The sequence below is a fragment of the Haemaphysalis longicornis genome, unplaced genomic scaffold (assembly GCF_048455015.1).
Source record: "Haemaphysalis longicornis isolate Haplotype H1 unplaced genomic scaffold, Haemaphysalis longicornis Haplotype H1 scaffold_4, whole genome shotgun sequence".
Lineage (NCBI taxonomy): Eukaryota > Metazoa > Arthropoda > Arachnida > Ixodida > Ixodidae > Haemaphysalis > Haemaphysalis longicornis.
The window spans coordinates 67,572,706-67,644,794 of record NW_027526361.1 but is presented as its reverse complement, the minus strand read 5'-3'; the positions used below and the strand labels follow the sequence as shown (position 1 = coordinate 67,644,794).

Sequence of the window (72,089 nt, the reverse complement as noted above, 5' to 3'; positions counted from 1 at the left end):
ACTTTCATTTCCTCCCTGGTCTTAGCATTGTTTTTGTGACTCAATAATGTCATCTCAGTGATGTCGCAGCTATTAGTCGCCCTCCTTTCAGTTGCAGCAGTGTAGGCATCCGATAGGCACTGTAAAGAAATCGCCACAAAAGCAGAACATTAAGTGTAAGGTACTACACTGCACGGACGATTACTATAGCTTCCGCCGGGCTTCCATGCGCGAAGAAAAAATAAACGTGTTTAACGGCAGTGTTGCAGGGTTCCTTAAACTATGGGGTCTACCTACGACGCGCTCCAAGACTGTAACCTCTCGTGAAAAAAAGAGCCCTTGAAGGGATTTGCTATTTTGGGGTTTAGCTATATTGGGCGTAGTGGTGCGATCTCTGTCACAGTCTAAGCCTGACACAATTAGTGGGTGGGGGTAATGACGTTTTATTGCATCGCGGCTACGCCAATCACGGCGCAGTCTCCAGTACACCGCAAAGGAGGCCGCCGAAGAGCGCGCGGCATTGCGCAACGTCTGGGGAGAGAGACGCCGTGCCTAGCAAGGACTAAATACACGACTCATGAGGGAGGTGGTAGCAGTGAAGGAGAGTATAAAATTGGGCTTTAACTACACTCCCTGAGTAGATGATCAGGCGTCACTGTGAAAACCTCAAGGTGGGAAAGCCCGCTTACAGAGACCAAACTTACACCATTCCCCTGTAAGTTGGTTTTGCCTCTAAATTCAACTGCGATGCTGGGGAAGCATTTTTTCAGAGGCAACATAGCCACCTTATATCACAATATTGAGTCTCTAGGATGTTTTTTTTTATATTTTTATGAAATTTCTCCATGCACTGAAAATTGCTTATCTACGCTCAATTTGTCGCCGGAGACGATCTGCTGGGCACCAGCCACAGACAGCTACGCTGTAAAACAATTTCCGCTCTAACCTGCGCAAAATGATCTGTTGGCCAGTACACAGTTGAGGCAATCGTACGCATTTCTCTGCCCACGTGAAACAGGCGAGAGCTTGTCAGAGGGCCAGTCAAGAAAGCGCGTTATCCCTTACCACGGAAGGTGTAATAGCAAAACTTTTGAAGTCGTTGCTGGGACTCTTACGCATTGATGTGTTCCTTAGTGTATGCCGTGTGGATTCCTTACTTCGTTTGTTGAAACTTTGACTCCAAGAAAGGGAACTAAAATTCGGGCCGGTTTAATGCACGGTGGTCGCAAGGCCAAGAGCATCACTCGCACATTGCTCCGCAACAATTCAATAGAAACTATTTTGGCTACATCCGCGATGTAAAATTGACTTTTTTACCTTTCCAATGACATAAACAAAGGACTGGGTAAAAATGCAATGGCAGCAAATAGAAGGATTGTGCTCGATTCCCGGCAACTCCAGCCACCGACTCAAGAACGCCCGGGATTCCGCAAAGGCCCTTGTAACATTTATATAAGGAACTTGAATCCAGGGGTCCGCAAAGAAATGCTGGAATTAAGATTTCTTCGACTAGCTTCTCGAACAATGCATTTGCCTTAGGTAGAAGAAAACGAGCAAGATAATCGCATGAAATATTTTGTCTTCATTATAATCATCCGAATAACCATTCCTGTCAAAATTATTATTGTTATTTAGGTAGTAGCACTAGTAGGAATGATAATGTATTTTTACTATCATCATCATCGACAGCATACAGATGTTCGCAGAGGACGAAGCTCTTTCCTATCAAATTTTAACCGCTCCAGTGCTAAGCCATCCAGACCCCTTCTCGGTAACCTCAGCGCTCCAAGAAATCCTCATTTTACCCTATCGTCACTAAATAAAGGCTAATCCACTAAAAGGGTAGCCTATGTAGCGATGCTAGTCTGCCACTCTCGGCTAGTCCACCTGTTTTTGGCGATCACCACCATCTGCCGAGCTCAAATCTCTCTTTAATTCACTGGAGTGCTTCTGCGGGTGCAGCGTTTCCCTCACGGTGTGTGTACGGGCATATATGTGTGTGTCCCGTTTACGTGTATGTCGTACATTCACGTTTAGTTTATACGTATACATGTACAGTGTTCTTTCTGCTTTAACTGTTTAACTCCTGTTTTTTTTCTTTGTGTTTTATCTGTGGTCCTTGTTGACAAATCATTTGTGTTGTATATATGTACCATGCTAACCTTCTCGCCTACCCCCTATTCCTATGTACTCTTTCCTACCCTACACCAGCAGGCGTTCCGGTGTCCACCCCTAGGCGAGACAATTTACGCCTGCTGGTGGACTTTCCTCTCCTCCTAAAGATCAATACATACATACATACATACATACATACATACATACATACATACATGCATACATACATACATACATGCATACATACATACATACACACATACATACATACATACATGCATGCATGCATGCATGCATGCATGCATACATACATACATACATACATACATACATACATACGTACGTACGTACGTACGTACGTACATACATACATACATACATACATACATACATACATACATACATACATACATACATACATACATACATACATACATACATACATACATACATACATACATACATACATACATACATACATACATACATACATACATACATACATACATACATACATACATACATACATACATACATACATACATACATACATACATACATACATACATACATACATACATACATACATACATGCATGCATGCATGCATGCTGGCACGCTCGTAATTCCTCTTGCCTTGTCCTCGTGACCCACGGGCTGAGCAAAATTTTCTCTCCGGAGTATTTAACAACGGATGTTTCAAACAGAACTTACCAACTTATGCACTCGCGAGCAGGTGCTGTTCCTGGACGAGCCCACGGAGCTTCTGGACGAAGAGGAGCGCCGGGAGGTGTGGGACCTGCTGGGCAACATGCGCGACCGCTGCGCCATCATCCTCACCACTTCGCTCACAGAGGAGGCGGACATGCTGGGCGACCGAGTGGCCATCATGTCGCACGGACGCCTGCGCTGCTGTGGCACCCCGACCTTCCTCAAGAAGTCGCACGGTGAGCGCCTTTTCCATCTTAATAATGGACTTGTTTCTGTCAGTAGAGCCCGCTAGACGTATAGGGAGAGTTACTGGTTTACTACTAGCGCTAAAGAGAACTAAGGGTGAGACTGAAGACAGGACTTTATGCTGAACAGAACTATCAATGAAAGCCGGATTACTGAGCGTTTGCCCCTAGCACCCTTCCTCCGCGTCTTCCAGATTCTTGTCTCGCGTTTCTGCGCTGCTAATAAAGCTCCCGTGCCTGCCAACTGGCCATACTGAGAGTTCTTGGAAAGTTAACCGGCGCTGGAAATAAAATTTGACATCAAGTCAGGTTTATAGGCTGTCACAACAAGCTCGGAGTGAACGCTGGACTCTTCTCCCTCATGAACGACCATTTTCCCAGCCTTTTAGTTGTTAGATTAGCATCGCGAACAACTGCGCACATCGGCAGGGCTCAGGAGGTCTGAATGCTGGCGACGACATAAGAATTTCTTAAATAAACATCCCCTAGAGGGAGATTGGCTTCTGAAGCCGAGAAGGCTAGTATGCCTGCTTTACCATAGCGCACCTAATGAACCAACCGCAGGGAGCAAAAGGGTAAGACAAACCAATGGGAACGGCCAGAACACGATCGGGATAATGACTGCCCGCATTATTTCCCAAATCTAGAGCCTCGATCCTGATCATTCAGCTGGACTGTGGCAATCGAGATTCACCAGCCTTTTGAGTACCTGATTAAAAGGGAAATGATGTACGCTCTCGGAGATGTGTGCATATTGCACCTAGCAAATGTATGTGCAGATTATTCAGAGGATCTGCAAGACTTTATAGCTGTATATTGCTTACGCTCTATCATGGAGCAAGCTATTCTTTCGAAACTTGGAGCAAATTAACTCATTCATTAATTCATTCACTGTTTTGTGCGGCTTGTAACAAATGAATCTGCACCATGCATTGACCTACGTATGAGCGGAATGCTATAATATCTCAAGAACCTAATTTCCCTGTAGTAGGTGTTAAGAGATTCCTCCTATGCAAATGCATGACACCAAGGCTCTTAGTAGCATGACAGAAGGGATAGAAAGAACTGTGCTTATTTGGGACAGCCAGCCGGGCTCTCATAGGCAATCATGGTTCTTTGGTTAGTCTCTTATGCAACGAGTGCATAATTTGTGAGGCGCACCAATTTTGTAGGTTGTGAACTCCGCACTTGTCAAGTCCACAAAAAGAAGCAGTTAAAACGCATTAACCCTGGAGAAGCCTGACTTAACATTAAAGGCTTGGTCCTCGCGTCACATAAGTAACGATCAGGATGTATTTGCATGGTCCGACCAAGCTTCTCACGGGGTCTTGATAAATACTGTGGAAAAGTTAAAATCTATACAGTGCTGGTAGCGCACTCAGCCCAGCCACCTTTCAGAAGCGCAAGAGGTTGTGATGATTGCGCGCGCTACACGCAGGCACGGGATACGAGATCAGGTTTCCGAACAACGACGACGTACGGGCCATCGAGCAGGATCTACTGGCTATTGTCCGCGGCCGCACGGCGCAGGCGCGTATATTGCACACGCCCCGCGATGTGATCATCTCGCTCGGCATCAAGGACACGCGCGGCTTCCCGGACATGTTCAAACGGCTCGAGGACACCTGCCGTCAGCACGGCATCAAGGGCATGCGCGTCACTGTGTCCACCCTCGAGGACGTCTTCCTCAAGTACGCATTTGGGAGGGAATGCGCCTATAGCATTATACGTCACAATCCGGAGCAAAATGTTAGGTATACACCTTTTTTCCGAGATCTGGGCGCCGCCATTTTATCTTTTCTTAGATGCCCGCGCCGCGTCTATGAAGCGAACGCCGCAACCGCCATCTTGGGCTGTTGAGTTGGTTAGGTTCTCCGTCCTTTCCATGCCTGCGTTCTGTGTTCGTGCATAACCCGATGAACCGTAGCGGTTTGGCGTTAAGTTAGCGGTTGCAGTTCTTGTGTGTGTGTGTTCTGTTCTGTTTTTATCATCTCCAAGAACACAACAGTGTAGTTAAGGTCCTTATTTGCTGCTAGCGTGCGCAATGACGACCCCGTCTGTTGCGAGCAACAGTAGCAGTGGTGGTGGTGCTGATAGCGATTCGCAGTTCCGCCCTGCAAACACTACCGGTATGTTTCCGACTGGCATACAATGAATGGAGTAAATACATATATTTTAATGTCGCCTTGCTTGTGATGTTGGATGATTAGGCATGGCTACCGAAGCGGAGATGACAAATGCGGAGCGAGCGTTGCGTGTATGTCTCGCTGATCCGTGCTCGCGGTCGACTCTCGATGAGGCGATTACCAGGCTGTTGACAACGCAGTACATTATGATTCATCTGAACTAGACCTATGATGGTTGGTGGCGAATATGAATTGACGGGGAAGAAAAACAACACGGCCGCACAACTAGTCAAAATTCTATATTCCAAGGTTCTGATCATGATGGGCCTAACTCCGAGCAGAGTATGCGCACTGTCGCTTGTAGCTGATCTTTCTGGGACTTGGGCTTGTACCATGGAGGCTATACTCAATCAGAAATGGGTGTTTCGCAATTCTACCATTTTAGAATCCATGACATTGCAAAAGGATGAGGAACTTTTCCTTTATCCGCGTTGCGTCCAGGCTGAGCTACTCTCCTAATAAAATGTTCGCATATCTCGAGCTGTGCTTCCACACTGTGCTGCCTTCTTATCCTGCTATCAACCAGCAGTATACGATGAAGAAAGTGATCCTTTCATATGGTTTCGCACTATAATGCGTTCGCCTAAAAAATTACATAAACCGTCGTAATTTTTAAACGTTTGGTTGGATGAAATGTGGGTTGTTTATAAAGCCAACCTCTAATGACCGAACAGCGAAAGTCATTTTAAATAGATCACGAGGAAGCAAAAAGGTATTTTTAAGCATAAAAAAATAGTGTTATGTTTTAATGCAATAAGTTATTTATTCCTAGCTTATAATGCTCCTTTTGTCAGCCTTGTCACAGCCTTCTGCTGCTAAAAAGATTAGAGATTAAAAAGATTAGAAAAATATTAGAAATTAAAAAGATTAGAGAAAGGTTAGAGGGCATTCTGCTGCTAAAAAAATTAGAGAGCCACTTCAGAGTCTTTACGTGTGCTATAGCTTTGGCAACAGCTTTACACAGGTCACTCATCTGAAAGGATATACTCAATTTAGATGCTGATGCTTATCCTTCTGATCCTTCTTTTTCCCCCGCAGCTGTTACTCTAGACGGCCAAATTACTACGGCAGCCTCCATTTCTGCCTTCTGTCCCGAGATGGCAGCAAAGGAGGCCATCGGGCTGGCCATGACCCATATACTCTCACTATTGTGAGTGATTCGAAAACCGCCATCCGCAATTTCAGTGGTAATAGGATCTTCCCTACTGCCCTTGCCTAACTCTCCACCCGACACCCAACGCATGCCGCAACTCTTATCTGTACCCCCGCTCATGTCTGGCCTCGATGGCCTCCCGGAAATGAGGCAGCCGACACCAGCGCCCGAGGATTTACCAACAGAACTCTGGCCACTCGGCAGCCACAATCGCTGGGGACACCTGCTAGCTCACGCGACCTCGTAATCACCTTTCATGATTATTGCTTCACATTACCATCTCTAATGGCTCCTCTACCCTCCTGCCCCCTGCTACTTCTCGACACCGAGAGGTTTTATGACTCCAGCCACAGACCCGTACATTTCCTACCCTAGACTTAAGGCACCTCATCCACCCTTCCGTCTACTCTTTCCTATCTCTTATGCCTCGAAACAGGCGACCTGAGCCACATTAGATTGAGAAGGCCCCAAATGGATGCCCCAGTCGCCTCGAGTGAGCATTGGAGAAATGTAGGTTAAGCTTCCACCACAGCCAGTGGAATTAGGTGAACCTACCACGAGGTTCTTACGGCAGCTGAATTCGTCACTGGCCGATCCACTTTAGCCTGTATCTAAGAATTGTGGCTGAATACGTTGATAGCAGGAAACTAGGTATTGGCGAATATGCCGTAAGCTTCCTTTAGGTGATGTCACCGGCGCTTGTCAATCCCCTCGAGTGTTCATTAAAGAAATGTAGGGGAATAAGCTTCCACCACAGCCAGTGGGATTAAGTGCACCAGCCACGAGGTTCTCACGGCAGCTGAATTCACCACTGGCCAATCCACCTCAGCCGGTATTCTAAAATTGTGGCTGAATACGTTGATAGCAGGAAACTAGGTATTGGCGAATATGCCGTAAGCTTCTGATAGGTGATGTCACCGGCACTTGTCAATGCCCTCGAGCGTCCATTGGAGAAATGTAGGTGAAAAAATTGGCCGCGTATCTGCTCCTTTCGTTGCAAATGCCGACAAAAGACGACAGTCTTTATCGGCTTTTGCGAAGTAAATGCCTCCCTTCGCTTTCCCGCTCACCTCTCATGTTGTTCCTCTTGCGTCGCGCTCCTCCCAAGGTAAAGACACCAAAGGTTTGCTTAAATCATTTTAAATTTCCCGCGTTCCTCTGCTCCAAACCGGGTGTCTCGATGCGAACGCTGCCGTACGGCGAAGACGCGCGTTAATCGAGGCGCCCTACTTCAACGTTTATAGAGCCGCGTTTCCCTACTCCACGTGCGTTGCAAGGAGAACGTGGAACCTATCTAGTGGAACCTTGCGTAACTGTTGCCGGTTGATTTCTTAAAATGGCGCCAGAAGCTATAGTGGCGCGGGCGACAGCAGGCGACGGCGGAGTGGATTCTTTTTCTGCAGTTGATGAAGTATTTAATTTCGCAAAAGTCAAGCATGTTTTATTTTTTTATAAAGGAACACTGCAAATATCACTTCTGTATTGATTTGTTGTCTCATAATTGCGTAATGTCTTGTTCTTCTTCAACAATTTTGACAAGTATGAACATTACACCGGACATAGACGGGTAGATTTAGCTATGACTATATAAGACTATTGTGCAGGCATTGTTTTGCTTTGGCCGGGTGGCTGAATCGAGTCACAGACAGACAGACGGACAGACAGACATACAGACAGACCAAAATTTCTGGGTTTAAGTAGCCCAAGAAAGACTATCGTCTTTAATAAGCTTCTACCAGAGCCAGTGGAATTAGGTGAACCAACCACGAGGTTCTTACGGCAGCTGAATTCGTCACTGGCCGATCCACCTTAGCCGGTATCTAAGAATTGTGGCTGAATACGTTGATAGCAGGAAACTAGGTATTGGCGAATATGCCGTAAGCTTCCGACAGGTGATGTCACCGGCACTTGTCAATCCCCTCGAGTGTCCATTGGAGAAATGTAGGTGAATAAGCTTCTACCAGAGCCAATGGGATTAGGTGAACCTACCACGAGGTTCTTACGGCAGCTGAATTCGTCACCTGCCGATCCACCTTAGCCGGTATCTAAGAATTGTGGCTGAATACGTTGATAGCAGGAAACTAAGTATTGGCGAATATGCCGTAAGCTTCCGATAGGTGGTGTCACCGGCACTTGTCAATGCCCTCGAGTGTCCATTGGAGAAATGTAGGTGAATAAGCTTCTACCAGAGCCAATGGGATTACGTGAACCAACCACGAGGTTCTCACGGCAGCTGAATTCGTCACTGGCCAATCCACCTCAGCCGGTATCTAAGAATTGTGGCTGAATACGTTGATAGCAGGAAACTGGGAATTGACGAATATGCCATAAGGTTCTGATGGGTGATGTCACCGCCACTTGTCAATCCCCTCGAGTGTTCATTGGAGATATTTAGGTGAATAAGCTTCTACCACAGCCAGTGGGATTAGGTGAAAAAGACACGAGGTTCTCACGGCAGCTGAATTCACCACTGGCCGATCCACCTTAGCCGGTATATCTGAATTGTGGCTGAATACGTTGATAGCAGGAAACTGGGAATTGGCGAATATGCCGTAAGCTTCTGATGGGTGATGTCACCGACACTTGTCAATCCTCTCCAGTGTTCATTGGAGAAATGTAGGTGAATAAGCTTCTACCACAGCAAGTGGGATTAGGTGAATCAGCCACGAGGTTCTCACTGCAGCTGAATTCACCACTGGCCGATCCACATTAGCCGGTATCTATGAATTTTGGCTGAATACGTTGATAGCAGGAAACTGGGAATTGGCGAATATGCCGTAAGCTTCTCAATCCCCTCGAGTGTTCATTGGAGAAATGTAGGTGAATAAGCTTCTACCACAGCCAGTTGAATTAGGTGAACCAGCCACGAGGTTCTCACGCCAGCTTAATTCGTCACTGGCCAATCCACCTTAGCCGGTATCCTAGAATTGTGGCTGAATACGTTGATAGCAGGAAACTAGGTATTGGCGAATATGCCGTAAGCTTCCGACAGGTGATGTCACCGGCACTTGTCAATCACCTCGAGTGTTTATTGGAGAAATGTAGGTGAATAAGCTTCCACCACAGCCAGTGGGATTAAGTGAGCCAGCCACGAGGTTCTCATGGCAGCTGAATTCGTCACTGCCCAACCCACCTGAGCCGGTATCCAAGAATTGTGGCTGAATACCTTGATAGCAGGAAACTGGGAATTGGCGAATATGCCCTAAGCTTCCGACGGGTGATATCACCGGCACTTGTCAATCCCCTCGAGTCTTCATTGGAGAAATGCAGGTGAATAAGCTTCCACCTCAGCCAGTGGGATTAGGTGAACCACCAACGAGGTTTTCACGGCAGCGGACATTGTCGCTGGCCAATCCACCCTAGTGGGCATGAAAGTGTTGCAGATGGGTGTGCTGATTGATCGTCGCCGCCGGAAGGATGAGAAATGGGAGCAGTGAGGTTGAAGCTTCGGCCAATGGCATTTCTCGTACCACTGTATAGGCCCACGGCCAACGCCGACACCGCAGTTTTGCTGAACGGGCCCGTAGGGATGTTGCCTTAGTATGGCGCACTTGAAGAATTTTCTGGTGCCCATACCTTTACACTCATGTTCAAAAAACTGTTTCTCTAAAAAAAAGCGTTTTTTGCTCCAAAAGAGCTTTTTGTCTTCACTCATCTCTATTATTCGTGCCTTGTACGCTTCATCAACTCGCATTTAAACAAACCAAACTTTTCTTTCATTCTAGGATGTCTACTGAAACGGATGATGTTGACGTGCAAATTGATTCCGACATTGACAGTAAGTGATCACTGTAGCATATTTCCTGTACGAATAAGCCATGTCTTTTCGGAAACAGAATGTGATGACTTGCACGTACCTTGGGATGCAATACGTCTAACCAGCTCGATTAGGCGGTGGCCAAAACATTAACTAATATTGAAATCGACCTCTCGGAATGCAGTTCTTGCTAATAGAGTTTGGAATAAATGTTAAACGTATTTTGATGCGATAACGTTATTTTGAGTAATTTGTTTGGACACGTGGTCGTGCAAAGACAAAACTTAGAGCTATTTATATCGGATTGGTGCCGCGTAGACAGAAGGATTAACTTCGGTGTGCCCATTTCGGTCTGCCAAGGGACACTGGACTGTAACGTTGGCTGGGACAAATCCTGGTGCATTCCACGTTCTTCGGTAAGAGAGATGGCAAGTGTTCTATGCATTAAATCTGCTGAAAATTGTCGCTGAAATACAGTGGCCGTGTTTGTGCTTTGCTGCAAATGTCTTCGAAAGGCGTTAATCTTCGGCCGCCCCAGCCGCATGTGGTCTCTACCCCACAATATGCATAGTCTATGCATTACAAAGCATATCTCCACCACACTCACTCGAGCTAATTGAGCGCGATCACAAGACTGAAACGCCGCCGCGCCAACTCAACACCACCTATATTGGGCAGGTGGAGTAGGGGTGACGAAGGAATATGCACAGGGTACGGAGAGAAAACTTCTGTTGTAACGCACGCTACCTCGGGTAGTCTTCGCGGGGTTACCAGTTTTGCCTTTGAGCGCTAGAGGTAAAATCACACCCCCTTCCGCAAGCGCCCGGCACCAACACGTTGCCGGCATGGAGCAGCGGCCCGAAAACGTGGAAAGGTAGGTGGCACCAACACGTTGCCGGCATGGAGCAGCGGCCCGAAAACGTGGAAAGGTAGGTGGCAGGAGAGAGATATGCGAGGAGGAAACGAGACGTGCGCGGGGCCTATGCGCGGGACGTGGCGGAGGGCGCCATCCAAGTAGGTAGGCCGCCGCCGCAGCGATAAGCGCGCGCCACGAATTCTTCTCTCTCTCCCTATACTTTGAACCCCCCCACCCCTTCCCTGGACTCAGTTGTATTAAGGTGAACTCCCTGTTGAGTTCAAAAATATCCCAGTTCTTTTCTCTTCCCTTACCAAATAAACCACCACCGCGCCACGAAGGAAGGCCACCAGGCCACGTGTGGCGCAGAACCGTGTGCGATAGAGGAAGACGAACATCCAGCTGTGTCCCCTCGTACAGCGGCGAGGTTCAGAAAAGGACGAAAAACGCAACTGCTGCATATAGCTTCGCTACATTCAACTTTTACTCACTACTGTGAGCTTCCTTCAATTTTTTACGCCAACCCCCCGGTTACAGTAAGTACTTCCCCGTACGTGAAAACAAGGGGGCCACGGGTGATCTGGCGCTACGCGCAAGTGAGAACGTGGAAGCCGCACTAATCAGAGGGTTCAGCAGTCAGGGCGAAATCCGGGGGGCGGCACGCGTGTGAGCGCGCGCACCGCCACGCTGGCCGATGGGCTCGCAGCAGCGAGACGCACTAAGTCCGTTCGCTCACAGGCGCGTACTGCACGGCGTGATCGTCAAATGTTATTTATGGCTGCTGGGTAACCGTCGGGACAAACGGAGCAAGCTAAGGCACGAGTCAGCAACCGGAGGGGCTGGCGGGCTTCTGCATGTGCACCAGAAGCTTGGCCGTACTGAATAGAAAGCGTCACATTAGCTGTCTTGGACAGCGTCTCCCTATCACTCCCCCGCGCAGTGCGTGCGTTGCGCGGGCGCTCGGGTCCGGTTCAAAATTGCCCAATGAGGTTAAGTTAGTCCCCCTAAAAGGGCGGAGCGACCACCGCGTGACATCGTTTTATGGCCGTAACGGTGGCTGGAGCCGCGACGCAGAGGCATCGAGTGAAGACTTGGTGACCACCCGGGCCCTGGCCGTCGCGGCGGCCCTCCCCTACCCCCTCCTCTGTTCCCTGAGTATCAGTAAAGTTGTTTCTCTCTCCCTTCACCTCAAGCAGGAGTTCGAAAAGTCTGCTCTGCTCTACACTGACGCCGGGACGAGACGGCGTTTTGGGAAAGAGCGCCGCGTGATGGTACAGACCGAGCGATCGCGCAAGGGCAGCGGACGCCAGTATCCCCAGATTCCCCACACGCTTAACACACTCTTCTCCACTCAAACTGTTCCCCTCACCTCTCTCCCCCCATTATTGATAGCAAATTGGCGTTTGCCCAGTTTTCTTCAATTTTCCGCGTTCACACTGCTCGCACGCCAGCAATCGGGAACCTTTGTCCCGATTCTTCCTAGAATAGCTCATGGAGACGTCGTTTTTTTAGTTCCCTTTTATTGCCCCTTTCTTGGGCACAATTTTATCCAGATTTTTTTTCTTGCTGCAACAGAAATTATTCCCTCATTTATTTGTAACTAAAAGAACCGTCATTTATGTGCTGCCATATCATTTCAAATGTGCGCAATGTTAACGGATCGGGCGTCGGCTGTGGAGGAGGCTACAAATCAACCTATGGTTACTTTGAGGGAGTCGTGGCTGACTACGGAGAAGATAGGCGGAGTCTTCCTGCCGCGCACCGAGAACTCACGTGGGAGCAAACAGGCACAATCATAAAAATTATGCCCACCTCCCCTCGCGGGAACCCTGGTGTGATGCGACGCTGAAGGGGGTTCCATTGTGCGTTTCCGTTGGGTCGATTACTCGAATTGCGTGAGCAATCGTCGGGTAATGCGAGAGAGAGAGACAGAGAGAGAGAGCAAGCGTAGCGCGGATAAGGTGGCTAGATAAGGTGGCTAGTCCGCGCTAAGGTGGCTAGCCGCTACATGCGCAGCGCGCCCGAAGGAGAGGAGACCGCGGAGAGAGAGGGCGCTGCACATGCGCACCGCGCGCTTGCGCCGCGCACAGCGCCGCCCACCGGCGGAATGAGAGAGCGCGCCGCATTGCGCGCGCCAAAGATGTTAGGGGAGAGGGCGCGCTATCACGGCGAGAGGAGGAGGGGCGCAGCGGTGCGGACAACAACAACGGACGTACGCAGGAAGGACAGGGCCGCCGACAAGAGATGCTCTCAGCGTCGCATCTAATACTTCGTGCACACCGCGTGCTCGATGGCACGTTCCTCGATTCACTGCAAGAGTAGCTGCCCATTGTGTATACAGCTGGGTACTCTTCGCTACGTAGTAGGAGAGTGCTATTTCAACCAATAGCACCCATTACCCCTCGATTTCCTCCCCTAATACCCTACCCGTCTCCCTAGCGAGGGATGGGAGATGTTGCTGCCCAGCCCCACCCTGGGGAATCAGCTTTGACTAATTACCAAGTGGCAAGGCAGCTTATCAAATCCCGTGAGGAGGTAGATACTCTTATCCAGCGCATTTCGCACCGACATGCTTTAGAAATAATTGTTTTATCTCCCTCCATTTTTGCCGAACAATTTCTGTAAGCACTACCGATGCCAAGCAATTTAGTAGTTTCGAAAGGCCTTGGCTATGCATACTTCTTGGTCAAGAGCGTTATTTCAACTTTTGGCTGTTCTGCTGTATCAAAAGACCGACAGAGAGGTCAAAATTACCGCGTTAGGTAGCCTAAAAAAAGTATCTTAAAAGCGGCTTCAGGCCGTACTCGTATAGTAGCGGGACGGCGCGAGCCTCGAGTCCAGTTTTCCCTTGCCACTCCATTTAGGGATAAGTAAATGTGTGACACGTGATTTCCCACAGAGCAAGTGCTGCTGTCCAAATAAACGTCATTGTTGCAAGGCAGCAGGTTGAAATGGCGACAGCACGTACGCTTGGAACTAGCGTCTTAGTCTATTCACCCATCTGCTGTCACGCTAATTGAGTCCCCTGAATACGTGTTTCAACACACGCTCATTTTGTGGCGGCCCTTGTCATACTTTGCTGGTTTAATAGTTTTGGTCCTGTCAATGGTGGACACACCCGCAGTTAACCAGCCGCTTGCTTGCTAATTCTCCCGGTTGTTTGCAGGATACTTTGCTCCTTTGCTTGTTTCTTAGCGTTCGGGATTTTCCCGCTGAAAAGTTTCTTGTGGCATTTTATTCCCTCGATTGATTTTTCGGGAAATATTAACTGCCATTTCTTTTGATGGAATAGTATGCCATCCGGCATAAAAACGTATTTTCACGTATACGTTGACTTCAGTCTCGCGGACGCGCGCAGAAAGGAGTGGGGGTGGGGTACCCATATCTATGGAGGTCGACAGGTCTACGTGAATAGAGGCTTGCGCCTCGTAGGTATCGGGTTTTAGCCTCTTCTAGTGAAGGGCACGTTCGTTATAGGTGTTCTGTGTCAACACTTTCGGCAGGAGCTGTGCAGGAGGGGCAATTCTCACTGAACGGGGTGTGATAGCTTGGGGGCAACGCCCGGGTCACGGCGGGAAAGAGGGCCACTCCAACACGAAGTCCCCGCAGCAAGACCTTCTCGCAGAGAGCGAGTCCACTGGGGAGATCGTTCACGCGGTAGGACGGCAGCACTTGTGGCGCGACGTATTGTGAATTTGTTTTGTCAGCAAACCAATGTAAGGTGTCAGGCTATGTCCACCCCCATGTAAGCGTGGAGCGTATAGCGCCGAATCCACAATAGCCATGAGGGCAGAAGTGCGTATGCAGTATGTTCTGAGTGTCTCTTCGGACAGTACAGTTGTTTATGCGGCGTTAATCAAGTATAGCCAGTGTATAGTCTTTATAAAATTGTAGAGTATAACCTCGAGGGGCTTGAAAAAGCGCCGGAGTTAGCGCTTGTACCCGTACGTGCCGGGTGGTTCTGAGCTCAGCATATATGGCTAGGCGAGGAGTGTTTCATAGACGTAAGAATGAGGGACTTCTGAGTAGGCGGAGCATTACATTACTGAACTCAACACGCCGCCCTTGGCCCCAGCGTCCGCAAATACCCGTACCACCTTGGGTTGGGACTCAGCCGCCAGGACTTGTACGACAGCGAAAAACCTGTCGTATTATCGGTCGATCGACTATGAAGTCGCGTTAATGGCCTGCTATCGTTCAGATAGATAGATATACTGTTGCCGTTCCCTTTTAAGCGGGTGATCAACGGGAAATCACGAGCTGGTGTTGGTACAGCCTGGGTACAGCCTGGTGGTACAGCCAGGGTTGCCTGCTCACGGCGCAGGCTGATGATGCGGGTCGCGAACGCCCTATGTAAAAATAGCTAAGACTTCTGCCTCCGCAGCGAACGTAAGTTCGTGCATGCGGGCTGAGCAACGCTGATGGACGAGTTCATCCAACGTGTTAATTTGTACTCCGAACTGGAGAAAAGAAATCTGTTTTATGCTAGGCAGGCAAGTAACGGTACGCATTGCAGTTCGTTTAATTACCTCAAGTAGGGCCCTCCTCGCAGGGCTTATGTGTTAGAATAGAGCCTGATAAACTAGTCGAAAATGAAGTTATTCTGAAGACAAGGCTATTTTTTTTTCTTCTGTGAGTATCCGTTTTTAAAGGGACACTGAACTGATTTGTAAACATTGCGGGATTACTAGCGCAAATTGTAGTCCGGAGTCAAAAGGCCATGTTTCGACCACTCTAAGTGCGTTTACGCGAAAGTATTTAGTAGAAAAATCGATTCCAAAATGCTGTCCTCCTCTCTGCGTCTTCGCCCATTTTCTGTGGCGTTTTCGTGTGACGTCCGGAGGAGATGACTTGGATTGACTGCGCTACTGCACGGCTCGCCGACCTACCGACAGAGTCAGTCGACCCAGCGGTTATGGTACAGCATTTAGTCCGCCGGCCGCCGACGGGTCGTCCCAATTCGTTCGCTCAATTGAAACTAAGCCACGACACGTTTGTGAATTTGTGAATGGAAGAGTATGCGTTTCTTTAGTTTGTTAGTTTGTACACTGTACCAAGCTCCAAGTACAGGTCGCTCCACACAAGCGCTGCACAAGCGCACATGCGACGCTTCGCTGACTGGTACGCTGAAAATCTAAGGCCACTTGAAGACGGGAGAAGTCAGCGAAGCCAATACTAGGGAAATGAAATCAACTGAAACTTCTGCCGTACACTGTAGAACTAGGGAGCAGGAAGCACTTTTTTTGCACTGGATGAACAATCACAGCGGTGAGCAACACCACTACCCATCTGCGAGCGCTTTTCCGTCTAAGAAATGCAATTGGTAGACGTGAGATATTGTGGAGATTTGGGGGACGCTTACTGCACGAGCGGTATGCAACAAATAGTCACCTAAGCTGCTTAAAACACTAAAAGTAAATAAAAGTGTAAACTGGTTATACATTATGTACCTTATATTTCCGCCATCACCAGTGTTGTCCCGTGGCCGAGTGGTCTCGAACGCTAGGAGTGATATTTTCCAAGTCGCAAGTTCGAATCCCGAAGGGGATTTTTTTTTTGTCAGCTGATTTTTTCCGTTTTCGGTCGATGTTTTCTATACTGAGTTCACCATTTTTGGGCCGTAACGTTAACTGCTCCAGGAGCGAGTTCGCAGAACTCGCGCAGACTGACACTGATGCGCTAGCCAGTTCTCGTTGGCGTGCTGTTGCCACAAGCACCGACTACTTGCGTGCTACTTGGCACAGGCCAGACTACTTGGCACCGACTACTTGGCACAGGCCAGAATCAGCAGACCCTGGGCCTGGTGCGAACCCGCTTTTTACGATACAGGCATGAGTGAGGCAAGCTCCAAATGTGAGGGAAAAGCCCATGGCATTTGAGCGTCTACGGGGACGCGGAGGGCGTTCATCCACTGCGTAAGCCCCGGTTAGTGATTGCTACGATTCCAAGCCGTCCTGGGAGGCTTATGTTAGGCATTTTACAGCCGACATGGCAGAAGCGCGGTATGGCGATCATTGACATATCGAGAATGCCCATCCAATAATAACGTTGGATGTCAAGCATGTTGTTTCACAGAACCGAAACCGAAACTTGTTTGAATGCTAATCGTGGGCATCGTCCAATCACGGTGCATCTCCTTCCGTCGTCACAACGTTTAGTTGGTGCGGCCGCCGCAGACCGCGCATGGTAGTTTTTTTTTTTTTCGAGCTTTATAAAATAATTACCGACTTGTCAACCGGATAAACGATGAAAAGTGTGTTAATTTGAGCCAGTCTACGCAGCGCAAGTAAAAACGGGAGCTTAACAAATTCACTTCAGTGTCCCTTTAAGTTGCGCTAATCCGAAAACGAAGAGGGACAGCGTGACCCCATGTTCCACAAGCCCTTGTTAGTCGTCGCTGTGGTTTGTGTTTCTCTTTGTAACGATCCCTGAGGTCTCTGCACTGCTTCTAAATGACGTCGGGGATGAAGCTCTGTTCCCCGTTCTGGCCGTCGCAGCGAGCGAGTTGCAGGCGTTCCTCGGCGAACCCCCGAAGGCGCCGTCCATCCTCGGCCAGGTCAAAGCGCTGCTGGGGAAGCGGTACGCCCTGCTCGCCACAGACTGGGCGCAGCCGCTGGGGCTGTACCTGCTGTTCTTTTCCACCGAGTTCGTGATGGAGTACCTTCAGTGGGAGCCGGGCTGGCTGGACAGCGTCTTCGGCAAGCTGTGGCAGCAGTCGTCTCGCACCGTCCGCCTTACCAGCAAACACGCGAGTGAGCCCCTGCCTGCAACCGCTTTAATATGATTGGGACTACATGCGTTCCGAAGTACATTTTAGTACGTCAGATACACAATTTTAACAGACCGCATCAGCTAACTAATGCATGCCGGACTGTAGGCCGAAGAAAAACTCGCCCAGGCCATCATTCAACACTTTTCTTCAAAACTGGCTCAAATGTTGCAGCCTGTTGGTTGTGCGCCCTTGGCGGCCCCGCTATTCTCGGCGGCTTTACGTCCAAAGTTTGTGGTGGCACGCGGATTCTTAAGCTATCAATGATTGCAGAAGCAGCAAAGGCGTTTAGATAGGAATTGTGAGGGGAGAAGGCTTACCGCAATAAATTCAAATACGTGTTTGTTCCGAACGCAGATGACACCTCCCCGGCGCTCGATTTGGGTCAGCTTTACGAGGGCACAACGACATTTTTGCGCGGCAAGAACGAATTGAGCGATAAATACTACCGGCCTCTCATTTCGGGCGTGACCAGCATCGCGATCATGGATTCAGAACCCACCCACGAGCTGGACCGACTCAGCTGGGAAGATTTCATCGACTACTCGCAAAACTGGATCATGGGAGCCGACTTCTCCATTCCGGCAAAGTACGTAATGTGATTTGCTTACTTACAAGTCAGAAGTGCTTGCTTACTGATCACGTTTTGTTTGTCTTACCGCTTTTCTGGGGTACTCACGTTACACTCTTTTACTCGATGTATTAAGCAAGGCTTTTCGGGCTGACGCTTCTCCTCTGTTATGAGGCTTGCCGCAGTAGAGACCTCGGCGGTAGAAGACGGTGGCAGCAGAAGACAACGAAAAAGCGCTGAAGCACGGGAGGCATGCGCGTGCACTTGTGGGGTATGGGTGGTGGCAACACAGCTCTAGCGACACGCTGCCTCGTTCCTTTTCTAGCCCAGGGCGTCATGTAAAATATATTTGTGGATACCAGCCTCTTAAGTCTGTCTGGTTCTTCTATGCCACAAAATCGTTCAGGCCTTCCGCCTACAGGCACCGTGATATGTATGCGGATCGTGATACCAGACATTTGTTTAGAATTGCACCCGAGTTTTTTATTGTTGTAGACAGAGAGATAAATAAACGTTTATTTGCTGAAAAGACTACCTGTGACTTTTGTTGTTGTAGACAGCGAAATTTTTATTACTTCTGCCGCGGCTCGGTTGGAGTGCTGTTGCAGCCTGACAAAATTAGGCGCAAAGGCAACACATAGGCCACGTTTTTTCTGGCGGTGTTGGACCTTCAGTGCGTGGCGGTGTTGGCTAGATGGCAAACCACAATGCTCAGGGCGCAAAAAGCACACAATGGACAGAGAACAGGACCACACATAAGCGTTGCCTTCGAACAGACTTTTAATGCGAAAGGCACGTACTTTAATACGAAGTCAAACAATACAAAACTTCAAATCAATAACAAAAATGTGTTTTGAACAGAACAAGAGAGCTCTTCGATCAGCGGCAGAACAATAGGAGAGAATTCACAAGCTTTGCAGTTTGTGAATTCACATTCTGGTAGACCAGAAATAACGTATCTCATTTTGTGACAGCAAAATGGAGGGAGAGCTTATGCACTTCATTTCTTCTTTCGCGATTTCGGCTGCCTCTATAATCTCACGGAAGTTTACGGTGCCATGATGGTTAACTACGACGGAGAAATGAAGCAAAAGTTTCAACCCGCATGAACAAATACACGACAATGCAAGCTCAGATTCCCTTCCAAACTGCGCCGTACGTTATAACGTGCTCAGGCAACCTGTCGCTTAGACAACGGCCCGTTTTTCCTACGCAATTGTTACCACATGGGACTCCAATCTTGTAGATTACCTTTTCCGCACATTGTAAAAGGGATCTAAGTCGCCCCATAATCACCTCACAAGATTTGTTGAAGGAGTACATATCGCGGTAAAGTTTGGTTTTCGCCAACAATGTAGCCAAAGTCGTCGTAGAAACCATCACGGTGTACTACAATAACCACAATCCGAATGGTATACCAATTCTATGACGGAGAGAAGCACTGCGTGTGCCCATCAGCAGTTTTGGTGATTTTCAACGGCTTCGCTGGACATCACTGAATATGACTGGATATCGCTGAATATCACAGTGCACGGATGGAGACTCGACTTGTGCTTGTGTGTGCACGCATGCAGCCCGAAGACGTGGTGGAACCCGTACATGCCATACAGCAAGACCATTTCGACGTCCCTGATGAACAGTGCACTGCTCCGAAAGTTCAGTGGGGACCCCGAGGCGCTTTTCCGGATCACACTGCGCTCCTTCTCGCGGGTAAGCATGACAAGCAGAGCGCAAAGGCTGTGCAGGAGTTGCGAGGAAAAAAATTTCCTTTTCTCTGTGAAGAATTTGATAAACACAGATTATGCAGCGAGCCCACCTTAACCTATTTTGCGCGCGACGCGCACATGCACGCACGCACTTTTTTCTCCTCGCTAGCATGAGAAGCGAATGATATGCACCTTTCCCCATGGAGGAAGTGAAGTTACGGTACGGGTTTTAGTTCTCTTAGAAGACAGTGTAGTCATTCTATTTTCCTGTCTACTCATCCGTTGCCGTCTCCTGTAAATTCTCTCTTACCCTCCACGCAATTCCTGTTTTAGATGCAACGCATCTCTTTAACTCGCCATGTCCCGCGTCGTTGTCGCGGCGTAGTCCGCATCCCTCCCCCATTCTCCTCGCCGCGGCAGCTGCGCGCTCCGCCGCTCTCACCGCAGCGCCATCTGTGCGTCAGCGCGATCAGCGCGCAGCTTGCGCTCGGCTGCGCTCGCTCCCGTCGCCGTGCCAGCTGTGCGTTAGTGCGCAGCTTGCGCTCAAAATTTACACCATCTTCCCACGAGGGGAACTATGGGGTAGATGCGACGCATCGGGGGTGAACATGCTGCGTAAATAGGATACACAACAACAGCAATCCACACGCTGACATCGCTAACATAACGGAAACGCAACGGCAACCCCCGATGCGTTGCATCTTGCCCATGGTTCCCCTCGCGGGAAGATGGTGTAAATTTTTTCGGGAAGGGGTTTGGGAAGAATTTGGGAGGAGCAGGTGCCGTGATGAATAAGAAAATGAGGATACGCCACGACGGTGATATTAAGCTTAGTTATTCTTTCATACGCTAGCCTTTTTATTGAAAATGCTAGGAGGAATGTTTAGTGTTTGACGGCAATGTGGGTTCCAAAGCATCTGAAAAACTCGACAGCATGTCATGACAAGGATTTTAAAATGAATATTGGGATCTGTAGAAATTACAGGTTTAAGAAATGGTTATTTGTTCAATTTTCCAATTTCGTATGTGTTATACGTCTGCTTGCGTTAATACAACCCACGCAAAGAAACCGAAGCTACTCTGATGCCATTCGTTTTGTTCCCTTTCACTGACATCGCATCCAGCAATTTTTACAGAGAATCTACTAAGAAGCCACTTCCTAAGGGCAACCGTTTGCGCAGAGTGCGCTTTTATTTTAGGCATTACTGGATCAGAAAGAATTTTGTAAACCGCCCTATTACTGCTGTGATATTCGCCTTAGAAGGTTATAATTATTACGCGAGACAGTAATTTCAGCCTTACGTGGCTTCGGTTTTTATGTAAAGTTCCAGAACCGTCGCCTAAATCAATACTTAAAGGGGCTATAAAGACAAAGTACAACTTTGTTTTATTCGAAAGATTTTGTGTTCTATAGTGCCCCCAGCGCTTGTCCGGAAGCAAACGATGCTTTATTCACTGCGCAATTAATCAATTTAAGCTAAAATTTTGATTCTCGCGCCAAACCGTGTGTTTGAACGACGCTTGCAATGACATCATAAGAACAGGTCTTTCAGCTAAACTTGGTGTGGAGCGGAATAGTCAACCCAGATGGCGCCACCACGGCCAGCCGTTTTCGGCTTTTGGTTTGTTTGTGGCCGTATTGAAACCTGGCTTGCTTTTGCTCATGAATAAAATAATCCTTTCGTAAAACATGATGCTCGCTCAACAAATATGGCCACGTAAGACACCGCCGCTTGCGTCAATCGGCCGGTGTCGCCTGAGACAGCCCCAAAGCCCCGCAGCGCTGTGCATCTAAACGAAGCATAGCGCGCGCAGTACCAACAGCAGTACGCATCGGTACTTCTATGTTTACGTGTGCTTTCGTAACTTCAGTACGCATCGGTACTTCTATGTTTACGTCTTTCAGCTAAACAGGTCTTTCAGCTAAACTTGGTGTGGAGCGGAATAGTCAACCTAGATGGCGCCACCACGGCCAGCCATTTTCGGCTTTTGGCTTGTTTGTGGCCGTATTGAAACCTGGCTTGTTTTTGCTCATGAATAAAATAATCCATTCGTAAAACATGATGCTCGCTCAACAAATATGGCCACGTAAGACACCGCCGCTTGCGTCAATCGGCCGGTGTCGCCTGAGACAGCCCCAAAGCCCCGCAGCGCTGTGCATCTAAACGAAGCATAGCGCGCGCAGTACCAACAGCAGTACGCATCGGTACTTCTATGTTTACGTGTGCTTTCGTAACTTCTACTGTTTGTCTCACCATTCTTACTGATATAAAAAGAGTTTGCCCTAAATGTAAGCTCAAATAGCTCGTTCGGCAAGCTTATAATCTTTGCTTAATTGGCGTTTGCTTTTTCCAGACTCCGCCAATCGCAGAGCTGGCTGGTATGACATGATAGGTTCTGTTGCGGGAAATGAGCTAGCGGGTAGCATGACCATTCACTTTTTTCCTAATCAAACATCTTATTTGAGTGAACTTTACGTTAAAAGTGGTGTCAGCATGATTCTAATGATGCAGTCTTTTGAATGAACCAAACTTCCGTTTTGTCTTCATGGCCCCTTTAAGTATAAAATCAAGTTGGCCAATATCATTGGATGAGAGTTTCTTGAATACACCTGGGAAGCGCGACTTATCGATTAACCTCCCAATAATCTATTACTGCTTTAGCCACGATTCATGTTTGATCGGCTAAACGGCTGAAGTCAAATGAGCAAAATTAGCCAAACATTCCATGTTAAAATTCTTCGCAAGCCTGTTGAGGATCATAGTCGTGTTCAAATAACTGGAGTTACATCACAACACGAAATGATGCAAGTGTGATCCGAGATTATAGTGATGAAGATCGTAAGGTGATAGCCAAGACATACGGGAAAGTGACTTCGTAATACGAATATACACGGTACCGAAAACTGTGAGTGGGCGCCCACAACGCTTTAGAGTTGCATAGACTAACTCTGCAGCAAGTAAACCACGAATAATCGGTGCCCCTCCTGCTACGACGAATGCACGATTCCATAAATAGTGCGAATGAAAAACGCGGTGACAAGCACCCGGCCGCAGCCTCATCGCCATAACATGCTTACATCACCTGGAATGCCTGTGACCAGGCCTACAAGCATTCTGTTATTTTTTTGTACTAATTTTTCTCAGTGTCCTTCCCAAACAGACGCAACCGATTAATATATCAATTAAGTTACTGGAGCCTGCCGGCTAACCGGGATAAAAAATTTCATGGACGCCAGCCCTAGAATACGTACGACACTTGCAGAAAATATCCAAAGCGTGAAAACCGCTATCACCGCCCCATATACTTCCTATGTAAGGAAGTCGTAGACAAAATGTAGGGTTGTTTCCCACATTTTGCGGCATCATAAGCCTCAAATGGTGATGTGTGGGGTGGGTGAACATACGTTTTTAAGGAAACGTTGAGGCAGCAGGGACATGCAATTGCGAAATAAATATACCCCGAAACTTTTCCTTGTCACGTACGCGCTTCTTAAATGACACAAAACGCTGCTAGTATCGGTCACAACTTAAGAACGACAACGGATTTTGCCCCTGCGCCTCATAACCGCAAGCGGCTGCTCCTCCGCCTGGCGCAATGAGTGCGTTACCGGCAATATTAGTGGCGAAGCCCCTTAGGCGCTTAGGCTGTATGCGTCTCATGTCATCGTCGTCTCATGTCGTTGTAGTACCATGTAGTCACGGTACTAAAGCACCAGGACACTCGTTTTCCAACGCCTTGCGCTAGAACGTAACGCGTACTAAAAGGACACACGGTATCTGACTACCCATTGCAAGAAGTCACTGGTGACGCAGAAGCGGTCCAAATGAGTTTGAGACGTGCCACACTACTATATGTTGCGGGGCACACCGCAGTCACGTCCCAGGGCCGCATGGATTTTATCCCTGCCCCACAAAACGAGCATTGAAGCAGAAGTTGAGAGCGTCTGCCTTTGCTCTTCCTTGTCACTGACACTTTATACCCAGTTAACATCTCTTCAAAAAAGAAACTTCCCGGTACATTACGTGGCACTGTTTTGGGGGAAGCAAACAGGTCAGTACGAGGTTGCGCCTTGTCGGGGGCATGCACGCAAACGAAGCAGGAAAGCTTGCCACTCATGTTTGCATCGACCAGACCAAAACGACCATCTTTCCAAGCTTCCAGTCAACAATATTGTTACGAGACATCATCATCAAGTCGGCATCATCATCAAGGAGGGAAGAGGAAGAAGACGCTGAGAGGGACGCGTGTGGAGTTCGGTCTCTTGCTTGGACGGCGCTTGGTCAATCATACTATGCCTTCTGTAAATACCGGACTACCGTGTATCAATATTAAGGAAGTCTCTTTTTTCGCTAATAATGGCTGTTCTGCCCACACGACTATATTTATAAGTCTAACTTAATGTTTGTTGGGAGAGGGTCTTTGCTGGCTTGGTTCAGTGCTGTGGGAAACATCTCGAGCCGCCATGCACACTTTCCCCGGCACGCATACAAATTAAACGGGCTTCAATGCTAATGGGCCAGACACTAATACATTACAGGTCAGAGCAGCAGCGGATTTTTTTTACGCATGCCACTTTGGTTCTCAAATACACAGTTGCCTATGGTGCTGCAGATAAGACTGGCTTCTGAGACCTGTAAAGGTGAAAATAAAATATACAGATTTACTCTAAGCGAGTGATTGTATGCCCTTACAGCAATTGGACGCAAACCTAAAACGGCTGAAAGGTTTTCTGCTGGACGATCGAGCTGCCTATCCGCTGGATGGCAGACAAAAGAGGCGACCAGGGCCATTAAATTTTTCCAGAGGTGGCAAATGAACAAGTAACACCAGAAACATGTGACCATGCAAATCGACATCGATGTAAACTTGTTCACGTTTGGTGATCCGCTTGTGCCCTCACACCAGAGTTGCCGGAGATATCAAGAACCTGGAGCTCAAAATGCAAAGAAAATATGAAATAGGACAACCCAAGCACATCAAGACAAAATGGGCTGCATTTGTCACGTCCACCCAACATATTGTTCGACGTTGCTATCATGTGTGCTATGCCTTTTCACAATAGAATTTCCTACCCTTGGCAAAATGTTGCAACAGTGCACAAGATACGCTGAATGACACCAGGGCGGGGCTGTCTAATTATGTTATCGAACTTCCAGAACCTTCCAGCGACCAGCTTCAACGAGGGGACTGTGCCTCGTGGCAGTACAGAAAAATTTCCGAAAGGGCGGCTACCATAACTAGCAGCTGTACAAATAGGGCTCATGTAGTCTTGTTCGATTTGTCTAATTTGTGGCGTTCTGCCTAATGAGTAGGAACCATCTGCACATAACTTTGAAATTGTCTTGCTGTACTGCATTACCTGCAACCATATTTCTCGTTGTTTGGCGTTTTATTTTATTTCAAAGTGCTGGCAAAAAAAAATTACCGAGGTTCTGAGGCAAAAAACAACTAATAGCCATCTCACTAAGCCCCTTTGCACCAGACAGCATTGGGAAGAAAGGTAAGAGGGAAATCACTGGTGTGTGCTACGTGGCATCATAGGCTACTTGTGTGTTTGAATGGACTCCTCATGGCCGCGCCAGGTATGGGATTTTTTGCTCCTGCACTGAGAATATGTACTATTTCCTATAAATACAGTTGTGCTTGTATGTGATTCTAGGCAGTCCTTGTAGTGTAATTCAATATAATATGTATTTCAAAAACTTACAATCGTGCAGTTGCAATTTTGCAACACATCGCTGGCTTCGTGTCGTGCTGAATAGTAGCAAAACATGCAGTCGTGGCAAGTTATGTGCATGTACAGTACACCGCTTATAACGAATGTATGTATGACAATCTCAAGTGTATTGTAAGCCAGGATTAAATGTGGCTGTCACATTATGGCCAAGGAGAGATCATTGAATGCAACTTTGTTTTCATTGAATGCAACTTTGTTTTGAGGCGAATAGGAGACTTACTGTCAAGTTGGTCGTAAGTGTCTCAGGTATTAAATAAGCAGCTGGAAAAGTGGCACAAGCAGCTATTTCAAGATCTGGGCTGTAATCCATACTTCAGAGAGAAATGCGACGTATCGTGGTTTTTAGCAGTGCGTTATTGTGATAATACTGCGAAAAACCCGAACGAAACTGCGTACGCCACTGTCAAGGTCTTAATAGCCCTGCAGTAGTGCCTCGTAGTAAACACAGATGGAAAACCTACAGGGAACCAACTGTCGCACTCTGCATTCTGGTGCTGAGTACAGTTGCACGTCAAAACCATATTTCTTAGCCCATTTATTTCGGTTTGGGTGACTGAGATGCCTACTAATGTTTCTGGATTCCAATATCCTTCACATATTTGTAAATTGGTACTTTAACATAACATTCATGACTGTCTGCCAGTGAGACTGCCGGCATCATGCCCTTATTTTGGCACTTGAATTTTCATAGAAGCAACTAGAACTTTCCATTCATAAAAATTTTAATGAATAAAAGAATACAAACAAATGCTTTTTATAACTTGTGGTTTTTTAACCCAATTAGAAATGTGAATCGTTCATAACCACGTATAACTAAGAGAAAAACAAATTCTTTAGCTGTTTGGACTACTGTTTTATTGAGCTTGCCCCAGCAGATGTAAATTCAAACAATGGGAATAAAAGGGTGAGCTATAACTGACCCCAAAACAAAATTTTCTGTGTACAGGCATTTTCTGCAGCATCCTAAAACGACAATCAAACATGCCGTAATTGTGTTATGGCATATAAAAATCTGAAAAACAAATTACACCATCTCACCGAAGGGAACTATGTGGTGATGCAAAGCACAATTGTTGGCGTCCATTCAGCTCATCGGACGGTGCAGCGTGTCTCAACCGAAGCAGCAACTGAGGAAGCGGCGCGCGGACCGGGTTTATTATATAGAGCAGATGGAGTGGAGAGGAGGAGATGAGAGAGGAGACGCACATGCGCGCTTATCGCGCAGCTGGCGTGTGGCCGTTATGTTGAGTGATCTGGTGTTTAGTAGCGCCAGAGGGAATTCCACGTCCGGGTCCACACCGGTGGCAAAGGCACGCAAGTATTGTTGTGTTACGGTGAGTACCCGGTGGTGCTCGAGGCGCCGAAACTCGTCCATCAAGTTCTTGTCGATGTTGTCGTCTCTGTGGTAGTAGTCTCCGTCAGCGTTGGTGAGGTAAAGGTTGTTGACGTTGGTGCACCGGCTAAGAGCAACGTACATGCCCTCGTCTTCGCAGCTTTGTCTTCTTCTTCTTCAGCGGTTCCCCTACGGGAAGATGACGACGGTGGTTGAACGCGAAGCTATCTCGTGATGGATTCTTTGGTTGGCCAGTCCCTAGGGGCATCCTGCCACAATCATCATCAGAGGCGCTGCGGACGGGGCACAGACGCAGGACATCCCCCCGAGCAAGAGACGCTAACGACCTCCTATAAAGTTTTCAGTTCGTCGTTTCTATTGACGTTCAGCTTCGCGTGCCTTCGTTGTATCAGTAGCTTCTTGACGTAGTTTGAATGAGTCAAGGACAAAAGGCGCGTTCGTAGCACTTGCTCCTGTCTCGGTTTTGTAGCGCAGTGGGAAGAGCGCCGCGTTCCTCCCGTTGCGTCCAGAGAGTCGTGGGATCGAAAGCGGGCGCCGCCAACTATTTTTTATGGTGTAGGGGGAGAGCTGCGGACAACGGACGGACGCCGGACATAGCCCCGAGCAAGAGATACTTTGCATCTTAAAGTTAAATAGCCTATTATAACATATACTGGTGTTCTCAGAATCACAACTGGCATGGCAGCGGTGAAGAGCATTTTTCAGACATGGAAAATTCACCATACATTTGGAAATTCCCGCGTTGCCTTGGTAAAAATTGTAGTGCGCTGAGAGTTGAAGAAATCTAAACGGGAAAGCGCCTTTATACCCCAAAAGTGCAGCGCTGTGAAGCACGATGTTTACGTGCAAACACATCATGATCGCTTCCTGTAAACTTTAAGCTTACCTGCCAAGACTGCGCAAAAGAACGCGCGTATATAATAGCGGGGTATTAAGGACATTTATTTAGGACACTTAATAAAAAAGCAGAAGCCAAGTAATTTTTCAGGGTGTTCTTTAAGCAGCAAATCTGTTATTGTTTTTCTTCGTATACAGAGCGCGGGATCTATATGCAACTTCAATGGGGGTGGCTTTTGTGCACATATTACTAAACACAAGAGTGTTGATGCCATTGTTATTACCACCTGCATAATCTAAAACTGTTCTCCTCGTCATCGTCGAATGCGCGTAATGTTGCGTTCCTCGCGAAATTAATGCTTCAGCACTACTTCACGTTCGTATAACTTCATCGGTCTTCATAACACGATTCTTATACAAATTAATGACGCTCCCGCTGTTTTACGCGCCATATTAAAAATTATTTGTTTATTCTTATGTCATAATTACGAAATCTCTTGCTGCGCACGAACTGGAGGGGTGAGGTGTAGACAATCGATCAGTTCTAAAATGATAGACGCCAGATAAATAACCATTAAGAATCACCGCCAGCCTCATGCACACATCCATGCCTGACACGAGTCGTTTGCATGACTTATCGGACTTAATCTGCCTATAAATTACTGCAGCGACGACAAACTCACTCGGTGAGAAAAGCGGATGATATCCCGCATTCACCACAATCCTCTTCCAAACCGCGAGCCCACTGACGTCCCAGTTCCGACCCTTCTGCTGAGTGAGACACTACATGAACTGTTGTTCTCAACTTGTACCCGAGTATAGCAAACATGATAAATTGGCTGTTGTTGTTCTTAACTTGCACTCGACTATAGCAAACATGACAAAATACGATGCCTCAGTCCAGTCTGTAGGCTTTGGTTCTGTTTCTACAAAACGTTTGCCTTGCGTACGAGCGTAGTGCGGTTGTACACCGAGAGCCTACCGTACCTACTTACCACTAACGCATATATAAGCAACACCCAGTGGCAAAATCTGAGATTGGGGCTCTTCGATTTACAGTCTCGGACTCACCGCGGACTCCCCGAGAAGCAGTCCGGCATTCGATTTTCCCATGTATCCCTATGGCTTCGGGGAATCCTCGGACTACCCGCTGACTATCCGCGGTGAGTCCGAGACTGTAAATCGAAGAGCCCCATTATTAGCACAATCTATTCCAAACGAAGCGGCCGTCAACTACGTTTGGCAATGGCGGTTGCATTTTCTACACCTTCCCACAGGTGGCATCACCTACTACTTTGAAGATTTCTTTTGAGGGAACAAGGACCGCCAACGAAGGGCACAGCTTAAGGGACAACTTTGCCTCGGCACCATACCAGGATGCTATACTAGTTGACATCCAGTCCCTTACTACTTGGCTTCCAGTGTTTGTTACGAAGTGAAAATCAATGAGAAAAACCACTCAATAAGACGGTAACAATTGAGTAAAAAGACTCCATCTTGCCCTGCATACTTTGTGACGTGCTCGTGAACCTCACCAAAAATTGGAAAAGAATCGGGAGACAGAAATGAGAGCGCGGATTATTTTCATAGCAAACAAAGCATCGTTCGTCGTCGAGCCAGACGCGAGAAAGCTGCGAAACGATTTTTCATCTAGAACAATCAGTTACTGAACGTTTAGTGCCCATGCAAGCGTACACACTAAACTTTTTTGCACCAATTTTCGTTATTCATAATGCACGAACTAGCCCAACAGCACATTTTTACACCATTTTTGGCCTAAAAGGGTGTAAAAATTTTGTCCCATGGCGCACCCCTTTAAAAAGTCTTTTGGCTAAAGGCTGTAAGGATGGAAAAAAGGTCTTCTTGTGAACGCCCTAAAAGGCTGTGGGCAGTGCAGATGCTTGACAATGCGGATAGGCTCAGCGCGTAGCATGACATACAGACATATTCAAAACGCACAAGTCACACTCGGACCACGAATGAACTGAGCAAGAAAACCAACGGGATGGATAGGGAGAGCGAGGACACAGTTACTTAGAAATGCATCTGCTGTTCTTGCTTTTATAGACAGCAGAGGAAAGTCCTCTGTCAGTGGGCTCGTCGCAAAAAATCAGATATTTCAGGGGCGAAGCTCCTAAAGCCATGGGTCTGTCCATCCCTTGTGTCTCGTGGTACGTGACCGCCGCATGCTTTCGGAGATGTCGCAAAGTGGGCCGCGTTGCACGCGCAAGAACCGGCTGCAACCGGCAGCGCAAACTCGGCACCGGGAGCGCGAGCTTGTCTGTGTTCGCCAACGGAGGCGCGAGCGCACGTGCACTGCGAGGGGGAGATGACGCAAGAGATCACACCACGAACGCAGGCAGTCGTTCTCGGAGATCGAACGAGACGCAAGGAGCTTTGCTCGTTTCCTCTCGTCTTGTTCGGGCACAAGTTCGCCCTAAATAAAAGTTCTTTCTTTACCGTTGTGTCCCATCCTACGTGACAAATTGTGGTGGAGAACAAAATAAAAGAACAAAATAAAAGTTGATTTGTACAATGTACGCACACAGTCTTACGTCTTTCTTAATGATGTAATGGGCGAACTTTCACGGGAGAGTTACGGTTACCGATGGTCTCCCCCTCTCGAGCTTCGCCCCACTTATCATCATTCATTCCGTGGATATGGCGTGATTTTTAGTGCTAGTTTTGGAATTGCACATTTTAATGTGAGCATAATGTCAGCATGCTGATTTGCAAAAACAGTTTAATCGTGAGGTGGTTATGTCCAATAAGTCATTGAATTTTATTAATACCAAACAGATATTCTACACCATTACAGCACCAGCACAGAAGGGTGCTCATTATTTCAACACCCTTTTTCCCACAAGGGTGCATACAGCTACAGCTACAAGAAAAAGATGTGAAAGACCGCCAACTAAGAAAAAGGGTGTAAAGGACCTCCAGCTTTGAAGGTACTTTATACTCATTTACACAGTGGGCTGAACATTCTACGAGCGAGGGGGTTGTTTTGTACCTCACTCATTTAAAACTATATGAATTGGCATAATTTATTACGAGCAAAGCTGTTTAAGCTTGAACTAGGTTCGGTTGCGTTAGCAAAAAATACCAAGAATAACTGCGCCGCTTGTAAAGGGTGCAAAAAATAATAGCAGTGAAGCCGACTTTCGAGCCTGTTCTAGTGTGAGCATACGCCCGGCATGCGTATGCGCACCTCTTCCTATACCTTTTTAAAGGTGCTAGAATTTTCGGGATACTAAAACGCAAGAAATTGGCCCAGCTTGCACTAGTGGTGGAAGGCTGGAGAAACAGTAGAGCGGGGGGTCGACACAGCTTGTTTAACGCTTGGACCTGCTGTCAGTGTGGCGGCACACTGGAAATGCCTTGCAAAATCCGGCTAAACTTGACCTCACTCCTCAGCGCTTAGCCTAGCCTAGCAAGAACGTCGCGCAACAACTAAGAAAATTTAGCAAAGCCTAGGAAAACCTAGCAGACTTAGCAACACCGGAAGAAGCTAGGTAGACCCCAAGCTCCGCTGTTTTTTTTTTTTTTTTTGCAACTGTACACCTATTTCACACCCTTTCAACACCTTACATACTAAGCTTTTTACACCTTCTTTGGCTATAAAGGGTGTGACATAACTGGAAAAAGGGTGTTGGAAGGCCATTACACCCTTTTTCTTGAATCTCAACACGCTTATTAGTAGCTCTACACCCTTTTTGCGTGGGAAGAAGGGTGTTGCCCATTTCCCGCACCCTTGGATCTTGGTAGGGTTTTGTAAGGGTGTGGAAAAAATGTTCAGCTGTTGTTTTATTAGGGTCATACATGCATGCACAATTGCACTGCAAAGTACAAGACATTTCCTCATACCCTCCTACCACCTCGTAAGAAACGTTCAAAACAAAAAAGCATGGTTCGTCTGGAATGATCACTGGTTTCCATATACGGTGCGCCTCATGGCTCAAGTTTAGCTTGGGCACGTGAAACGTCATTTCAAACTTTTAAAATTATGAAGACTATATTTGTGGTGTGAAAAGGGTGTTCAACGACTGCAACACCATTGATTTTCTTTAGTGTGTTGAAATAGGCATTCAGTTGAAAAAAAAAAACAGCGGAGCTGGGGATCGACCTTGCTTCTTCCGGTGCAGCAACGTTTTTCTAGGTTTTGCTAGGCTTTGCTAGGTTTTGTTAGGTTTGCGATGTTCCTGCTAGGTTAGACTATGTGCTGAGGGATCAGGCCAAGTTTAGCCGGAATTTGGCATTCTCTTCCAGTGTGTCCCCCACAGTGACAGCGGATCGAAGGGAAAACATGCCAGGTCGACCCCAAGCTCTGCTGTTTCTTCAGCCTCACATCACTAGCGCAAGCTGCGTAAATTTTTTTCGTTTTAGTATAACAAAAAGATTGCTACAATAAAATGGTATATTAAGAGGTGCGCATGCGCATTCGCCCCTCGTGCTCACTCTCGAACAGTCTTGAAAGCTGGCTTTTGAACTTGGTGTACCCTTTACAGGTGGCTTTCTTTGTATTTTTTGCTAACGCCACTGAACCTAGCTCCAGCTTATAAAGCTCCGCTGGTAATAAATTATGCAAATTCATATTCTTTTAAAAATCGTAAGGTACAAAACAACCTTCCGCTTCTATAAAACGTTCAGTCCACCCGTGTGAACAAGTCTAAAATACCCCCAAAGTAAAGGTCTTTCATAATCTTTCTTAGTTGGCGTCTTTTGCACACTTTTTCTTAGTTTCCAGCACCCTAGTTTGCAGCTTTACCCCTTTGTGGGGAAAAAGGTGTGAAAATAATGAACACCCTTCTTCGTGGGTGTTTAAAGGGTGTGGAATAGGTGTTTGGTATTTTATAAAATTATATAACTCATTGAACATAACTATTTCATGATGAAACGTTTTTGCATATCCGTATTCTGACTTTTATATTCTCACTTCGAAATTCGTAATCTGAAAATCAGCGCTAAAACATGCTTCCTCAATGTTTAACTCCCATTTTTTTCTCTTTTGTGTTTTATATTTATCCTTGTCAACTTGCCCATTGTGTTATATACTTCTACCCTATCCTCCTATTACGTATTCTTTCCTGCCTATCCCCCCTACACCAGCAGGTGATCCGGTGTCCGCCCCCTAGGCGAGACAATTTACGCTTGTTGCAGGATCTTCCCTTTCCAATGAACAATAAATACATACATACATACAAGCCCACCGACTATATCAGATAATTTTCCTCCGCTGGCTATAAACGCAAGAAGAGCAGATGTATTTCTAAGTGTGTCCTCGCTCTCCCCATGCATTGCGCTGGTTTTCTTGCTCAATTTTTTGTAGTACAAGTGTGACTTGTGCGTGTTGAATGCGTCTGTGTCATGCTGCACGCTAAGCCGATCCACATTGTCGCGCATAGCTGCGCTACCCACACCCTCATTTTAGGGTGTTAAGCAACCTTACACCATTTTTAGGGTGTTGCCAAGAACACCCCTTTTTCAGCCTTACAGCCTTTAGCCAAAACACCCTTCAAAGGTGTTCGGCCATGGGATGAGATTTTACACCCTTTTCGGCCAAAGGGGGTGTAAAAAAGTTTAGTGTGTACAGAAAACCATGGGAGTTCCACTCGGTCAACACCCTTTTCGCCACAAATAGAATGTAGAGCTGCAGACTAGAATGTTGGAACTTTAGAAAAAAGCGCGTAATGATTTCGGAACACCCTTATCCCGCTTCCCTTATTACCTTAAACAAGAATTCCCACACCTTTTATGACAATAAGGGGTGTAATAATGAATATACTGTGTATATCGTCTTTTTAGTTTTGTAGTATCCCACACCTTTTAAGAGAATAAAGGATGTAATAAAGAATATACTATGTATATCATCTTTTTAGTTTTTAAAGTTCAAATTGGCGTTTTACGTGCCAAAGCTAAACTTGGGCCATGAGGCGCACTGTATAAGGAAACGAGCGATCATTGCAGATGAACCTTTTTTTGCGTTTGAACATTTTTTACGAGGTGGTGAGAAGGGTATGAGGGGATTTTTTGTACCTCGCAGTGCAATTATGCATGCATGCATGACCCTAATCAATCAACAGTTGAACACATTTTCGACACCATTTACACACCCTACCAAAAACCAAGGGTGTTGAAGTTTTTCAACACTCTTTTTTCACGCAAAAAGGCTGTAGAGCTACGAATAAGGGTAGTGAGATTAAAAAAAAGGGTCTAATGGCCTCTCAACACCTTTTTTTTTCACCTATACCACACCCTTTTTGGCGATTTTACCTTTGGCATTTTTGATATCCATACTTTTTTGTTCAGTGTTAGCCAATTTTTATTACGCATCCTGCATCGTTTTTAAACTGTATTCTACTCTGTTTTTGACGCGATATGCCGTTTTATGCATTTTTTTGCTACTGTTCCTTGTTCTTAGTACTTATTACGCCTTACTACTGTATGTTCGAGACAAATGAACACTTTTATTTTCCTGCCCCCTTACCTAGTGCCCTACACAAGGGCCTGTAAGGTACTTGTAAATAGATAAATACATTAAAAATAAAAATAAATAAAAATTGTGTAGCAGTTTTTAGTCTGCAATACTGCACGCCGCACAAGCTTTCACATAGCCCCGAAAACGCCTTGCGGAACACCTGGGAGCTTTCGAATAGTTAGATAGAAAAGTAGCGCGAGTTCGCCGCATTTTACCGTTCTGACATCGTCACCGCTAACGTGGGCTCCGCAGAGTAACCCCAACCCTTTTGTGCACTCGTTCAACTACCACGTCTTCCGCGACACGTCGGCCTTCGTGGAGCGCGGGAAGCTGAGTGCGTGGCGCCGATTGCTGCTGCCGCCCGTCGTGAGTCTCGTGGGGGCCGCCTTCGCGCTGGCACCCATCGCCGAGTGCGCTGCCGGATCCAAGCGGCTACAGCTCATGACGGGCGTCTCGGGCTTCGTCTACTGGCTCAGCCACTACATCTTCGATGGGCTCCTCTACGCCGCCTTTTGGGTAACGGCGGCCGCCGCCTTCGTCCTCTACAACAGAGTGCGCTACGACACTGCCGGTACGGTGCGCAACATGCGTGTACGCATGCGCGTATAACGTGTGACATTTAGCCCTCGTGACAATTAGAGGCATTACCTGGCTTTCCACACGGGCTTTAGCGAATACATGAGTGAGCGTGGAAATAATTTTCTCCTATAGACAGAGCACGCGAAGTGGAGATGTCTCAGGGCGAGTGCTCTGTACGCGAGTTGACGATATATGCTTCGCTTCCAGAGGTTTACCAACGTTCGTAGTAGTCTCATCTGACTTTTTTACCTTCCGAGTTTGCAGTGGCCCTGTTATTGCTGTTAGTAACGAGCTACCCAATGGTAACGGGATTGGCATACCTGGAGTCCTTTTCTACCTCGTCCTCGGGAATATCATTCGCCAAGCTCTTCGTCGGTTATACCATACTGGGTAGGTCTATCTGCCGTGCACCTTTTCGGGTACGACTGGTTCCTCCAGTAACGTGTGTAATACCTGGGCTACACGTGATAGCTGACGCTTTAAAGTGCGATATTCTATAATGGTCCAAAAGCGAGACTTCGGGGAGTTTCTAACAGTTCTTTTTCATTTAAGATAATATTTATTTAACAGATTGATGTACAGCCGCGCACAAGCCTATGCTTTCAGTAGGACTGTGTGGCGATGCCGTGCAGCAGCGATCGTTTCACAGACTGATGGCGTACAACGTGGAGTTATAGCAAGTCAGAAAATACAAAACAACAACACCGGAGGAAGGTTTAGAGGACGTAAAAATACAAAACAAAAAACGAAAAACAAGAAACAAAGATGCAATAAAATGAAGCATTGCTCAGCACTTGAGCTCAGCTGGCGTCAAAAAAAAGTGTGGCCGCTCTCAGCTTACCTCGCGAGGCTGTCGAATACAGATCATGTGGAAGATCATTATATAGCCTGAAACATACTATAATTGTGTGGTTCTCCCGTAATGTTTTGGAATTCTTGGTATCACATACCGACACACATGTAGACGTATTCATTTCGTGTGCAAACGAAATTTTAAAATGACTTATTGTTTAAACACATTGCCAAAACTAAGCCATCCTGCTGATTTGTAGAGACTGATTGATTTATCTGCAGTAACATTGTAAAGAAGACTTTTTGCATTACTTTTCACAATTCGATTAACCCTGTGTTTTCATGTTGAACAATTGAAAAACAGCACACGCCACAACGAAGAGTACTGTAACCCAGAGCTTGGGCCAATAACGTACTAATTGAGAATGGAGGAAGTACGTTGGTATTGTCGAGGGAACATGCAGCGCTTCGTGATTTCTTAGATATATCCCATGTGTGTGTTCAAGGACAGGTCACCCTGAAGGAACACACTTGGACATTTTAGCGAAGGTACCCGTTTTGTAGGGCGGAAGGAGGACATTGGGCATTCGGAGTTGTGCAGATATATGGAATCATTATTTGGTACTACCTTGTGGGTGTTGCGAAAACATGTCCCTTTACTTTTTTGAGGGATAACTTTACTTAAGTTTGCTTTGAACCAGTCTCTCAGCTTAATAGCATCTTTCTGAACGGCTGAAAGCACACTGTACTAATTGGTGCTGCTATACACACGCAAGCTATCGTCTGCTTGCTGCGGTATTTGATAGTATACGATCACGTCAACAATATACTTTAGATAAATGTTTAAAAAAGTGGCGATAAAATAGAACCCTGGGGGACATCGTTCACCAGCTAAAGCTCTTAACTCTGCTTAGGACCAAAACGACAATTTGAGAACGTGTGGACAGGTAGTCACGTAGGAAAGAGAAAAATGGTTCTTGAAAACCGTACCAATATAACTTGTTACACAAAATCTTAATATTAAAATTTTTGAAAGACTTTTATTGATCAAGAAAGAGACTGAGACAACTTCTTTTTTTTCAATGGTACCATGCAGTAGATCGGATAGGCTTACAACAAGTGCTTGCGTGCCCGAGCCCGAAGCAAACCATTCTTATGCCTATTTAAGAAATCGTGCTTTAGTAGGATCGAATTACGAAAGCATGTAGATGTTTTTCTACCATGCGTGATATGCAAGAAATAATAGCAATAGGACGCTAGTTGGACGCTAGTCCCTTTATTTGTGTATTTATTTATTTATTTATTTATTTTTTTTTATTTATTTATTTATTTATTTATTTATTTATTTATTTATTTATTTATTTATTTATTTATTTATTTATTTATTTATTTATTTATTTATTTATTTATTTATTTATTTATTTGTTTGTTTGTTTGTTTGTTTGTTTGTTTGTTTGTTTGTTTGTTTGTTTGTTTGTTTGTTTACTGAAATACCCTCAGGGCCGAAAAGCATTACACAGGGTTAACGCAACGAAACACAAAAGTTTTACAAAATGCCCCTGTAAATATTACGTGGAGTACACTTTCTCAATTATACAATTTTAGCTAAAAGGCTTTATAGCCAACAAAAGCACGAGAACTATGAAATCAAAAATTTCAAGGAGAAAAGAAAAATGAGAAAAATATAAGCAGTGTGCAGAAACAATGCAATAGCATAATTATACATAATTAGCTGACGCACTTTTGAGATCTAAGAGATTTTCAATGGTCGCCGCTGGAAAGGCGTGCGCCTGTTTTAATGACCATGGCAGCAGACCAAAGTCAATGATGCCATGCAGCATAAATAACAGTACATGTTTCAGTGCAACAAGGTTCCCAGATATGTTGGCAATGGAAATTTATCTATACTGCCCATTTGTTGTTTGAGGCTCGAGACAATGAAAAGTAGCTCTGGCTCTTTTATGGAAGTAAGAAAAGCGGAAAATGTTTCACAAGGTATGCCGAAGAAATGTGTATTAGGAGGCACAGCGGTATAGTCAACGCAAAAAAAATCATGGGCCATCTCCACTAATGTGAAACCTGGGGAGGGGCGAAGCATATAAGTGTATTCTTTGCGCCTTGGCGTTTTCCCAACGAAGATAAAGCCGTTGAGAGGTGGAGGTTTTGCTGTAAAAGTCTGTTGTCTTCGAAGCCCGAAGCTCTCTGGCGCGAGGCCTAGACGTGTGTCCCGATGTTTTTTTAGTACGCGTTTCGAAGCGCTCCAGCGCGAGGTGTAAACGAGTGTCTCGGTGTTTTTTTTTTAGTACACGTTACGTTCAAGCGCGACGCGCGAAGGAGTTTTCTGGTGTTTTAGTACCATGATTACATGAAATGACGATTACGACGACGATGACGACGACGACAAAAGACGCCAACACCCCCAGCCCCTAAGGGTCTTCTCCCCTAAACGCACTGTTAAAGCCATCAGCCAATCACGAAGATAAACCACCAAAGTTACATTCCATCGTATCTAGAATAGATCTTCTTTGATTTCCACGAAGCTCATTAATCACATACGATGTTTTAGCAGTACGATGACTGGAATTTCAGAATTTATTAGCGTTGTGCTTCCTCTTTGACGCAGGTATGAGCGCGGTAACTCTGTTTCTAACTGTGCGAAATTCGGAGGGGACATTAGTGTTGTTCGCGGCTCAGCGGCATTTCGACCAAAGTGCATCCTTTTCAATACCTGCCTTTTTTTTTTGATGTTCTCCAGTGTGAGCAATGTGAGCGAAGGCGGGATTCGTGTTAGTGTACCGCTTGTGAGTTGAGTCCTTGTCTGGACGCCAACCAATGGCATCGCACAGAACGGAGGAAAAAGGGGGAGTAATCCGTCCTGAATCTTTCCCCGGTTGATCTCACGAGAAGGTTCCATCAGGTGTTGCGCGAGTGGGTAGCCCCACCTCTGGAGACGCGGCGCTGTCGTTCATAATCCAACGCAGGTTCAGCTGGTGAGAACCAGCTTGGAACTATTCCCCTGCTACCTTGCAAGCCAGTGCCATTTTTATCGGGGGGTGCAGGTAACTGATCAGTTGCTCTCATACTGCTGCACTTAACCACTCGTTTTATCTGTTCGAAGTCGTGCCGACTGCAGTGTCTATGGCCTCAAAAAGCTTGCACATAGGTAGGTGATAAGCGCCAAATTCTTGCACTAGGGTGGCGCCGTCACTTCCCTGTCTTGTACTTGCTCGCTTAGTACAAGCGAACGGGCAGTCGAACTCGTTCTAGGTAGAATGGCGAGGGTCTTCTACCGTGCGCAGCACTGCTAGAATCGAATAACGGTGTACTGCACGGAACCTAGGTAGTGAAGGAACTGCTTTTCTGTGTGGCGATAGTTCTTTTCGCTACGACCGGTTCTTTACCTGACGTGGCGCGCAGCTACGCAGGCGGTGACCATGCACGCAAAGGGGAATTTGGCCTACCTGCTGCTCTCTATGTTGCCTCCCTTCGGTCTCACGTCGGGCTTGGTGAAGCTTCTCCACCTCGATCGCGAGAACCAGTTCTGCGACGCATTCTCTGACGCGGCGCACGGGGGCCCGAACACACTGCAGCAGGCCTGTAGCGCCACCGTGGCTGAGAGGAAGCCACTCGACTACTCGGCCATCGACATCTGCTGCCAAAGTACGCTGCATGGGCAATTCAAAGGCTTGGGAGGGGGCCGTGACCACGTGACCACTTCAATGTTAGGGAATCAGTTCTCACGTGGGCGCTTGCACCAAGGCCCTGTTGTCATACAGAGAAATACATCAGTGGCTGATTAATGAAAATGTCATGAAATTGCAGTTCGGAGGGTGTAGTTTCCCATGTGCTGCTGTTGATCAGCCATCGACGCCTGCTGCGAGAGTACGCTGCGCAGCCACTTGGAGCTTGGGAGGAAGCTATCATCACGTGCCCACTTCATTGTTAGTGAATCAGTCCTCATGTGGGCGTTCCCACCAAAGCTCTACCATATATTAGAATACCTGATAAGATCCATTGAGGAAAGCGACAATTGAAAACACTATCACTTTACAATTTGGAGTGAGTAGCTGCCCATGTGCCGGTGTATTTTTTTTTTTCACGCATGAGATATGACGCCATCCTGGCGTTTGACCAACGAGTAACGCTTTGTTTTTTAACATTGGCTGTTACAGATCGTGGGGCCTCAGCCCAGGGCCCCTACACGCTTAACCCGTTCTCGTTACATTTCCTGTGCATCGGCGTCAACCTGCTGATACACGTCGTCGAAGGGGCCTTCATGTTCACCGTGCTCGCGTTCCTCGACTCCGGCACCCTGATGACTCTCAGAAACACTTTGGCGGAGAAGGTACAACTTTTCCCACTATTTTATTTGAATTTCCAACAAGCCGACATGAAATGCCAACGGTACATGTGAAACAGTACGGGGGATGGATTATTAAAGACAGGTCGTTACCTTCTCGTAAGTTGCAGAAATGGATATATGGGATTACAGAAAAAAATGTGCGTGCGTATGCATACGTCCGGCACAGTGATTCCTCCAATATCCTCCTATCAGGAGGCGGTTTGTTCAGCGGCCTCCCAGGCTGCTTACTTACCTTACTACCACTTATAGTGTTACCACTAGCTGTTACTTCTCACACAGTTATATCTGAAACCGATATAGCATATCGTACACCCAACACGAGAACTACAGGTGCAGTCGATTGGTTTCGTCGCGGCGGGGAGTGAATTTACCACAAACACCGTTAAGGAGCCTGTAATCGGGCACAGAGAAGCAGAAATTGACCACTGAGCTGACTGCTCAGCAGGACCCCGTAGCCATCTGTAGGGCCCTGGGCCACCTCACAGAGACGCCAGCTGCACGAATACAGGGCTCACGGCATGTCCCATGTCAAGAAACGTGACCATCGCATGGTCAAGAAACGTGACCATGCGATGGGTGGAATACAAAGCACGGTTTCAACGGCATACAAACGCGTGCAAGAAACTTCGCGTGCTTCTAATACCGGAGCAAATTGTCCCGGTTGACTTGGTAGGACTTGATTGCTGGCTTGTTGGTTCATGAAGTACGAAGTAATAAGTTATCAGGAATGCGTTATAAGGAATAAGAAATAAGGAGAAGAGAGGACAAGACGAGCGCACACCGCACGCACACCGCGCTCGTCTTGTCCCCTTTTCTCTTCGTCCTCGTCTTTTGCGCAAACTTATTCCTTCGTACGTCCCTGTTGGGCCGAGCCTCAAGTTTGCATGGTAGAGGTGTGAGGTCCTCAAGCATTCCCCAAAATCTGCCAACAGATTTGCAGAAATCCATAGTGTTTCGTGAAACAGTGTGAAGGAAAACGAGACACCCAATGGAAACAATAACATAAGCGCTGAGTAACAACTGAACTATGAATATGTGCCCATGGCATTTCTCGACTTTCCAACTTTCTTACATAGCTATAGTTGCACTATGTGGAGTACTTATGCATTGCCACTCCTGCGATCTGTGGGGGTCCGACTCTTCTTAGCTCTTTTGGCGTTTCCGCGGTCATCTTTTGGATACGGTTTTTAACATCGACGGAGTCTTTAAATGTGTTTTCTAAACTCCACATTTAAATTGTAGCTAAAAGTAAAAGAACTTCAAGAAGTTTCCGTTGTGTACTTGCATTTTGCCTCAAATTCTTCAATGTAGTTTAGTCACTTGATAATGTTGACAGTTATGACCATGCCAGTAGAACTAGTGGTGAGAAAGTTCTTTGCCACTTCGTTTCCGTTGGTACTGTTATAGATGAGGTGTCGGTTACAATGATGCGGTCCGCTGCCGCTCAAATGACACGCTCTTCATGTTCATGGAGAGGAAACGCCAGTTTATCCAGTCTCTCCTGTTCATGATCACACAGAGGCAGCCGGTCCAAGGCATGCGTCGAATCTGTGTTGCTCAAGCGTAACGATCTTGTATGTCAGTTTTGCCATGTAAGTCTTCTATAAATATGCTCTTAATTTTAAAGCGGGCCAGAAGTGCGTGTTGGCGTCATTGCCGCAAATGTGATTCCCGAGATAATGGCGTAGCACGGCGTACGTGAAAGCAGAGTCCTCGATGCTTCTCCGGTCATGAAACTCCCGGCCAAGTTTCGTACGGGGACAGAGGCTACCGCGAGTGGCGCTACCGCAGAACGAAGAGCATCGGACGGCCTCCGCTGCTGTGTAGCCAGACCGGCAGGCAGGAACGCAGTAGCAGCATGCCCGTTCGCAGCAAATTTTTTCGCCACTCATAAAATGACAAGTCCATTTGAACGGCCCACGACACGTAAAGCGAAAGCGCATTGCTGATAAGGCGGCGAGCGTCTGTTTTATCTGACTCCGTGGTCCGTTCCCTGCCAAGCGCGCTCTGACCACGCCCCGGCTGCCCTCCGATAAACACCAGCGCCGCGGCGCGGCAGCGTACGAAGCTCTCCCATAGCGTGATGGCGAAGTTTCATGACCAGAAAGGCATTGAAGGACTCTGGTGAAAGCAACATGACGCTGCCTGCGGGCACGACGGAGAACGGCGTCGACCGTCCCACAACGCGTGATTGTCCCGGTAAGCGTTGCGTTTTGCAATCAAACGGGGCGCCTCTCCTTTACATACATTTTCGAAGATTTTGTTGGCTCTCGTATATTCACGCTTATCGGCTGGAATAAGATGTCGCTTCGTGGTGAAATAAGTTCACTTAGACGCATTCGATGTGGAATTTACCCTACGCTACAATTACATCGTATTCCGTCTCACCTCCCTGACAAGGTGGACATGCTGGTAGCGTACCTTTGTCTCGGCTCCTGCAGCACAAAGCCTAATGTCTCGGTTTGCAGGCGCAGATCCTGCGCGCTGAGTTCGACTCGGACATACAGCAGGAGAGCCAGAAAGCTCCCCGTCTGGCCAAGGTAGCGGGACTCGAGCAGCACGCGCTTGTCGTGTGCGACGTGTGGCGGACGTGCGCGAAGAACGCCGTGCCTGAGCTCAAGGCCATCAACCTGTCACTGCGCCAGGGCGAGTGCTTCGGCCTGCTGGGCGCGCACAACGCCCGCAAGACTGTGCTGCTCGAAGTGCTGAGCGGCCTGGCCACGCACTCAGCCGGCGACGCGTACAGCCAGAAGTTCGTGCTCTCTCAAGGCCCGAGGAAGGTGCTCTCTCTCTCTCTCTCTTTCTTTTTCTCTCTCTTATAACTCCTCTGTTCATGGGCGAGGCACGTGACCTCATATATAGAGATAATGCCTCGTACAGCAAATTTTCTGAGTAGCTGCCCTTCGTGTACGCACGCACACCGTCTCTGAAAAAAGGTAGAAAAGGGGAGAAAATCGCGGGTTTTCTCCCTCATCCCAGCGAGTTTCTCCTTTAGCTTGTTGCACGTAGCGCCCTCTCTACGGCGTCTACCAAACACCGAAATGGGGGAGGAAATATTCGCCCTTGTCTGCGATCTGCCGTCGGCGCCGACGCAACCGTTCTTCGTTGCGCAGTGGCTTTCGCCGATCGGACGTATACGACGACTCTGTGCAACACCACCCCTGCAGTGCGCTGCTTACTTATCCTCTCACTGTCTTTTTTTAAACAGGCAAATGCACGGCTCGCCAGCCGTGTGTTTCGCGCACATTTTGTGGGCGCCACTGCATGCTCGCTGCCTGCTTCCTCTTCAACGTTACTACCGCATTTGAGGGCGCTTTCAACTGACGCCCAGGGGTATAAGAAAGCAGCGATGATAGTAAGCAAGCCCCTTTTCCATGAACGAGCACGGAGCGCAGATATATATGCATCAGTTTCCAACAACAGAAACGGCTTCGAGTCCCGACGGTTGCATAGGCGTTTCAAAGTATTGAATTGTTTTATAAACTAATGCACACGCACTTCTTTCCATACCTAACAGGCAATAAAGAAGGAAGATACGGGAAAAAAACAAAATAGAACATCATATTGTTTTATATACGATTACCATGCCCTTTTTTTATATGTAACAATCAAAAGAGAAGGAAAATACGAGCATTAACAAAATAGAACCTCTTGCCCCGGGCGCTGCGCCTGTTTGTAGCGTTTGTATCGTGCCGGGAACGAAGTTGGGTCTTGTACCAAACACAATCAAAAATTAATGAGGGGTAGTAAATGGCCACTGTTTTATTTTTAAGGGGGAAAAAGATATCGCAAAGTTTAATTACCAAATCTAGCAAGTAAAAAACGCATTTTATGAAAGCGGTAACCATTATGGGCCAGGCGATACTTTTACGATACTTTTTTAATTTGGGGCTAACGGTCACTATCGTGCAAATGTCTGAAAAAGGATGGCCATTGAAGTCTAAAGCTGAAAATTTCTCTTGGCGAAATGGTTTGCACACATTTTTCATCCAGGCGTCAAGAACACCTCAAGCTTTATTCATTTGCTTGTACTTTTTGCGCGGATAATACAAATGTGGGCACGCAGTACGTCGAAAAGAAAATATAGTGCATATCATTTAGGTAGTCACCCATCCAATACTTCAAACATTTTTTTGCCGCACCAGCTGCCGGCTTGAGAGCTTTTCTTTGAAATGCCAGCACACACATGCATGACATGCAATGCACGGAGTTTCGTCGAACGGGTCCTTGCAGTAGTGGTATTTGCACTCGGGTGCACGCTTCTTGAATACAGAAAAAGGTGCAACTGTCGGCATTTGAACACGCACTGATGCAGGATGTTCTGTTTTTTTTTTTTTGTTTTTTTTTTTTTGACAGCGAAAATCTTTACGGCCTTGCCTTATTAGTTCACCTTGGTGGCCGCTATGAGCACCGGTACTGAAAAAAAAGTCTTTCGAAAGCACAATTTTGCTCCAGCGCGATTGTTTTTTTTTTTTTTTTTTTTTGAGGAGAGCCATGAATGAACGAACAAACTTTTTTTTTTTGATTCTGTAAAGAATCCAGACGAACGAGAAATGGGAAATCATGTCCTCGTTCAAAAAGCTTCAAGATCACAGTATCGGCCTCAGGGATTCGCAAACTTTTATCTGCTGGAAATATCATTCGTATGCTTAATTACAGATAAATTGCTGCGTAGAAGCTTTTATAGCAATGCATGGCCCGTTCCTCGGATGAACATTTTGGGGAACACTTTCAAAAAGGTAACGCATGTTTTCAAAAAATCGAAGTGGTTGAAATGATACGAGTTCAAATAGGAAGGTCGTATTGGGAGTAGATTGATAGGTGAAGGGCGTTTTGGGAATAGGTTGAAACAGGAAGCGCCGAAACGGGTAAGGTGTTTCGGGAACGAGCGCGCACGGGGAGGGCGTTTTGTGAATGGGATCAAGCGGTACGGGTTCAAACGGGAATGGGTTGTTTCGGAGTACATCCTCTTCGAAGATCTGCGTTACTGTGGAAATTCAGGACGTTACACGATTCGCCATTGTCGCTTTTTAAAATTTTTCCCTTTGGTGGGTTTTTAATATTCTGTTCGACCAATTACCCCTATTTACGCTATTAGAGAGTTTTAGCAGTCCGTTCGTTCCGTCGCGTACGTAGCTAGCGTGTTGACCGGGAACCGTCTGGGCACTTGGGAATTCGTCACGGTAGGGGATTAGTTCCGCAGGCCTGCCTTCGCCATGTCCGCGCCTCCTCGCCCTTCCGCGCGCGCAGGCGCAGACCGGTCCCTGTCAACCCGGTAACAACGTAACGACCGGAGCAGACGGACTGCTAAAACTCTCTATTATTGCGCAGCAACCCAGTAGTACGCAGGTTTTATAACATACTTACACGAACTCGACTGACCCCATCGATCGTTCGATCGCTCACTCAGAGATACTCAGGTTGGGATCCTAATATTAGACTTCCCCTTTTACAAAAGCCACACCAGCTGCTCTCAAGCAGCTATAATTGGTCATCTCATCAAGCCTGTAATTGGACGCAATGTACTTCAGAGAAACGGCGCAATTATTTTTGAAGATTACTATTTTTTATACACAGCGAACTGGTCGTCGCGTTCTTCGCTTTCTCGTCACATGGCACAGTTACCACTACGCGTCTTCACTACAATATCTGATACTACCCGCTAAACTGCATTGCAATGCCGTCTTAGTAGGGCAGCAGGATTCTTTCCTGGAGGTCTGTCCATCCGCTATAATGTGTAGGGTCGTGGCATGATAAGATATCGAAGCTGTAGTTTTTAAATGTACTCTAAAGACGGAGTAATTTGTTTTAACTAAAAGATTACGCGTTTCATAGCTCTCCTTGCAGCTAGAGGCGGCTAGCGATGTTTTGTTGGCTGATAAATAATAGGAACTGGCATTTGTCTCTGCCCTTTTCCTCGCACTTTTTCGAGACGGATAGAGGTCCGCCATAAAGTGCCGAGGTCGATCTGGGCCCGACTTTACTTGTTCTCATCGGCTTCCGTTTTTGTCGCAGGGATTGGAAGCCAGTCATAAAGGGTCATTTTAACGTCACCTACCTTGGTGGAGTACAAGCAAAGTCGGCCATATAGCACTGCCCTTCTATGGCGCGCCTCGAGTTCTTCCCCACGACGTATATACTGCCTCCTAGGAGTAGGTGTACAAAATACACGCGCAGTTGTCCAGCAATAAAGTTGACCGCCGTCCATTCCCGGCCGCGTTACCGATCGCGTTGAAATATCTTGACTCTTGCCGCTGCCATTTGTATGAGTATTCGCCGGTGCTAAGTAGGTACGGCAGTCCTTTGCACTCATCTACATCGACCTTTCGACTATACCTAATTCTTCCGCAAGGCTAAGCATTTCAGTAGAGTTGAAACTCAAATACTGCCTATTGGCTGTGGTGAGGCAAGCTGTTTTTTAATGTTCGCTAACTCTGTTTGTCTCCTCTAAAAAGCTTGCGCTGAGAAAAAGTTCCCGTACACATTTATTTTACATTTACAAGCCCCGCTCCCAGTCTCCGCTTCATGAAAACGCTTAGGTAAGTTTTACCTTGTAAATCACGTTACACCATTGATGACTTATCATATCTTCAACCTTGTTGGAGGAAATTGTATGTGGTGACGATACTTGTTTCCGCGCTTTTTTTTATCTACTGCATTTATAAACCACTGCTTCTGCTGCTGCTAAAGTATTTGTAAACGCGACACTCTAATGTACGACATAAGCGAACTCGCTTTTACACAAGCACTTCTCCGTTTCTCGTTTGCTTATTTTTTGTCGTTGGATGTGATGCATATGCGCGGCTTCGAGCAATCAATTGGCCCATATGCACGTATGTTAGCATGTATCCCCAGATCCATTACCTCAATCTCATCATCAAGTAAGATAAATACCGTTTGCGTGAAAAGGGAAAGGGGAAGGAGGAGTGATGGGTAAGAGGGCCCCGATCCCGTCGATCAAAAAAACAGCATCCCCTTCCTTTTCTGAAGGCGACGCTGAATGGGACTCTAATTCCCCCCACTCTTCATGAATCACAATCGGAGATGGGTATAGAGCACACCGATACCCACCTCCCGAAGGGCGCAGTAGAGTGGGATCCAGTTGAGTGAAGATCTTATTCACGATCCCTTCTGGTCATCATAGGACGGAACGCAGGAGGCTCCTTACGATCGATAGTGTGCGGCGGTATTTCTTGTATCGGTGCCGATTCCACGGAGAGAGCAATTAACACTGAATTCTTCTTCTCCTCGACCAGTGGCAGTCGCAGATCGGTTACTGCCCGCAGCAGGATTGCCTCCTCAGCAACCTGACTGTGCAAGACCACCTTGTGCTGTTCGCACGCCTACGTGGCCTTCCCGGCGGGCGTTTGCGCGACTACGTCAACAACATGCTCAAGACGTTCCGCCTGCAAGAAAAGGGGCGCGAATGCCCTCGCGATATGAGGTGCGTATTTGTTGCGTAGTTCGTCATGACATGGCATGCTCCATTCCACCGTCAGCATAAAACGGGGAGTTCGATGTCTATACGATTTGCGTTTTTTCCCATGTATCCGTTCGTCAGTACTTGGGCTTGGCGTCGTTATGTGCTTGTATGTCTGTGCGTGTATTAATTGCATTGTCCACTTTCTTTGATGTCTATACGATTTACGTTTTTTCACATGTATGCCTCAGTCAGTAGTTGGGCTTGGCGTCGTTATGTGCTTGTATGTCTGTGCGTGTATTGCATTGTCCACTTTCTCTAGTGGAACATAACTTTACATAAACATAACTTTACATGTTAAAACGTATATTGATGGTTAATATTGTTTTTACTCACGCAAAGGTCGCTTCAAAGAGCGCCAAGAGGCTGTTTGAATTAGAGTGAGCTGGTCAAGATTTGTCAGGTTTCACTCGGGGACAACGTTAGAAAATTGTTTTATGACATTTGTAGATGCTACCAAATCCAAGGACACCTACCTACTCCTCATGATGTAACAAATGCGGAGAAATGAGTGTTGAATTGTGGAACGAATGTCCCGATATTGTGTGCGCCGCCTTGTTTCACATCTGCTGTGCATGTAGGCGGTTCATTGTCCATAGCCGCACACACAACTGCACCCATGAATTTCCTAGAACGAGTGTCAAGTGTAAGACATGCACGGTCCTCCTATGTGCGGTACCGATGTTGTACCTACAGTGACACGTGGTTGATGGTTCGCGTGCTTTTTTTTAGATAAGCTATTTATTTCTCTCTGTACAGTACAAAATAAAATACGAGAGGGGACAAAAGGAAAAAAGCTGCCCTTTGCAGCTTGAGCACCTCTTACGCCCTACATAAGACAACAGCAGTGATGTAGCACGCAGAGACGGAACGACCACATTATTTCAACATTTTTACACAATAGTAACGGTAAAATCAACACTTTACGTTGCTATAAAAAAGAAGCAGTTATAGAAAACGAAAAACCTATGCAAAGCAGAACTACGTAAAAATATGCAAAACTATGCAGACCAAAAGTACATGTAAATCCTCAGTGATTACGGGATCCGACTAAAACAAAGGCTCAAAAATATACATTAGCTTCGCTAACATTTTCTTTGATACATTCGTTATAGAAACATTTGCTGCCAGCGTGTTTAAAAGTCTCGTAAGGTGTACAAAACAGATTGGTAACAATGATTGGTGCGACAGAATGGCAATGACCACAAGGCACGATGGCGTACACAGTAAGCTGGTTCATGACGAACTAGCTGAAACATAGACAACAGGGCACTGTTATTGATGACTACAGCAGTTCTGTACATTGAAAGTAGTCTGAACGCGTTCGTCCTTTTTACCTTTGCGGGATTTTTTTCTCTCTTCGTTACCATGAGTCATAGCCATAAACAATTGCCCTTGTTAATCATATATATACACTATAAACGGACACCTGCTATATATGCTATCACATAATTGCTACTTGTGTAATTACCGCGTTCAACTTCCTCGTGTAGTACCAATTATAGGTCTCTAACTAGTTTCAAAGTCGAAGGCCACAACACTAGTCGCCTGGAATCCCGGAGTTGGGGTAGCCCGGAAGTTCCGGGCTTGTCTCGCATTGCGGAGGGCCTTCGTTTTATTCCCGTCCTACGCAAAACTTGCAAAAATTTTTTTCACCTCGTTACTTTGTTTATGGGAGCTTCCGCGGGAAATTTAGTGCATTCTAAACTTTCATTCACCTGTTTTTAACTGTTGAGTAGTGTACACATTTTTGTTCCATCCGTCAGCTATTTTGTATGCCGTGTACGCCGGATTTTCGACCCACATGGTAAAGCTAATGCATTCGAGGCAATACATTGTAATACTACAAGTGTACCAGAGACGGGTGTTCACCTATTTTATTCGTAACCGCCACATATGAACGTGGCCTAGTCCCCATCATCTTCTTCTAACTCAGTCCTCTCCAGATCCTTCAAAAACAGGTATAGGCACATATCAAACGTCAGCACGGTGATTTGTAATGAATGAAAGGCTTAACGATTGAACGAATGAAGTCTGTAATGAATGAAAGTACAACAAAATTACGACACCATACAAATATCCTCTTTTAATCAATGTCGTCTGTTGAGCACTTACCGCAAGAACTTGCCTTCCAACAGTCCGGGAATACGTACTCCATCACTTAAAGAAGAATAAGCCTTCTCTACCACCGAGCATTGATTTCGGTCCGCCGCCTGTGCGCAAGCTTATAGGGACAGTGAAAGTAAGGTGCTCGTCACTAAAGCCTACAAAATCAACGGGATGCGTTCAAATCTTCCTCAAAAATGTAAACGGGGTCAATCCTAAAGCCTGTTTTTTGCTCCCCTCTACGTGCTCTTAATAAAACCAGAAGGATAGGGTTCGGAAAATGTCGCTCAAGGACCGAATACGCCCTCTACTTTGCGCATAAATGATTTTGGGAGTACGGCCGCCTTTCAGTCAGTACCCCTTTCTCCACGACGCATAGCAGTTTTCTATTGGCAGTTGTTGTATTGATAGTTCATAGCTCTATTCTATTGATATTCTACTTATCAACTCTGTTTTGTTAAGTACTCCTAATTATCTAATGTGTGCGCCACGCATCACCCTTCGCCCAGTAATAAATCAACGTGGTCGTACCCCGTGGTTACTGTACACAGCAAGATTTTGATCCCCCGTGAGTTTGTGCAGACTACAAGATACCGCTGGAATCCGTAGAGTATTACCGCTTATAACACCTACCAATACTTTGCTCAGAACACTTTGTCGTGGTAACTGGTCTGTCGACCCAAGACGAAAATTTGGTCATGCGTTTTGCAGTCAATTCATGCACAGATGTACTTGTAGAAAATGGAGCCTACTGGAGGTCTTACACAGAAAAAAAGACAATAGCTCCAATGTCGGGCATTGTTACTACAAGAATTACAAAACGAAAATTTCTAGCAACCCTGTAAAGAGCCGCATAACACCTGTGCAAAGAACGCGCTTCGCTCGTTTGTGAGAATAGATGTTCACCGAATCGTAAAGCTAAAAAAAAGCAAAATCACTTGTGGCTTCAACTGGGGCGCATTTTCCCTTAAATTCATCTTGAAAAACAGCTTGAAAACTATTAGATCCCGGAGTATCATTCTACACAAAGAACAAAAAAATATTACGCTTGGCACGGATACCAAAACTATCTTGAGGGGGCAATCGTATGCGAATAGAACATATTATTTTTATACCATCGCCATGGGCCCACTAAGAATTACTGCAGCAAGCGTAATGAAACTGTAACAAGTAGTCTCCCTAAGACAAGGTGTCTGCACGCAGTCTGTGCTTTCAGAATAGCACTATTCTTACTATAAATATTCAAGTGGGGATTTCCTCCGCTCATAGAATATTCACCTGTCACCAGGGGATGGAATGAAGGTGAAACTTAGTGCTGAGCATGGTAATTTGTCCGTTTCGCAGCCGCACTCAGGAAATGGAGGAAGCTCCTGTACTCGAGGAAAATCCTCGAGTACAGGAGCACCTTGAAAGGTGCGGCCTAATGAAAGAAATGCAATGAACTGGCGCTTCGCATTTGACTGCAAGGTGGGAACAAAAGCTGCCTTTTCCTGTTACGCTGGTACTACCAGCTTAGGAGAGAGGGTCGTAGTTTCACTTAATGCATGTCTGTCAAACGTTTTTTTTTTTTTTTTTTTAAGCCTCTCGGACAAGCGGAAGCTTTCGCTGGCCATTGCACTGACCGGCACCCCCAGCCTGGTTTTTCTGGACGAGCCTTTGCAAGGAGTGGACGCCGTCACACACCAAAGGCTCTACCAGGTCATCCAACACCTTTGCAAGAAGTCGAAGACTACTTTCCTATACGCCTCCACTGGGTAAGCAGCCCGTGCAACGGCGTGACCGTGCAGAAATCCGAACTGTCTATAGCATGAACGTGTAGCAGGAGGTGCTACGTCCTGCTGCAATTTTTCTTGTGCACAGTTAGCCTTGGACACGAGAGAAGTGGGTCAGGATTAGGGCGATGGTGGCGCGCTATGACGTACACACAGCCATACAAACAGTGTTCTTTGGGTGTAGTTATGCGAACTATTTTATGATACCATTCGGTGGACACTTTGGCGCCCCGAAAGGAGATCCATACACGATATCAATGAGGTCACTCAGAAGCATTCTTTTGAAAGGGGAGTTTGGTCTAAGGCTTCTCCGGTTGGCAGCGTGACTCATTTAATCTCAGTTCTTACTTGACGGCAAGATCAAGAATTTGACCTGGGGCGTCTCGATGAGCGCACCCTATAGTTAGATCTACACGACGCAGACCTCAGTTGTGCTGGCGGCCCCTGATGCAGCATGCGGCAGCTGGAGCTGATGTGCAAGCGGCTGGCCATAATCGTGGACGGCCACCTGCAGTGCATCGGCACCATCGACCACCTGCGCGAGAAGTTCGGCCAGGGCATGACCGTCAAGATCCAGCTGTCGGGCCCCGAGAAAGAGCGCGTCCTCGAAGTGCAGCCCGTCATGACGGCACTCTTCCCCGACAGCCGCCTCATCTACTACCACCGGGTGAGAACTCTTGTCGCCTCTCCCACTGCATTACTCGCGTGCCATGTTAAACGGGTGCGAGGTATCTTAACCGGCGTTTTTATGACATGAAAAGTGCCCCTCTAAGCCTCTCGGGAGGTTCACCACATGAGGCCTACGTCACGTATTCTAAGAAGTCCGGCATCCCTATCCACACAAGCGCTCCTCTACAAGGATACTTTGTGCCTGGCCCAAGACGTCACACACAATTCTCGGATAAAAAAGGGTAGAAAATATGCGCGCCTGGTAGGATCCGAACCCACAGCTTTCCGATTACGCTTTCGATACGCTATTAGCTCAGCTACACCTATCAGTTGCCACCATATTTTATGTTCTTACAAATTCGTTTGAAGGGTCAAATTTCTTTTTATTTACATCGGCTTTGTGTAGCGCAAATGAGTGCATATATGCCCGCACGTTTCAGATGGGCACTACAGAAACTTTGTGCTTTAAAACGCTGTTGAAGTTGAACTGTAATACCATTAAAGGGGCACTGACACAAAATTTCGAAGGCGAGATAACTTCGGAGATAGATTGGTGAGAACACATATACATCATCTGCAAAATATCAGCGGCGAATACAGCCTAGAACATATTTAAAATCAATTTTAAAGTGTGCAAAACGCTACCGAGCAGCCAGCAGAGGGCCACGCGCAATCGACATCCGAGTGTAAATAAACAACATCCAAACACGTCACGAGTTTGTGTTTGCCGCTTCCACATTGCCGGCGTTTTTCGGCTCGCCGCTCCAATCGGAGGGCCGGAGTGGCCGGAGGGCGGAGCTTCTGCTCTCGAGAACGAACGACCCGATCGTTGGCGGCGGAGGCGCCGTGATTTCGTCAGCTAATCGGGCAGCTGGCTGCGACCAAAGTTCTACAGCGATTCCAGGCACTCTGTTTCTATAACTGTTTATTACCATTGGATGCGAAAACGCGCCGGAGGCACGAAAAGCCCACTGAGCTAGCCGCACGGTCGCTGTGCAGGCGGCGGCCACAGCCGCGAAGTGGCCCAGGCCGGCGCAGGTAGCTCGAGTGATAGCTTGTTACCGCTGCACGAAATTGTCCCAAAGTCCCGACCATGGTGGCTTACATGAGAAAGGAGTTGATGATGCGATGGCGGGTTGCATTAAAAATTGTCATCTGCACCGCTTACGAGAGCGGCACTCGAATATCCGCCGCAGTGCTAAGCCGAACACATCTGTAGGCGGACCTATAGGCAGACCGGGTGGCTGCTCCCAGCGCGCGTCTTGCCACCCACCGTCTCGAGCGTCGCGCGTCGTTCTTTAGCCGCGGTAGCATTTGCACTCGCAGTGCCTGTGTCACATCCACGGTCGCTTTTTAATTAAGCGCCTCACGAGATCAGTACGTGGGGGCATTCGCAGAAACTGCCGTCGATGCGGATTCGACAGTGCTACGGTGGCTCTGCTCTGTGATATCCCTCCGACGGTCACGTGGTCAGCTTTGTGCACACAAAATCCACAAAATCCATCGTTTCGCGGCACTCGCTGAAACCGAAACTGCGACTGGCCGCATTGAAAATGCCTCTAATTAAACAACCGTCGCACGCTGAAGCAAATGAGGTTTCTACAGGTTATAAGTAGGTCACTAGCTACTTATTGCAACAAAAAAAACAAGATGCAAAATTTTTGTGTCAGTGCCCCTTTAAGTAATACGCCCCATTCAGTAATATCATTCTTCGTCGGCATGCAGGGCCTGCTGAGCTTCGAGATGTATGAGAAGCGTCCCTGGAGCGAGGTGTTCTCGAGCATCAGCCTACTGCTCCAGGGGTTCCGCTGCGACTACGTGCTCGTCTCCGAGACAATGCTGGAGGACATCTACCTGGCCTTCTCGAAGTCCTATTACCATGGCACGACGAACCGCCCACGGAGCGTGTTCTGATTGTTGAGGCGTAGTCGCCCTTTGGGCTTGCGACCGTCACATTTCTTCATCATTCATAATGCCTTCGTGAATTATTTTCACCTGTATTTAGGATTCTCTTTCCTTTCTTTGTTATTGTGACTCGTGATTACTTCGGAAGTCTGCATGTTATCATATGTGTATATCGCAGTTTTTCAACTTGTATATATGGTTCGCGTCGCATTGTACCATCTTATGCCTCGCTTTGTATACCTGTACCTCGCTTAATACTTTCCGTATACGTTTCCTTTGGAAGGCGGCAACCAGGCACTATGGCTGTATCATGACCTTGCTTTTCGTACTGTTCATTCACATGTCTATCTAGGATGGTATAGCGGCAACGAAACATTTTTTTGTCCTACATGCGTTGTGTTACGTAGAAAGATCTTGTCATGTTGCGTACATTCTACATGCTACGGTACGCATGGATTTCCATTATCTTTGTTGCGGGTTAGAACAGTAGCTTCTAAGTACGCTCCTTTCAGTGCGCACTTGTGGTTCGTGCCTGATCCCCTGATCGTCAGAAACGTCGTGGAAACTATTAAATGGCGATAAGATCCGCGCAATTGCGCAGAAAAACTTGGTTGAAGGTGCCAAACAGGACAAGTTTTCGTCTACATACAAGGACGCCGACAAGTTGGACAAAGTATCCACGACTTTTCTCTCCTACCCATTAAGCATGCGGGAGACTGAAAAGTTCTAAGGAAGCAACCAGCTCACTGGTGTCTTAGGGGGGCTTCTCGCTGAAACAACACTGCTTGCGCGACTGACCTCCCACTTACGGAGAAAACATTGTCCAGGCATTCAAAGAACTCGCATGCATTGCAGTTTTGTGTATGTCTGACATAAAAGTACACTTGTATTAAACTACCAAACTTTTCATTGTGTTCAGCCCCGCTAAATGTTTATTTTTAAAAATAACTACTTTGTTCCGAGCTATTTTGAGATGGACAGACGGATGGGCGGGCGAATGGATGGGTGGACAAAATTTATACCGACTCCAATCCATGGAGCCGCTATGATCTGGTACATCAGGTGACGCTATTGTTTTGGGAGAAAAATAACTATACAGACGGATGACCGTTCCGTCTGGTGGCGCGAGCCAGTCTTGGAAGGAAGAGGGGGGGAGGGAGAAAGGGGTTTCAAATGAGTTGAAAGGAATGCTTAAGAACCATAGCAGCTTCAAAGAATATAAGCGTATTGGGTACGCCAGAACGCTAAGAGCACCGTGCAGAGCTGCGATGGCCTTCTATCGATGTATGTGTGGGGCTCAAAGGCTATCCGTTTGTGCTTGCCGCATAAGACAAGCATATGCCCGAGGTAACAGGTGAGAGGGAGAAGGAAGAGTCTGCCTATCTCTGACTAACTGTTGCACAGTGGCGTCGAAGTAAACGGGCCTGTCGCGCCAGCGTGGATGGGTGGAAAGGGATTGGCCAGGGCGTCTCCGAGTCTCCCAGTTGGGACGGAGCACGGGAGAGCTGACGCACCAGCACGTACCCCGGCACGCTTGCGTGACCGGGAATGAAGTCCAGCACGTAACTATTACCAGTGTGTTTGGCCAGATGAGTGTGGAGTGGTCGCATCATATTGATGGGAAGCAACTTCGCCTGGAACAAGCGGAGGGCATCCCCACTCGCTGAGGATCGCGCAGTTAACAGGAGTGGCTAAGGATAAGATTGCGTCAGTGATTACTTGGGCCTCAAGAGAGAGAGAGAGAGAAATGCTTATTAGGAAACAAAAGGTGTCGCGATTGTCCTAGGGGTGGTGCCCTCCTTCCAGGGCCTCAGACTCTTCTGCTTCTCTAGAGAGAGGGCCGAAGGAACACTCGAGTATCTTTCCTGCAAAGGTTTGTGGGCAGGAGTAAGAACTACTGTGACCCCGCGTGCGCCTTTGGAGGAAAAGGAGGCATCTGTGTACATCACTGTTGCTAGATCACCATAGCGATAACGAAGAGTACATATTCGAGCTCGACGACGTCCTGGATGTGAGGTTGTGGATATGGGGGGATACCAAGGGGGTATGTCGCTGTAATGTCTATTGAGGAGGATCAGCTGGAGACGGAAGTGTTGTGCCCCGAAATGATATTTTTGATCTGACAGTGACTCGAACGCCTGAGCAACCTCAATTTTGGCAAGGGGTTGTATCTATGGACCACTAAAGTCAGACGGGTAGCAGGCCGGAGTAGCCAATCAAACTGGGACCGCTGCGATGACGCTAATTTTACGTATGACAGAGCGCAAAGAATACGAGTATACATCAGAGTCCACAAGTCACGTAATATCGTGTTCTCGACATCGAGTCTGCAGGCCGATTATATGATTTGGGTTGCATGAGCCTTACATCGATTGAGCCACTGTGAGGCCTCCCCGGTATCCTCCAGGTCGAATACGAGAACAGCAGCCACGCCTCACTAGGAAGAAGGGTGGCATTCAATGAGTCCTACGTTGTCGCATTACCCCCAATGCCTCAAGCATTACTATGAGCAGTCTGAGGTCAGCTCGCTTCAGCTTCCTCATCAATCCACCACTGGCAACCATCATCGACTGACGGCCAGAGGAAGACGATGTCGCGCGCTCTAAGCGCGCGGACGCTGGTTGGAACCCGACGAGTTCGTGGCAATGAAGCTTATTCCATTAACCCTCAACCACCAAGATCCATCGTCTCATTGGTGACAATCTGACGCAGGTGCTGGGTACATTAACTTTGTCATTTCGACAACCCCGTGGTCACCTCGTTGAACACGCTAGGGAAGTCCAATTCTAAGCCCGGGCCGATGCGCCGCCTTAAAGACGGAGACACACGAGCAGGCGGCTGCAAGGCCACACTCTGTAGTTCATGCCACTACCAGACAACCCGATGAGCCCTGTATTTTCAAGGATGATGTCACAGGCGCATCGAACCAATGCACCTTACTCCCCCGTTGTGCACTGGCCCATTATACCGACAACACCTCCTCTTTTCATGGCGATGCATTTGAAGACGTCGATGGCTGGATTGATCAGTATGAATGCGTGGCTCGCAGCAACAGATGGCCCGTAGACCACTGCTGGCAAATACTTTATTTCTTTCTGGAAAGTACGGCCCGGAAATGGTTCGAAAACCATGAAGCTTCACTGAACTCGTGGGAAATTTGTAAGGAGAGTTTGAGGTAAACCTTTACCATTCAACACGACGGCAAAGGGCTGAAGACATCCTTAAATGCCGATTCCAGGGCACTAACGGAACTGCGACCAGCTTTGACGAAGACGCCCTTCGGCCAAGCACACGGGCCGACCTACAAGCTACTGCAGAGAGTTGAGGTCAAGAACAGTTGATAGTGGGATTTGACCATTCGCCGTGTCGAAGAATGCTAACGCCAGCAGCAATCTCACGGTTTTAGCAATTTCGAAGAAATTTCTTGCAGTATTTCCAATTCGCCTTTCTTAAAATCGAAGGGCATAAGCTTGCAGACAAGAGTACGTGCGTAATAAAAACGATAACATGTGTAAACATATCGGCATTGAGTTCGATATTCAAAATTGCTGTTTTATCGCATCTTCGATTCGACAAGTTCTCTACCCTAACTGGTCTATTTTTACGCGAGTTTTCACCATTACCCTATAATAAACGTTTGTTCATCATTATCATCATCTCTGCCGTTCCCCTCGGCCTCCACTTTACATGTCTTCAATTCTCCCCTATCTTCATTTCTCTCATCCTCTGTCAACGCTCTTTCTTTTTCCCTCACACAGGGTGATATCAGGCTGACCTTCCTGCGTTTCTCCTGTCACTAAAACCTCTTTCTGGTCCCACAGACAGTGAAGAAGTCAGTTTCCTTGTTACGGACGTTTGCCCAAGAGAATCAATATTTAGTAGGCCGACCCACGACGCGTACCACTCTGAATGGTCAGTGGCGTCTGCTTTCGCTCTGATGAGGAAAAGATGTAGCTGATATAATATTCTAATTGCTTATGCTGATACAATGTTCTTTCCTTCACCACTGTGTGGTTTGCTTTGAGCACCTACAATTAATCGAACTCATATTTTTCCGCCAGGGGCCCCGCGACATAAATGTGCCCTTGTCGCTGTAGTACGTAGCATACACTGAAACACATGTATGCGAAAGGTATTGAAGGCGATATCTAGATTAAAAGTAAAGTACCGCTTGCGGTGTTGATATCAATGGTCTTTCCTAATTCTGTAGTTTAATTATTTGCACATCGATACATTCCGCCAATATTACGTGTGCGTTTGCGTCCCTCTGTATAGAAACTTTCAGAAATGTGCGCTGTGGTAGCGCCTTCGGGGAAGCAATTTGATGAGAATCAACATTGCCTGTTCGAACAGCAATTCTTTCTTAATTTTATTCGGCACAATTAACGTTGATGATAATGATAGTAACTTTATTTTAACGTTTTTTTCTGTCTGCCTACCTTTCACGTGTTAAGTGATACTAGGGCTATGAGGCACGCCGTAGCCACCCGCCCGCGACTCGGCAGGCTTAAGGTGTACTCAGGGCTTGGTAGAGATACCTTAAAATTATTCCGTAGTACAAATATCGTGATGCACGTGTTTGGCGCCTAAAATATGGATACTTAGATACATTTATATTTTGACGTAACGGTATATTTTAGAGAAACCTCTGCAGACACAGAAAAAAGGTATCCCGGAATGCACATATCCACTAAATCACTTTTGTTTCAGCAAGATCATGCTGTGGACATACATTTTCTCTGCAGCGTCATGTATTTACAACCAAATACATTACGCACTGCTCAGTTACTGATAAAGGTGAATCATTAAGAGAAGTACGCAATTTTATTGGAAAGCCCCAGGAAGTGACATTATTGCACTTTAGCAAAAGCAACTTCTCAGGAAACTTAACAGATTGCACACGTCATTCATTTCACTACTTTTTCGACATTTCCAGAAGGAGTGAGGACGCCGACCACAAACAACAAACTTTCGGCACCAAGAACGGGAGCCTTGTTCACAATCTCTTTTCCGTCGAAGCCTTAATTTCTCGATGTTTACGTTTGCTGTTCCGATAGTTTATTTTGTATCACACGTTTGTTTCAATTAACTCCTCCAAGTACTAAAATCTTGCATCGATTCCCTGACTTGGTAAAAGAAATAATGAAGTTAATTTTAAACATTTTTGGGACATTTGGCTCCTTCTCTTTGGCTGGGCACCCACTATTTACAAGGCCAGTGCGACAGAGATGTACTTCAAATGCCGATGGGATGATAGGGCAAGCAAAATCCTCAAGCTCAGTAGCTCACACGTACTCAGGTGTCAGTCTGTGCTGCGTGTTTGATCAAAGTGAAACTTGAAAAAGAATCCCGGGCCATCTCCACTAACGTGAAACCGGCGGAGGGGCGAAACATGCAGTGTAGAAGTGCATTGTTGGCGCCTTGGCGTTTTTGCCAACAGAGATGAAACCGCTGGGGGGTAGAGCTTTGCGGTAAAAGTCTCGTGTATTTGAAGCACGAGGCGTTCTAGCGCAATGCGTAACCGAGTGTCCCGGTGTTTTTTTTTTTTTTTTTGTAAGCGTTACGTTCTAGTGCGAGGCGTAAATGAGTTTCCCGGTGTTTTAGTACCGTGACTACATGAGACGACGCTTACGACGACTACAGGAGACGCCAACAACCCGAGCCCCTAAGGGGCTTCGCCCCTAATAGAGAACGCGTAGAGAGTAGAGAGCTTTAGCTCTCCGTTTGTTCCGTTCTTTCCGTTCGTACAGCGTTTGCCGGTACCCGAGTGGACACTTGCGCATTCGTTTCGATTGGGCCAATTAGTTACGCGGGCCGGCCTTCGCCCTGCCTGCGCATTCGTCACGGTGGAGGGTGTCCTCCTCGCCGTGCCCGCACGCGCAGGCGCAGTCGCGTCCCGGTAAACACGGTACGAACGGAATTTCCTCGTTCAGGCATTCTTTTACCTTTTGGCAGGGCGGCTGAATCGAGGAACTGACGGACAGACAGACCAAAACGTTCGCGTTTAAGTAGCCCAGGAAATACTACCGTCCTTAAAAAGAACCGTCTTACATCTCCAATTTTGAGTAAACAGGCACCAGCAAAGTTAAATGCACGAGCGGATGTCATCGGTAACGACAAGCCAGTGCTGCCTAGCGCCGCAAGCAAAATGACCCTCCTGTCATACGGACCCGCAGTGTGCTCATTGGGGAGCTGCGCAGTGGCGCTTAAATGCGCAACGAAATAAATATACAGCGTCGGCTCACTGAATAGGCATCCGATCTAAGTGCAGGCCATACTCTCAAATGTGTAAAAGACCAGCGAATGCGCAGAGCATCTTAACCTGACAGCTTGATGACGCAGCATGCACCGGAGGCTCTGCGCTCCGCGGTTCGTATTTCTTTGTCTTGCTGCCTGTATATCTTAACACATTTGCAGTTTCTTTACACACTCCCCACACACACCAATCCTTTCGGGAATAACATGAGACCCCCGCTACCTACACCTTCCCGATGGGGCTGCTGGCAGATCGGCAAGAAAGGGCGTCCATGGCGCGGTACGATTCTTCGCCGCTGATCTTGCATTTTGCATGCGCGTTGGTGCTGTGTCGTACTTTTCACGACGATAACAGCAGAATCCGCGCGTCCCCACGTTCACGCCCACCGGGATTGCGATACCACACGGCGTCACTGACATCGCCCCATTTTATTTACGTTGATAGGTTGTCTCAATATCAGCGACGGTAGCACTGTATAGGGACCGGGCGGCCGTTGTATGGCACCACCGTCGTTTCACCGAACAGCGCCGCCCGTGGCGAACCGCTCGTCAGTGGAATGCCGGTGGCTGTCAGCGCAGCGTAGTTGTGCATGACTTTCTGTCGTTTTTCTGCGGTGCGGCTTGCAAAGCGAACGTAACCCCACGGGCATTTTTCAGATCGGTAAATCTTGAGTGTGCATGTGACGTTTACAAGGTATGCCATGTGTGTTATTTACGCCAATACTCAGTATTTACAAATAGCAGACGACGCTCAATGCGCCAAGCTGGAAGTCAAGCTGGAAGTGAAAGTTCGTTGCTTCATGCAATTTTTTCATGCCTGCATGCAGTTTTGCGAATCGAGGAGTATATTCCCGCTAAATGCTCCCACAAAGCCGGTGTGTGCAACCGATCTAGGAATGCTGCGGCGAAGGCCTTTGGCAGTTGATGACGAAACGGCGCCGACGTCGTGCACAAGCGAAAGACAAAGTTTGAGGGTGTCTTCGAAGATTTACCTCAAAACAGAAATTGTGACGGATGACGCTTCCGTATCTTCATTACCTACGGCTGAAACGTGTTTAATTTCACAGAAATGATCTTACTACAGTCATCGGGAATCCTTGATAGAATAAATACCGCATGATAGTACGCATGATAGTAGAATGTTATTGCTTGTCGTGGAGAAGCATTGCTTCACAAGAATTGCAATGGTTTCTGGCTAGTTGGTAAATGGTTTTTCAAAAACCAATTCCTGCGTGACTGAAGGACGCAAGACAGGAGGGTGCCCGAAACCTGTACTCAGCTTCACAACTGAATGCTGCGGTCGGTTTACAAGCTGCCTCTTACGCTTGAAAAATTATGCACACCTCCGTCTAACGACGATGATGGTTTATCGCAAAGCTCTATCGTATGCGTTTTCTTGGTTGCCTTCTGGATTTAAACTTTGTCTAGTTAAGCGTCGAATTTGACCAGCACGCAGTTTGGTCTTTTGATCGCAGCGTCTTTGACCAATTCCCATTAGATTTCATGCGAAGAATGCTTTGCGTTCAACCATGGTAATCACTAGACGGAGGGCTAGATGATTTTGCTGTTTAATTTTGAACGTCCGTGCCCCCTCTCCAAATCTAAACTTTTTCCACCGTGTCGGAAATGTGTCTGTGGTAGAGGACTCGGGCTCATGCACCCATATTTGAGGCAACTAATCGCGCGTTTTTGGTGTCTTCACCAGGCATTACACGATTTTTTAGGTACTCTGTAAAGAATACTTACGCATTAAAAAACACCGGCCACATTTTTTAACTATCGGTGCCAGCCTTTATTCTACGCAGGGTTACGGTAAAACGGGAAGGGGAGGAGGGATGGTTTTTAGCTTGGGCTGTTGAGTCGGTGAATAACTTTGGCTCTTGATAAAATGACCACCAGAAACGTGGGTTTTCCACTTCGGCTTTCAGGCTCCCATGCTGTCACAGTGTCGCTCACAAAAACCGAAGGCACAAAGCTGACGGTTACAGAAAGAAAGTGCAAACTACCGCATAATTTCTACGGCTACACGGTAATCCATCTCGTACGTAATTGCCCTTCTCTTCAAAGCACACGTATCGAGGTATCCCAGCGCTAAGGCTGGCGTGGAAACCGTAGTCATTGAAATCAGTGAAGATAATTTAAAGTGGTAGAAATGAATTCTAATATTGCTAATAGTTTGATTCCCACTCAAATCGCGCGGAGCCAGGCTCAGAGCGCTGCAAAAGCGCTCGTGTCAATGTAGCCCTTCCCCAACCTTACAACCATCCAATAAGTTTGCGTAGCCGTGAGTGCATTTAAGAAGAAAATAATGGTAATAATAGTAGTTTTATTCGTACTCAGAACGGGTGGAGCCAAGCGCAGATCGCTGCAAAAAGCGCTTATGCCATTGCAGCCGATACCCAACTTTAGACGTGTCCGACAAGTTTACGTAGTCATTACTGCATCTAAGAACCCAACACATCTGTTTAGACTTCGTTTAATCTCACATGTCTGCTCACAACGCCACATACAAAGCAGCGAAGCAAACACGACAAAAACAACGGGAGGCTGTGTAGTCCAATGCACCGGCTCATTCCACTGACGAGGGGAGCGCCGAGTGGTGGCGCCACCCGTCCAGCTGCCCGGTCCCTATACACCTTTTTATATCAGATCAGCAGAGTACATCCGCCTCTTTTCTGGGCCGTTGGGAGTATGCGCAGAATACTTCTAAAGTCACTTTCTTAGCACTTGGAATGCGCGCGCATGGAACAGTCCAAAATGGCGACGTCCGAGTGGATTTAATTTCAAAGGTGTGCACTGTTGATCACTGAGGGAAATGTTGGTCATCAGGAAAATGTTCCAGCTGCGGAAAAATGCACGACCCTCAGACATTTTAGGGGGAGATGGGGGCAGGGGGAGGGCACAACTCCTCACTCCTAACCACTGCCCAGCCTATAGGGACCGGGCGGCCGTTGTATGGCACCACCGTCGTTTCAGCGAACAGCGCCACCCGTGGCGAACCGCTCGTCAGTGGAATGCCGGTGGCGGTCAGCGCAGCGTAGTTGTGCATGGCTTTCTGTCGTTTTTCTGCGGTGCAGCTTGCAAAGCGTACGTAACCCCATGTGGATTTCTCAGATCGGTAAATCTTGAGCGCGGATGTGACGTTTACGAGGCATGCCATGTGTGTTATTTAAGCCCATACTCAGTATTTACAAATAGCAGACGACGCTCAATGCGCCAAGCTGGAAGTCAAGCGGGAAGTGAAAGTTCGTTGTTTCGTGCAATTTCTTCATGCCTGCATGCAGTTTCGCGAATCGAGGAGTATATTGCCGCTAAATGCTCCCACAAAGCCGGTGTGTGCAACTGATCTAGGAATGATGCGGCGCTGGCCTTTGGCAGTTGATGACGAAACGGCGCGTCGACGTCGTGCACAAGCGAAAGACATAGTTGGGCTGTGTCTTCGAAGATTCACCTCAAAACAGAAATTGTGACGGACGACGCTTCTGTAACTTCATTACCTACGGCTGAAACGTGTTTAATTTCACAGAAATGCTCTCACTACAGTCATCGGGAATCGTTGATAGAATAATACCGCATGATAGCAAAACGTTATTGCTTGTCGTGGAGAAGCATTGCTTTACAAGAATTGCAGTGGTTGCTGGCTAGTTGGTAAATGGTTTTTCAAAAACCAACTCCTGCGTGGCTGAAGGTCGCAAGACAGGAGGGTGCCCGAAACCTGTACTCAGTTTCACAACTGAATGCTGCGATCGGTTTACAAGCTGCCACCTACGCTTGAAAAATCATGCGCACTTCCGTCTAACGACGATGATGGTTTATCGCAAAGCTCTATCGTATGGGTTTCCTTGGTTGCCTTCTGGATTTAAACTTTGACTAGTTAAGCGTCGAATTTGACCAGCACGCAGTTTGGTCTTTTGATCGCAGTGTCGTTGACTGACAATTTCCCATTCGATTTCGCACGAAGAAAGCTTTGTGTTCAACCATCATAATCATTAGACGTAGGGCTGGATGATTTTGCTGTTTAATTTTGAACTTCCATGCTCCCTCCCTAAGTCTAAACTTTTTCCAGCGTGTCGGAAATGTGTCTGTGGTGGAGGACTCGGGCTCATGCACTCATATTTGAGGCAAATAATCACACGCTTTTGGTGTTTTCACCAGGCATTACACGATTTTTCTAGGTACTCTGTAAATAATACTTAAGCATTAAAAAACACCGGCTGACGTTAACACGGCCACATTTTTTAACTATCGGTGCCAGCCTTTATTCTACGCCGGTGGTAAAACGGGAATGGGAGGAGGGATGGTTTGTAGCTTGTGCTGCTGAGTTGGTGAATAACTTTGGCTCTTGATAAAATGACCACCACAAACGTGGGATTTCCACTTCGCTTTCAGGCTCCCATGCTGTCACAATGTCGCTCACCAAAACCGAAGGTTTTGGTGAGCGACACTGTGACAGCATGGGAGCCTGAATGGGAAAGCTCACGGTTACAGAAAGTGTAAACTACCGCAACATTTCTACGGTAATCCATCTCGTATGCAGGTGCCTTTCTATTTAAAGCGCACGTATCGAGGTATCCCAGCTGCGCTAAGGCTGGCGTGGAAACCGTAGTGATTGAAACCAGTGAAGATAATTTAAAGTGGTAGAAATGAATTCTAATATTGCTAATAGTTTTATTCCTACTCAGATCGCGCGGAGCCAGGCGCAGAGCGCTGAAAAAAGAGCTCGTGTCAATGTAGCCCTTACCCAACCTTACAAGCACCCAATAAGTTTGCGTAGCCGTTAGTGCATTTAAGAAGAAAATAATACTAATATTAGTAGTTTTATTCGTACTCCGAACGGGTGGAGCCAAGCGCAGATCGCTGCAAAAAGCGCTCATGCCATTGCAGCCGATACCCAACTTTAGACGCGTCCGACAAGTTTACGAGGTCATTACTGCAGCTAAGAACCCAACACATCTGTCTAGACTTCGTTTCATCTCCCATTTCTGCTCCCAACGCCACCAAAACATACAAAGCACCGAAGCAAACGCGACAAAAACAACGGGAGGCTGTGTAGTCCAATGCACCGGCTCATTCCACTGACGAGGGGAGCGCCGAGTGGTGGCGCCACCCATCCAGCTGCCCGGTCCCTATACCATCGCTTACACCCTCACAAAAGCTATGCATTACTTTCATTCGCGCTTAACATTTGTAATGAAAAGAAAGCAGAAGCTTGAAGGGATCTTGATAGCACTAACATGAAGTGCATTATCCAGTCGCACCGGAATTGTATGAAAACGACGAGAGCTTTCCAGCCACGTGTCTGTTCCCCGCTCAAGCGAAGCTCCAATATGCAGTACGCACATCTTGTGCAGGGCAAATTGAATTGTGTAGTCACGTAGCCGCTTCATCGTCACATTTGGAGGCGAAGCAGAATTTCTTTCTCAACAACAAAAAAAAAAAAAAACACGAGAATCATTGGGCTTTGTATTGTCATGCAGTGCAACTAATTTTTTGTGTTGGTCCTGTCGTGACATGCTCACCCAGGGCAAATACTACAGGGTGGCGGAAAACTTCCGCTTGGGTTGGTTTCTCGTTCTGTCTTACGTGATTGGCTGTGCAGGCTGCTTTTTCCAACGTTTTCAGCCGCACAGCCAATCACGGGAGACCGCATGAGCAATAAACCCCAACGAAAATTTTCCGCCACACCGTAATATTTCACCCAACTGACCAGGCCACCCTGATTGTCAAGTCGAACGGAAGAAGGCGCAACATGTTGCGGAATGCATTTAGCGCTTCAAGTGCAGAATCTTCGGTGTCAGCCGTTCGGTGGTGCTCGGTAATATAATTGTCGGATTCCCTTCGGTTTTCCCTGAAGAGCTCTCTAACAGGGGCGAGGGAAGCTCGTTGAGCCCGGTCAATAAGTTTGTTAGCTGTTGTTTCCGTTGGACTCAAGACGAAGGAAAAGCTTTAAGAAATCACCCTAAAGACCGACCTCCGACCTCAGCCTTCTGCAAGAAGGATACTCCTCTTAGCGACCTCCCCTTGACTGCGGAGGAAGCCGTGTTGAGGAAAAATGAAATATGGAGAGTAGAGTGAAAGCTTATTAATTCGAACTTCAATAATTCAAATTTGTGTATAATTCCCACTCTACGAATTGGCCTGGTCAAGTCTACGTAGACGTCTATATATGTACAAAGAAGGCCGAAAATTACAACCGGACTACGTTCCGCCACGGATAATTTGAACTACACCTCACCACGGCGGCACCTTGGCCTCTGGCACACGGCCACAGAAACGCACCCTGTGCTTTGACACCTGGAGAGCGGAGAAGACAAAGTACGGTAAAACCAATCTAATTCCACGTGGCGGGCGTTTTGGACGGTGTATTAGGAGATGCATCGGAAGATGCATTCTTTCCGAACTATATATGTCAATGAACACGCGAGTACAGTGGTGTGTGTGGTGCGCTGACAGATGAGAGCATCGCATCTCGTGTCAGAACAGCAGAAACGAACATGCCAATGACGGCAAGGAGGCCGAGGACGAAGCATATTAGCCCCGTTTACATTGACCCGACGAGGGCGCGTTGAGTCGAAATAAACAGGTTTTCTGGACTCGCCCTCCCCATGTATAAGCGGACGCGTCGGGTCGGGGAGCCGTCGCGGCGAGTCCGGTCGACCCGGAGACGGGGGGTAGGTTGGCTGAACTCGCCGCGCTCGGAAAGGGCATGTATAACCGGTCGCGCCGAGTTGACGGGCCTCCGCATACCTCCGCCCATTGTGACCTTTCCGGCCCGTCGCGGTCTCCCCTTCCCCTGTCCCCATCGCGCCGAAGTTGCTCTTGCTCTGCCGGCTTGGAGGAGCGGAAACCGGTACCGGAAGACGGGTTTTCGGCTCGCCTCGACGCAAGGCGTCGCTGCGATCACCGCTCACCTCGACTCGTCCGTGGGAGTTCATATAAACTCGGACGCGTCGAGGTAAGCTGAACCCGCCACTCAACTCACCCCGCCCCCGTCGCGTCCATGTACACGGGGCTATTGCGTCCCTTCGCTAAGAAACTGGCCGGACGAGATGCCGCCAGTCTCTTCTTCGGTTTTCAGGAAGGCGAACAGGGGGCTTTCCTCCCCATTCGTTTGTTAGACGAAGTGCTGGCTGTCAGCTTTGAGCACAAAGGGCAGGGTACAGTCACGGTTTGTTTTTTTTTTGTTTTGTTTTTTCAAGCATCAAAGTGTTGGCATGCCCTATGGTTTCGCAATTACGGTGCACTGTTGTTATTTTTCACATCTATTAGTTTGAACTTTCATTATTTGGAACTGAGATGATGCCGCCCGGGGTTTGAATTACCGAGCTTTTACTGTATATGGAAAGAAGAAAGTCCGAAAAAGTCAAAATCTGGAATTGTACGTCGGCTTTTCACATTAAAAGTTTTGCTGTTTGATAATTTTTTTATAAAAAATAAAGTAACCGTAACGGTATTTCCTGCTACAGTTAGTAGGCAGTTTTAGCATATCGTTACCGTGATTGCGTTACCGTTTACCGTGTTACCGGAAGCCGCTGGCGACGGTGAAGCCTGTGCCGGTAAGTTACCGTTCGCGGTAACTCTCACTCTGCGCAGTCGACTCCCGCAAACACGCTAAACTGTAACGTAAACACGGTAACGATATGCTAAAACTCTCTAGTAGAGAGTTTTAGCAGTCCGTCCTTTCCGTTCGTTACGTCGTTACCGGGTTTACCGGGACCAGTCTGCGCCTGCGCGAGTGGAAGGGCGAGGAGGCGGGGACATGGCGAAGGCAGGCCTGCGGAACTAAACCCCCTACCGTGACGAATGCCCAAGTGCCCAGACGGGTCCCGGTCAACACGATATAGCTACGTACGCGACGGAACATACGGAGTGCTAAAACTCTCTACTGTGTAAAAAAGTAAGTGTTACAATTGCAAGTTAATAAAAAAAGTAACTAGTTACCGGTAACGCATTCTAGTAACTATAGTTCATACCCCAAGCTGCATGCAGCACTGTGGAGGCTACGATGTTTGAGTGGCGCCCCCTGGCTCTGACGTCGGCTTAAAGGGACACTGAAGTGAATTTGTCAAGCTCCCGTTTTTGCTTGCACTGTGTAGACTGGCTCAAATTAGCACACTTTTCATCGTTTATTCGGTTGACAAATCGGTAATTATTTTACAAAGCGCGAAAGAAGAAAAACTACCATGCGCGGTTTGCGGAGGCCGCACCAACTAAGCTGTGACGTTGCGTGGAGGGGGCACCGTGATTGGACGATGCCCAAGGTTAGCAATCAAACAAGTTTCGGTTTCGGTTCTGTAAAACATGTTTGACATCCGATGGCGTCGTTGGATGGGCATTCTCAATATCCCAGTTATCGTAGTACCGCGCTTCTGCCATGTTGTTGGCTGTAAAATGCATAAGATAAGCCTCCCAGGACGGCTTGGAATCGTAGCATTCACTAGCCGAGGCCTACGCAGTGCATGAACGCCCTCTGCGTCCCCGCAGACGCACAAATGCATGCGCTTTTCCCCCATATTTGGAGCTTGCCTCACTCATGCCTGTATCGTAAAAAGCGTGTTCGCACCAGGCCAAGGGTCTGTTGATTCTGGCCTGTGGCCACTGCCCGCAAGCAGTCGATGCTATGGCAACAGCACGCCAACGAGAACTCGCTAGCGCGCCAGTGCCAGGCTGCGCGAGTTCTGCGGACTAGTTCGTGGAGCAGTGAACGCTGCGGCCCAAAAAAAGGTGAACTCAATAGAGAAAACAACGGCGAAAAACGAAAAAGTTACCTTATATAAAAAAAAAAGCTTGTACCCGCGGGGATTCGAACTAGTGACGGGCAAAACAGTTGTGATGATATACCTAGCGCTCCAGACCACACGGCCACGGGCGAGAGCGCTGCAAACAGTGCACATGGAAATATAAGGTATATAATGTATAACCAGTTTACACTTTTATTTAGTTTTAGTATTTCAAGCAGCTTAGGTGACTATTTGTTGTTTTGCGCTCGTGCAGTAAGCGTCCCCCGAGTTTCCACAATAGCTCACGTCTAGCAATTGCATTTCTTAGACGGAAAAGCGTTCGCAGATGCGTAGTCGTGCCGCTGACCGCTGTGCTTGTTCGCCCAGCGCAAAAAAGTGCTTCCCGCACCCTAGTTTACGTTGTACGGTAAAAATTTCAGTTGATTTTATTTCCTTATTACCTATATTGACTTAGCTGACTCTTCTACCCCTTCAAGAGGCCTTATATTTTCCTACTGGCGTACCAGTCAGCGAAGCGTCGCATGTGCGCTTGTGCAGCGCTTGTGTGAAGCGACCTTGACTTGGAGCTAGATACAGAGTACAAACTAACGAAGTAAAGAAAGGCACATTCTTCCATTCACAAACGTGTTGTGGCTTAGTTTCAACTGATCGAGCGAATTGCCATGACCCGTCGGCGGCCGGCGGACTAAACGTTGGGCCGACTGACTCGGTTGCGGAAGGTCGGCGAACCGTGCAGTAGCGCAGCCAATTGCCAGCTCCTCTTCTGCTGACGTCACACGAAAACGCCAAAGAAAATGGGCGAGAGTGCAGAGAGGAGGACAGCATTTTCGAATTGATTTTTCTACTAAATAAATTCGCGTAAACGCGCTCAGAGTGGTCGAAACAGGGCCTAGGAACTCCGGACTGCAATTTGCGCTCGTAATCCCGCATTGTTTACAAATCACTTTAGTGTCCCTTTAAGGACTCGCGCCGCTGTCGTCTGCTACACTCCGCTTGTGAGTGGCAGCAGTGTCTGGGCTAGAAATCGCCCGCTTTGTTGCTTTAGTGCATTAAAATCATAGTTCTAGTAATTCAGTTATTTTTGTCAGCTTCTGACACTTCTAAATAATTTCAAGCTGCATCCCCCACAAGTTTGCACGAAACGAGGAGAGAGAGAACAACTTTCTTCAGAGCACTGGCCAGAAGATCGTGTGTAACTCGTCTTTTTTAGCTTATTTGCGAGGTTCAGCGCTCAGAGCTCCTGTATAAGTATTCAAAATAGGCTTCCCTGCTGTATTAATGAGATGCTATACGTACCAAGCAGCGGGCCCCTACACGCGCATCGCACAGCAGGAAATAAAACTGCTATCTTTTATTTCTTTAGTTGTTGTTGGCTTGAACCAGATGAATGTCTTTTTTTTCTGTGCTCAACGCATTAATTTTGCTTAAGCGTCTTATTAGAAGGTTTGGGGATGTTTGGGAGGCTCACAAAGATACTGTTGATACATTCGCTTCACAAATTGACTTTCGCTACGGCTGCGTGCAAGAAGGTGCATATCCGCAGCGTGCGTTGTTAATTCACATGCAAATATAATGAGAACGTTTGTGCTACGCCACCGCGATCCCGCCCCAGACAACGTTGTCCAGAGTACTCAAAAGGCGGCTTTGTGCTCCGAATTATTATCGTAACCACGGTTATCATCACGACCTGACTCTCAACCCGAACAATGATAACATGATTACGGTGTTGAAGGCATGATATACTCGCTAACTAACGCAATAAATAGTATGCGTGCATATATTACAAGAATCGAAACTGATGAATATTTCCACGCAGCGCTATTGCTTTTCAACTTCGAGGCGCGAAAAACAAATCCTATTCTACTCAGGATGGCGTTCTATGAAATGAAGAAAATTACTCTTACTCTCTTGTCCTGGACTGAGGACCCGGCCCACAAACCAGCTCGATTTCATTGTTAAATAAAGTTTCCTTTTCCTCCTCCTCCTATAGAGGGCTGGTTTCCTATAACGCATATCCGAATATTGGGAAGATATAGCTGTGGGAAATGTGCCGAAATATCCCTCCAGGTCTGAAAAAACATATTGTTACTTTATCTTTACCGTAGACGTGAGTCGTTTTGCTCAATAAACCTCAATACTGGTTAGAATCTTGGTATAAAACCAGCCTATACACACAGTGGGTTATTTGGAACTCAGCCTACAGTTTTTGCAGCCCATAGTGTATGTCGGCCTACTGTCATGCCATGACAACGTAAAGAGATGTGATACAATACTTTCGAGCGTTCAGCAAGGTTGCAAAAACGGTTTTACCTTAAATATGATTACTGGGAATCGTGATGCCTTCTGTCAAAGCCGACATCCCCGGAGGCCTACAATTTGTTTTGGTCTTGCATTTTCGCTATTTCCGCTTACTAGCAGCTGGCTATTCCCTTTTGTTCGAAAGATTGCTTAATACAGAAGCTGTCGCCTAGCTCCGAATCTTCGCGCTCCGCACAGGACCGGCTTCGCAAGGAATGGGGCGACGCCGGCAATGTTTCTTCCGTAGCGGTATCCAAAACTGCACTTCAACTCACGCCTTGAGCTAGCGTATGCGATTTTATGTCTATTATTATGACAAAAAGTTACGCACACACAAATTCTGGTGCGGACAAGCATCAGACGTCGACCGAGCGCTAAGAAACAGCAGGGAGAGCGAGCCTGAGTGAAGCAGACGACAAATGCGAGAATCCCTAAGCCGACGTCATGGAGGCGCGCTCGCCGCCAATAGAACGCCACCAATAGAATAGAACGCCAATAGAAGAAAGCGGGGAGACTGAAAAGTTTCAAAAGCCCCTTCGCGGTGAGTTAGGCGCCCTCAGTGGGCGTTCTACTGACAACAATGTAGCCTCCGCAGTGCTGCATGCCGCTTGTGGTATGAACTATAGGGACCGGGCGGCCGTTGTATGGCACCACCGTCGTTTCAGCGAACAGC

General features: G+C 47.2%; 1 protein-coding gene across 3 annotated transcripts; it reads left to right on the top strand.

Annotated features, from left to right (window-relative positions):
* The first annotated feature begins 19,486 nt into the window (after nt 1–19,486).
* LOC144178866 (phospholipid-transporting ATPase ABCA3-like) lies at nt 19,487–55,257 on the top strand. Of its 3 annotated transcripts, XM_077707008.1 has the most exons (8): nt 19,494–20,051; nt 39,245–39,487; nt 40,000–40,172; nt 42,659–42,970; nt 47,447–47,634; nt 51,357–51,530; nt 52,002–52,215; nt 53,943–55,257. In XM_077707008.1, exons 1-8 carry the CDS (start codon nt 19,877–19,879, stop codon nt 54,129–54,131), a joined length of 1,668 nt encoding a protein of 555 aa, XP_077563134.1. In that variant the 5' UTR covers nt 19,494–19,876; the 3' UTR covers nt 54,132–55,257. The 3 variants fall into 3 exon arrangements, with proteins under 3 accessions (XP_077563136.1, XP_077563134.1, XP_077563135.1); XM_077707010.1 differs by lacking the exon at nt 42,659–42,970 and having other exon boundaries at nt 19,487–20,051; XM_077707009.1 differs by lacking the exon at nt 39,245–39,487 and having other exon boundaries at nt 19,506–20,051.
* The last annotated feature ends 16,832 nt before the right edge of the window (nt 55,258–72,089 follow it).

Excerpts from the sequence above, each read along its gene's own strand:
- LOC144178866 (XM_077707008.1), top strand. The coding sequence starts at position 19,877 with ATGGAGACTCGACTTGTGCTTGTGTGTGCACGCATGCAGCCCGAAGAC. Across the intron at positions 42,971-47,446 it reads TCTCTCAAGGCCCGAGGAAG|TGGCAGTCGCAGATCGGTTA; the intron begins GTGCTCTCTCTC and ends CTCCTCGACCAG. Across the intron at positions 52,216-53,942 it reads GCCTCATCTACTACCACCGG|GGCCTGCTGAGCTTCGAGAT; the intron begins GTGAGAACTCTT and ends GTCGGCATGCAG.